This window comes from Dendrobium catenatum, unplaced genomic scaffold (genome assembly GCF_001605985.2).
Source record: "Dendrobium catenatum unplaced genomic scaffold, ASM160598v2 fragScaff_scaffold_123, whole genome shotgun sequence".
Taxonomy (NCBI): domain Eukaryota; kingdom Viridiplantae; phylum Streptophyta; class Magnoliopsida; order Asparagales; family Orchidaceae; genus Dendrobium; species Dendrobium catenatum.
Genome location: NW_021318585.1, coordinates 1,302,096 through 1,359,412, shown reverse-complemented (window position 1 = coordinate 1,359,412; position 57,317 = coordinate 1,302,096). Strand labels below are relative to the sequence as shown.

General features: G+C 35.4%; 2 protein-coding genes and 2 long non-coding RNA genes across 12 annotated transcripts; 2 read left to right on the top strand and 2 right to left on the bottom strand.

Moving 5' to 3' along the window:
- Positions 1–1,432: 1,432 nt before the first annotated feature.
- LOC110098434 lies at positions 1,433–3,605 on the top strand (the record flags this gene model as incomplete). Its single annotated transcript, XM_020825270.2, has 5 exons — positions 1,433–1,718; positions 1,963–2,039; positions 2,512–2,588; positions 2,689–2,821; positions 2,905–3,605. Coding segments are annotated over 5 exons (729 nt in total), but the record flags the coding sequence as incomplete, so codon positions are not given.
- Positions 3,606–7,468: 3,863 nt separating this feature from the next.
- On the bottom strand, positions 7,469–24,770 carry LOC114580487. Its single transcript, XR_003701921.1, has 2 exons — positions 24,600–24,770; positions 7,469–7,855 (listed from the first exon to the last, which is right to left on the bottom strand). It is a non-coding gene; the product is annotated as an uncharacterized LOC114580487 (long non-coding RNA).
- LOC114580485 lies at positions 10,519–14,495 on the top strand. The gene is made up of 2 exons (XR_003701920.1): positions 10,519–13,367; positions 14,186–14,495. It is a non-coding gene; the product is annotated as an uncharacterized LOC114580485 (long non-coding RNA).
- Positions 24,771–38,731: 13,961 nt separating the features above from the next.
- On the bottom strand, positions 38,732–43,693 carry LOC110098423. 9 transcript variants are annotated; one of them, XM_028698199.1, is made up of 6 exons: positions 42,977–43,686; positions 41,826–41,874; positions 41,668–41,765; positions 41,351–41,495; positions 39,969–39,972; positions 38,732–38,861 (listed from the first exon to the last, which is right to left on the bottom strand). In XM_028698199.1, exons 1-6 carry the CDS (start codon positions 43,108–43,110, stop codon positions 38,827–38,829), a joined length of 465 nt encoding a protein of 154 aa, XP_028554032.1. In that variant the 5' UTR covers positions 43,111–43,686; the 3' UTR covers positions 38,732–38,826. The 9 variants fall into 9 exon arrangements, 6 of the variants coding, with proteins under 6 accessions (XP_028554032.1, XP_028554035.1, XP_028554022.1 ...); XM_028698202.1 differs by having other exon boundaries at positions 41,668–41,747; positions 42,977–43,684; XM_028698189.1 differs by having other exon boundaries at positions 41,668–41,874; positions 42,977–43,685.
- Between the last annotated feature and the right edge of the window lie 13,624 nt (positions 43,694–57,317).

The following is a 57,317-nucleotide window of genomic DNA, read 5'->3' as shown; positions in this document are numbered from 1 at the left end:
GACACGACCCGAAAACCCGACTCGAACCCGACCCGAAAATTTCAGGTTAGGGTCAACCCGAACCCGAAACGGGTCGGGTTTGGGTTCAACATTTTGACCCGTTTCAAAAATCGGGTCGGGTTCGGGTTAACCCTTTGACCCGAAATTGACCCGAAATCCCGATTTTGACCCAGTAACCCGAGATTGACTCGATTTTGACCCATTTTTGACCCGAAAAAGAGGAGATAGACCCGTTTTTACCCAAAAACTAGCAATTTTTTGTTGGAAACGGGTCACTCGGGTCGTGTCGGGTTGACCCGGACCCGAAGCGCGTCGGGTTTGGGTCAGGAAAACTGACCCGTTTTCAAAAACGATTCGGGTTCGGGTTGACCCGAATAGTGACGGGTCAGTTTCGGGTTCGACCCGTTACCCGAAATTGACACCCCTAATCATATGCCTTCTTAAGGATAATAACAACCATATTGGGAACCTTTATTAGCTCTCCATATATTTTTTTATTAATTGTTTTAACATAAAAATCACTTTCATGGAAGTTCTTCTTGGTGTGAAATCAATTTGATTATTTCACGCTGACTTAATATTTCATAGTCTATATTCATTAGTTTCCTACCTAGCTTTATTGTTTGATATAAGTTTGTCTTCTTTATTATCATGAAATGTTTATCCATCAATCATTTGACGACCTCCTAATCTTTTCCCTCATAATTCTCCAAATCTTAATAGATACTGCTACGTTAAATCAAGTCTGCACTTAGAATTTGGAATCAATTTTATTTCGCTCCCTACTTGTTTTATGAATGGGTACTTCATCCTTAGCTGGTATTAGCATTGAGACTGAACAACCTATTATTGGAATACCTTAGCTCCCTCCAATTTGAGAATTTAGTAATAATCATATTCTTTGCAACCTTATAATTCGTATGCGTGCATTCATAGTGTCGAAGTTTTAGTTGATAAAAGTTCCAAATTCTATTTACTAGATGGGTCAGAAATCGGAAAAAAAATCTATCACTACTCTCTTCTATTGATAAGGCTTCAAGCAACACATTCTAAATGAGTTTTTTTTAGCTTATAGGATCCATTGGATGTTGCATAGTTGGTTATCATGATATTTTTGTTTTTTTCCTTCATTTTTGGCAGTTCTTCATAATTATTTTTATTATATGTATGTTATTTTTTGTTATAATATTATTATTATTTTTAATTCTCATGTAGGTCTAAAGCTTTGCTTTTACATGTCTTCTCAAAGCTAACTTTGCTTTTATTTTTTTTTTGTCCATAATGCTCTTCATTATTTGGTTTATTATGTTCTTCTAAAATAATTTTTTTTAAACATCCTCATTAAATAATTTCTTGAGTTGCTAAACTGTCCTCTTTATACACTCTTTTACCTTTTTGAATATAACCATTGTTCTCCTTTTGCGAGCAATAATTTAAATCGCCAAGTGATCTATTTGCCATTTGTTCAGCTTCGAAGCTTGCACCTAAGAAGTGGGGCCTTTCTGGAACCTCTAGGATTATGTTGCTTGGAATTTTAGGTGGTGCTAATCTTCTGATCTCTCAAGGAGTAGACATAAGGCCTAATATTGCAGCGGTATTAGGTTTGGCCGCTATTGACGCTGTTTTTCTTGGGGGAACCTGTCTTGCACAAATATTATGCTTTTGGCCTCCTTACAGGAGCAGAGTTCTTGTTCATGAAGCAGGGCATGTTCTAACAGGTGATTTCTTAAGCTATATATACAATCCCAACCATTTTATAACATATGCATATTTGACCTCTTGGTGACATAAATATGTGCTACAGTCCATGAATTTTAAATCAATATTCTTTTCATAAAGCAGCTTTTAAGTACAAAATTTTAAAATTTTGAACTAAAAAACTGTCTTAAGAAGCTGTAAGAAAGTCGCCCCAAACAAAGCCTAAATGACTAATTTAATTAACTTTATCTTCAATTATTCCAGCATATCTGATGGGATGCCCTATAAGAGGGGTCATTTTGGACCCCATTGTGGCAATGAAGATGGGCATTCAAGGCCAGGTATTATATTATACGTAGATTTACTAATAGCATTTTTCTTTTTCTATGGAATTAGGACTAGCTTCTCTATGTTGGAAAGTCGGATCTTTTTTCCATGGTTCTCTTTTATTAATTCTCAAAACGGATTATCTAAGAAATATGAGCACATGCATTTTACAATGAACAATTCCTAGTTTCTTACTTAACTCTGATGAAAAATAGAAAGAAATTTTATTGGGTCATCGCCACGACTGAACCCCTTATCAAAAGAAACAAAAATTTGAATTTCTCATCAATGAAGCATGGGGAAAAAAAAACCTAAACCTTAATCCACCAAACAAATGAAGCAAAACAAATTCAAACTCAATTGCTTTATCATTTTCATTACTATTTTCTTTCTTATAATTGCTTCAGCACAAACAAACGGAACCTGTTTGTGAAAGATTGGTTGTAACACTACCCTACAGTGGATTAAATCTTCACATTCGCACAGGCGGGTACTCAATTTTGGGATGAGAAGTTAGAAAAAGAGATGGCAGAAGGTCGACTTAGTAGCACAGCTTATGACAGGTAAAATATGTGAAGGTTGGAAAAATAATGGAAGAGTTATATTCCTCTTTCCCATCTTTGCCACACAATACATCAACATACATCCTAAAAACATTTTCAGGTACTGTATGGTTCTCTTTTCTGGGATTGCCGCTGAATCTCTCATTTATGGAGAAGCAGAAGGTGGAGAAAATGATGAAAATTTGTTTAGGGGTATCTGTCTTCTCCTCCAACCTCCATTAACTGTACCACAGGTAAATTCACTTCTGCATTTTTCCTTCAAACATTGGAAGTAACTGTTCTAATATTTCTTTGCTTTCTTTATTCAATTAATCAGATGGCAAATCAAGCACGCTGGTCAGTCATGCAGTCCTACAATCTTCTTAAGTGGCATAAGCATGCACTTCTAGCGGCTGTTAAAGCTCTGCGATCTGGCCATAGCCTTAGTGTGGTCATCAGGAGGATAGAAGAAGCCATGTCTTCTGGTAGTTGACAAAGAAGCTCAGTGGGTTCTGTCACGGAATCATAATACATTGGTCATCGCAGTGTCTTCTTACCCTGAGCTTCCTATCAGGCGCTGAACAACTTAATGAGCCTTTAAATTGGTCAAAGAAATGCTGGCAACTTTATATGCAAATATCATGAAATAACTCATAAGACCAACATGGAAGGAAGAGGGAGAATTGAGCAAGAGGATTGATTCCCATATATGTTTATGATTTATATCCGTATATGCCATCAAAAGAAGGGGGCTCGCTGCATGAAAAGGTTAGGGGAAAATTTTGGTACAGTATGCTTAGCCGTGCTCTGAATGTTATTTTTAGAATTTTCATATCATTCAACAGAAGCTTCAGCCTACTTTCTTCCAAGGAAGGATTGCTCTTCCAATATGTTGAGTAACATGGGAGGAGAAAATGACTGAAAGAGAATTCTTGTTACCGTTAATGCTATTTGAAAATTAATGTAAAGGAGTTGTAGTAGAAAATTTTTATAGTTAAAAGTTGCCGATGAAAAGCTTATTATTCGTGTTTGTTGATCCATTGTTGAGCTGGTATTTGCTAAATTCCACTCTATTATTGTTGTTCGAACCGAGCTGTTAGGGAACACGTTTGAGCGCCACTCGTTATCAGAGGCAACGAGACATACTATGTCTGGATGCTCAGCAGGAGTGGAAGGAAGGCATTAGTGAGCAAGGTTTGGGTCTCATGAACAAAGCCTTATATGGGGGGGGTCCTGGAATGGGTACTCATGTTTTGTGCGGGTGGGCTTCCATGGTAATTTTTGGGGTTTTGTACCCACTCATGCCCACTCATTTTTCACGCTTTTTGAACGAAGTATGCCATAGACCGATGGCCTTGAGACTTGTTTCTCTTTGTTCTAATTGTAAATTTTCAACCTGCATATCATAATTTATCGTGGTTGCAGCGTGGTTTAGTGTTGTGCATGATAATTATCAATGTAAATTGATTTATCCTCCGATTTTGAGTACCCACCCATATTCGCCCACAAGATCATGGGTGTACCCATACCCTCGTGGGTCGGTGTGCATATAAGTACCCAATGTAGGGCTTTGCCCCTGAATGATGGGGAGAGACAAGAACATTTTCCAACGGAAACATAAATCCTCTATGAGGCTTCATTTGAGATGGCTTTTTTATTGTTTCTTAAAATAAATTTTTAATAAAAAATAAAAAATTTATATTAAAAAATTACTTTAAGAAGCAGTAAGAAAAACGTCTCAAACAAAATCTAAATATATATATTTATTTATAAAAAATTTAAATTTTTTTTATTTATTTAACTTGATTTTGTACATCAGTTGAACTTATATATAACAAGAATAAACATACAATACAAGCTATACAAATAGGAAATCTTATTTTTAAGGCAGTAAAATCTATGTGATATCAACATATTTTTTATCAATATCATTAGTTTTTTTTTTAAGTCATGTGCAGTCGTCAAACGCCCATATCTACTTCAAAGCTGGCGGTCTATTCTTCCCTGACATTTATTATAGTTTTCCCAAAAAACTAGCTTTTATGTTGCTAGTAACATGGAAAGTGGCAAGAGGTAAATTTCATTAAAAACTTCACAATTTTTACTTTTTTACATAACACTTTACAATTAAACTAAAACTACATAACAACTTACAAGCTCAAATTACAACTTACAAGCTTAAATTACAAACTAAACAATCTAAAATTACAAACTCAAATAGTCAAATTACAACTTACAAACTCAAATTACAACTTAGAAGCTCAAACTCCCCTTCAAGTTGAATTAGCTGCAAAAGGAAGATTGTTAAACACTTAAAAAGTCTTAAACATATATAATTCTAAATTATGATTTATAAGATAGTACAACTACAAAGTTTTAATGAATAGCTCAGGTAAATCCTCCACTCATTCAATAATTAATGAAAAGTAAGTAAGGAATATTTGATATTTCTAATTCTCTATTACCATCCAAGGCGGCAATTTGCATTAAGCTTAATTTAGTATCTCTTAGATAATACACTATCTGCTCTTGATATAAGCTAACATGTATTTCATATTTTCAGGTTTAGCATTTATCCCCGCCACTAACCACAAATACAACGGCACAAAGAGGTAACAAAGTGACAAACCCTAAAAAATCCATGATGAGTGATGCCAGCTAAACCCTCTCGAATTTATACGATTCTTTAACAGCATAACTGGAAAAACCTTAAAATATACAAAGCCTAAAAAAATTAAATGGAAACGATGGAAAAAAATAAAATGATGTCCTAATCAGCATATCAAAGGCTCAAAGCCCTCAAATCTCAATGCAAAAAGTCAAAGACTGAAAAAATAAAACCCTAACCGCTTTAAATTGAAAGGAATAAATCTCTAAACTGAAGGTGTGAATAACCCTAAACTCTAACTGGCAGAACCTAGAAAAGTATAAATGATAATACCACATCGGGATAGAGTCACACAATGCACTACAGGATTAAGATAAAGGATCCAATAAGAAGCTGAGACCCGATAGCTCGGGGCAGAACTCAGGAGTCCGAAGGTGGAGGAGAGGAAGGCAAAAAGCCAGAACCAAAGAGGTGAGAGCTCAGAGCATCGACTAAAATTTCAGTGTTGCATATATATCATCATATTATAACAGTTAAAGAGTAATTGAGCATATATCAAAATTTCAGTGTTGCATAACAGTATACAACAAAAAATCTTATTAGACAAAAGTGTATATTTTCAAAAAATTATCAAATTATCATGAATTGTGTAAAATGATGTTTTAAGACTTTTATTATACACCACTATTTTTTTAACATACATATAATTTTTTATTCAATAAAAATATCACAAATTTCAAAACCCTCGTAAAATTTTTAGAAAATATTTAAAATGTGCATAATTGTAATATCCATAACATTTAAAAAATTACGCTAGATGTGAGAGTTTACATGTGCAAACTTATCTGGATTTTTCGCTAACAAATTATGGTGAGCCAACTCAAAGAAAGCCTAATTTTGTTTTTTACTTTTTCTTTTATTGATCTTACCATTTAATGATTTTTTTGTATCGATGAACTATTCTGATAAACTTGAATTTACACCTCAAATGTATTTTTAATTAGCTTAGGTGCAAAATCACAGAGCTCATCCCATTATATATGCAGTGCCATTGATAAGTTTAATCGATGGGTAAAGGGCGGCAACTATTGCTATCTCTGACGGATTAAATAAGTCACTATATGCAACTCTTTCCAGAATTGAATGATAGTGATTTTTATACTTGACTCCCAAGTAATTGTGGTTTGCTCAATTATGGCAAGTTAGATAACCATAGGCATGCTGGGTTGGTGGGTTGGATGAGGCAGATAATGCTTACTTAAGAAACTCATCATAATTATTAAGCCATTGAAGCAATTTAGTCCTTGTTTTTTTACTGTATTAAGTATTGTATTTGGCATGCTTCCAATTTTGTCAAGTACATTTGGGAGAAAGCAAAGTCTGATCGGGTTATATGACTAAACTGGCTATATCTAATCCAGATTTTGATTATAGAAAGGCTTCTTTAGTTGCAATTCCTTTTTAAAATTCGTTAGTTTGTTTAATTAAGAGTAATTTTGTAGTTTCAGTCTGAAAGGCATCTAGAAAAGTTATTGCCATTTTGGAAACACAGAAAATGAAATATTTTATGATTTTGGTTGTGTGGTACAATGCGAGTCATTTAGGCTGAAATTGATTACCTCAACTCCTTCATTTACAGTGGTCTTAGTATTTTAAACTCTTCTGAAGGTATATGTACCTTTTGAGATTTTCAGCCTCCTAAAGGTTTTTATGTGCCTATGCCTTTTGAGGCTTTTGAGCCTTCTAAGGTCTTTGAATGAATGGTGACTTTGTCAACCACTTGATCTCATAGAGTCCTTATAGTGATGATGATGTCCACCACTAGCTTCTCTTCGAGACTACCTCATAGGCAGATCTTCTTGGGGTTATTTTTAGAAGCATAGCTTTGTATTAAAAAGGTTAAAAAAATTCATAAGGAATGTTTGGCCCATCCAAGGTTTTTTGTCGGAGCATCAGACTTTAATACAAGTTATGCTTCTATTATTTATATATATATATATATATATAGAGAGAGAGAGAGAGAGAGAGAGAGAGAGAGCACGAGTTTAATAAAATTTTTATAAATTGGGTCAGGACTGGCGGAATTTTAATAGAATTTTTAGTAGAAGATTTAATAAAATACTTCTAATTAGTTAGATTAGGAAAAATAAAAGTTGAAAATATGTCTAATGAAAATGGTTAATATTAAATTAGTAAAAATAAATTATTAAATTAGTAGATTTAATGATATTCATTTTTTAAATTTTAATAGAACTTCTTAGTCGAGCTCTTATCGAACTTCTAAGTGAGGTTGTTCGTGAACATAAATTACTGAATGACACGTTGTTCAAGCTCGTTCATTTACCTATCGAGTATTTATCAAGAGTATTCAAACTCGTTTATTTATCTTATTAAACAAACATAAATGAGCCCTTATCGAGCAGAGCCCAGAGCAGCTTGTCGAACGCTAGGTTCGTTTGCAACCCTAGTCATGATCATCATTATCCTCTTTCTTGTCACACTGTTTCCTGCATGCTAAAAAAGAAGAAAATTAAACAATGATAACATGTTTCCTGCATTGCACCATAATTCTCTTCATACTTAACAACTTTCTTCTACTTAACTTTACTTGAATCGTATTCCAGCTTCATCTTCTTGTTCAGATCAACATTAATGGTAGAATTCCCTTCAGTGGAATGGCCTAAAAAAGATGTTAATCCCATAAGCCAAAAAAGCCATATTCAGACAATTATGAACATTTGGACGAGTATGGTGTCATTCTGAGTGTTAGCATTAAGTTTTGGTATTTCATTTTTTTTTTTTAAGTTTATTTTGTTGTAAAACATGCTTATGATGATGCTTCAATTGAAGCAGGATATTTTCTCCAATGGTTTGATTGCATTAATGGGATTGGTTATTGTTATCAGCACTTGTCGGATTCCATATTTCAGCACTGCTGGTTCCTTGTCCCTACTTAGCCACTCTTTTTGGTAGCCATTAATGTTGGCTGCTTTCGCAGCTTTTTTATACATTATACCTGTTTTAGTGATGGCTAGACTGGTAGTTATTATTGCGTACTGTTTTTTTTTTTGGGGGAATTTTGCGTAATGTTTCTAGCTAGCTATGATTCTGGCTACTGTAGCAGAATCATGATATTTCAATGTTTGTTGTTTTCGCTTTTGATTATTATGGCATAAATTGCAGTTTGGATTTTCCTTTCCTGGAGGATATCATATCCTGCACCTGGCTTTAGTAGGACCTGAAATCTAGAATTGCTTGGAACTAAAAACAGTATTTGGAAATTGGAAGTTTTTTTTTTTATTGGAATCCAAGTGTGTTGAATTGAAGCTTGTAGTATTTAATAAAAATCTAGGAAGAATTTAAGAATCTATGATTTTTGAAATGTTTGAGATTATAAATATGCAAGGGATCAAGGTAATTTTCAACATGTTTCTTATAAAATTGATGGGCATGGGCTACTGGATGTTGATTCTTTGAATATTTTGCTAGTCTTACCAAAAACTTCCAGGTCACGATTCCCTTTGCACTGATATGAGACCTCAATGTTCAAATTGTTGTTTTATATATTTGTTCTTTCATCTAAACTAAAATGTGTTAGTGTGTGTTATTATGATCTTCTCAAGTTCTATGCATATTGATTTTCATCTTTGTGATGAAAATATCAATTATTGTGAAATTATATATCATATTTCTTATAAAAATTCAAGTTTTAGCAACTTTAGTTTTATTATTTAGAACAAATGAGGTGCCTTATTTGATCTTTGCTTGAATTTAAAGTTGAAAAAATGTAAATCTTGATCTTTTGACTTTTTTGCATATTTCAACTTAGGTTCGTAGACCTAAATGTCTAAGGCATCCCGCATCAGCTTGGTTGGACAGATGCTACGTAGATTAAAACTCAAATTATAGGCCATACAACATATGCCCCAAATTATCAAAGTTACATCATGAGGCCTAAGCCACGTTATCAAATAGCTAACCATCAATGCTCGAAAAGATCAAAGTTACATCATGAGGCCTAAGGCATGTTATCAAATAGCTAACCATCAAATAAAAGATAGTTAACAACATAGAAAAACCAAAAATTAATATGCAAAGTGTCAAGATGTATGTACAAGTACAGATTCACAAACTATTTAAATTTTACTTGCTGAAAATGATCTGGAAGGACTTCACTATATATTCTATAAAAATAATTGTAAACACCGACATAAAGAGAATAGACATAAAAAAAAATAAAAAATTGCCTTTGGAAAAGGTGGTTCTACTGAAAATATGATAACTGATAAGTTGAAAATCTTTCAGCATATTTAGATTATTGAAACCATATATTTGAGCAAAATTTGATGTTGTAGAGCATAAAATAGATGATTAATTACATTACAAAGATAGCTAGAGAAGTTCTAGGAGCATATATATGAATCATACATAAAGAGAGTAGAGGGTAAAGTGAGTGTACAAAGGCTATAAAAGAAAAAAAGGAAGTGGATTTGCTCCTGAGCCATGATCTTGTGCTGACAACATATAAAACTTGGAATGTCAAGCATTATTGTCCTTAATCCTTCTTTGGCTCGTATAAAAGTGTATATCACATCTAGTGATGACAAGTTTTATCTGTTTAAGATTTGGAAATGAACTTGATAGAAGTCACTATTGAGTCTTGCAAGGAACTTAAACACCATTTATGTTTCTACTAATTTCTTGAAAATTGCCACATCATCGTAATATGTCATCTTGAAATTTTGGTAATAATCTTGTTAAAGTTAGTAAACCTTCATTGCATTAAAATATCTAATAACATAAAGATTACCTTGCTTGATTGTCGAGATCTTACAAGTGAGGTTAACACATTTTACTTTTGAGCATGTATGTTTGACAATGTCCCTTTTTTTGTGGTAGACATGAAAATATAAAATCTATTATTTTTAGGCATCATGATATTCCATCATCATGTCATTATCATGGAATCAACTTCGTCCCAAAGTACAAATTTTGGGTCTTTCAACTGTTTGTTTTTATTTATTTGTGTTTGTATTTGCTTTAATTGTTTTTTTCCTTTTTACCCTTTACTTAAGGGTGGTCATGTGGAAGCCCAAAGGACAAATTTGTCTTTTATTTTTCGTCCATTGTATGAGGCTATTACTCTTGCCCGATCTACTCTTGCCCTCTCTGATTCCTGCCTCCATCCGACCTCTTAGGTATATGTTAAATTTTTGTCTTACTTATTATTATAAAAATTAGCTATAATAATAAGAGGTTATTACTAATAATAATAATAATAATAGTTTATTATTATCTTATGTAATAATGATAAATTATTATTTTTAATTTTTTTTTATGTCTATTCTCTTTATGTCGGTGTTTACAATTATTTTTATAGAATATATAGTGAAGTCCTTCCAGATCATTTTCAGCAAGTAAAATTTAAATAGTTTGTGAATCTGTACTTGTACATACATCTTGACACTTGGCATATTAATTTTTGGTTTTTCTAAGCTGTTAACTATCTTTTATTTGATGGTTAGCTATTTGATAACATGCCTTAGGCCTCATGATGTAACTTTGATCTTTTCGGGCATTGATGGTTAGCTATTTGATAACGTGGCTTAGGCCTCATAAATGGTAAGCCTTCCTGTGGTCGGCTTTTAAAGCGAGCGGGATCATTGTGCAAAGGCAGCTCGCAGGATTTAGGCAGGATTTTCGCAGGTCATTCGACCGGCGCCGTGCTACAGTGATTTTGCGAGATTTCTGGATTGGAGCGGGATTCACTCGACGAGATTCAAGGTATGCTTCTTTTTGTTCGTATCCCTTAGGTATTACACAGAGGTCAACATAGATTTAATTAATTTCAGTTGATTTCCTGAGATGTTTTAGATCGATTAATAAAAATTGTATAAACATAAAACTTGTTTGATTCCAATTACTTTATTTTACCTACTGCTATACCTGAACTTCGGTTCTCCAAAAATGCTTTAGATCGAATATTTTTTCAGATACTTTTATTTGTATGATTCCTTTGTGAATTAGCTTGTGTTACCTTGCCTTGAAAGCTTCCCTTATTACTTCTTGAAGCTAGTGTTCCTAATAAAGATCAACAAAACCACAGATTAAGTAGGAGCAATTGTTTCCGCAAAAAAAATATCTGTGTTACCTCTTCTCAGCCTCCGCAATTCAAAAAGAGCAACAAAATGTTAACAAAAAATGGAGAAGGAAAATACCTAATGATAATGATCACCTGTGTTGCCACTAGCAAGAGAAGATGTCGTGCGGTCGGATTCGCAAAAGGAGAAGACGAGGTTCGCGAACTGTGCGATTCAAACTGAGAGAGGAAGGTGATCTGCTCGAGTCAGGGCTTCCCGTGCACTTTCACGGTTTCTTTTGACGGGAGTGGAAAGTAGTTTTGATGAGGGTTAAGATTTTTAAGTGGTGTATGGGTAAATATGAAATTTTAGGTGTTAGATATGTAAATAGACTTATTTTAATTGTTAGGTATGTAAAAATCATTTTTTTTTGTTAGCCCTTATCCCGTCTGCGCCCACCTGCCTTCTTTTTTTTGTTTTTTGTTTTTGGAAATTTGGGGTATCAGCCCATATCATTGATATAAAAAAGAGTTACAATAAAGAAGATCATCTGCTAAACACAAAAAATTATGAAGCAAATGACAAAACCCTATAAGCAAAAGCTACTAAACAAGAAAAAGCTATAAAAAAAGGAAGGAAAGAAACCAAAAATTTTAAGGACTCAGCATGCAAACAACGTGAAATACTCCCATGCAGTCAAAATCATCCTAACGGACGAGGGGATCCCCTGGTTGTCGCAGAGACCGTCCAAGGGGATGAATGGTAGGTTGCATTCATCATCGTCCTTCAAAATCCCATCCCCTGGTTGGTAAAAGATACCATCCAGGGACACCAATGTATCGGAGAGGAGATCGGGCAGTGTCCAGTAAACCTTCCACGGCAGAAAAACAAAGATCAAGTGGCCGTAAACTGTTGAGTGTGAAAGCATTTTCTCATGAAATTCTTGAGATAAAAAGCCCTTCTAATCTTTGAGATAGTGGTATTATGGCAGTCAATATTGTTTCCAAATAATCTGTCATTTCTAGTTCTCCAGGTGTACTATACAATAGCAGAAAGTAAAAAAAAAAAAAAATAGAAATTCTTCCTATTGTTATTGTGTTCCCTTTCATCAATGTCGTTAACACTTGCCATAAGTTTGGACGAAGAAGCTTGTAATTCATCCTAGGAAGGAAACTCTTAGGGATATTGAAAGAGTAATCACACTCAAAGAGCAGATGATTTTGAGTTTCCCTACAGATCCTGCAGAAAGCACAGTGAGGGGAAACAGGAATTCCCCTAGCAGTTAAAGCATCAGATGTCTTAAGGCCATTTTTGAAGGCAATCCATGAATAAATAGAAAAATGTAGTGCGTAATGTTTATGCCAAACAAACTTATACCAGGGAACAACCTCACAATCTTCATAATATTGTTTAAGAAAGTTGTTGAAGGGGGGTTTTGAAGGTTTTGTCCAGCAACATTCATCCATCAAGTCATGAATAGGAACAGAAGTAATCATAGTAGCCAAATGGGTCGGTATGGACGGAGGTAAGTTCCAGGAGCCATTGGAAATAAGGCTACTAACAGTCAAATTAGGAGGGTTGATGAGAGAATCCAAATTCTCATACTTAAGCCGCTCAGCAACAGACTGGCCAAAGCACCAGGGATCCCAAAAGAAAGATAAACTACTACAAGTAATAATTTTTAAATTGAGAGAGTGCAGTAAGCATTTAGCAACATCACAAAGAGATTTCCAGTAAATAGAGCTCTTAGAGATGTTGTAATTTCAGAAAGAGCCATATTTTTCTTTCCACCACCTAAAGAGATAGCTCTGGGAATTATAAAACCTCCAAGTAGTAGTGCACCCAAAAGCATGATAAAGTGAGTCAATTGGAGGGATGTCGAGCCCCCCATGAATTTTAGGTTTGCAGGTGTCCTTCCAAGAAATCATGTGCAACGCATGCACAGAGCACCGTGCACTCGAGTAGGGAGCAGAGGCAAAGCGGCCAGAGGCTTCGTGACATACAGAGCCATTTTTCCTTCTCCTTCGTCGTTTGATGGTCCAGTCATCGGTCGCCCACACTTCACCTTCAAGGCTTCACAGCGTCAGACGACAGGCTGACAGCACTAGGCAGGTATTTCTGATTTTTTTTTAATCTAGTGGTCTTAAGCATCAATATCGGCGGACCCAACTATGAGGAATTTCTTCAAATTCATGTAGATTTAATAGATATAATTACCCATGTAGCTACTTATATATGTACTAATCGTGAACTCACTGTTTTGTTTGGGATAACTTTCTTACTGCTTCTTAAAATAATTTTTAGTACAGAAATTAAAATGTTTGTAATAAAAACATGCTTTAAGAAGCAGTAAGAAAGCCATCCCAAATGAAGCCTAAATAAACCTAGCTTTTGGTAACTTTGAGGACAATATATCAATTTGGTTGAAGTTCAGTGACCATCTCAATTCATTCATTAATGAGTACTCTATGGGCCACAAATACCTCACTGCCAATTGTTTAATCTACTCAATCACTAATAGTTATCCCAATCACAGACCAACTAATGATTTGATTAATCCAACAAAAAAATGGATGAATTTGATAAACATCTATAATCCATTATGATGCAAAATTTAATTTTCTATCTAATCATGGTGTAATTACTATTTCAGCAAATAACATCCACTAAGATTTGACATTTACATAGCAGATACAACCAAGAGCTTGTTTTCTTTTTCACAAGTTCTGATGCTAAAATGCAATACTGCAGCAATTTTAAGCAGGTTAAAAATCAAGTTTTTAGCACTAAGTGGTGGTTAACTCCTTTAAGGATCAATTAGAATTAAATGCAATAGAGAAAGTAAATCTCATCAAGTAAAATTAAATGTAGTTCTTATTTCTCCTTTCAATTTCATTGTCATATATCTTCTTCAATCTCCTATTTTTTAGGGTTTTTTTTTTCTCTCGGTAGCCTTCTACTGGTGGAGCTGCAGAGCAAAGTCTTCTGAAACTTACAGTAAAGAATGATTTCAACACATGATGAAATGAACTTCAAAATGAGGAGAAATTATTCTGTGCAGAGTTAGAATAGAAAGAACCGTCCGGATATGTGAGTGCACACACTGTGTATAAATTTGTACACATTGTGTATCAAATTTTTATATAACTATTTGTACAAACAACTCATTTTCGAATGAACTAGAAAATTGAAATGTGGCCATCGATCTTATCCAATCTAAAAGTTTACAATTCTTCACAACTAACAATTCATTTTGGTTAATTTTTAGAAACTTAAACATTAAAATGCCATCAATATAATCAAATGGCCTTTTTTCTTGTAAATGAACTTTATGAAAATGATTCTTGTGTTTGATCACCATCTTCTTGGCTTTTCTTGATATTTAATTAAAGTGTTGCAACATTATCACAGGTCTTTTTATATATTTTTATTTTATTTTATAGTTTAAATGCATACAATGAGAACAACGTGGTTGGATGGAACATGCAATAATTGAAGAGGTTGAAAAAAATGATAACATTGTCAATTTGCATTTGATTATGAGAGTTATTTGGGAAGGAAGAACACATTCCAAGGTTGGTATTTGCTAGACCATATAGTGTTCAATAATATGTTGAAAATGTTTTGGTAGTTTATCCAATAAAATCTTACAATTGTTTTAGGCTATCACCATAAGCAGTAGCACTACTTTGGGATATGTTGGTTTGAATATTTTTAGGTTGTTTAATGATATAATAAATATAGCCAAATAACTGAAGATTTTTCAAAAGAGTTTGCTCATTCTCATAGTTATTGATAATTGTAAGTTCTATCATAATTCTCTAGAAATAGTAAACCTATATTCTGATTCAATGAATGAATTTTATAGTGTATTATTATGTTCATCTCAGGCAATTAGTAGAGGCATTACTCAACTTAGGGTTTGTTAGGTACGACTAGAGTTTTATAAATTTGGTTGTAAAGTTGTTCTTGTTGTTAGTTTTCTGTGGAATTTGATTATGTTGATCAATTGGGTTGTTCGATTGCCTCGAACCTCAATTCCATTAGTTAAGATTGTCAAGGGGTTGTAGGGGGTCCTCCTTGAGATTTTCTTTTTACATAAGACTTTACAGCGGTGCGGTGTGTGTTCTCGAGCGCTCCATCTCTCCAAATCCTATAGCACCACAAATGCTACAACTCATGCAAAAGATAGAGAGTGAAGCGTTGTGTCGCTTCAGATCCCGACGCTGCATCACTATAAGATAGACTGAAGACAGATATTGGAGCACCACGATGCTCCAAACCTGACATCATCGCCTGGGTAGTTCTCTTTCTCATTCTTCATGAAGGGTTGAGTCCCTTGGGTGATTTAATGTGCATATCACTTTGTTTATTTGTTTTTAATCACTTTGTTAGTTCTAATGAGAGATTGGTGCAATAGTGAAGAGAGATAAGGAGAGAGTGGGAGATAAAATAGATATGTATAATTTCACCCAATTTTCATTGTGAATTTCTTGGTATGGTGAGGCTCCATGATTTTTTTTGGGTATCTGATTTTTTCACTTTAAATCTTGGTGCTCTTTCGTTATGTTGTAGATTTCTATTTTTTATTTGTTTTACTACGTAGTTTTACTTCCCTATAGTTATGAGGAAAGCAACTTAACTATTCTGATTGCAAAAAATAGCTTTTCATTATATAAAATTTTAAAAAGCAGTGAGAAAAAATAAAAAAATAGTATTAAGATGAAATTATAGTTATTATGTGAGAAAGAAAGTAGTGAAAATGTTGTCCCAAATAAACCTTTAATCAACAACTTTAGTTGAGTATCTATATTTTATTGTTATGGGGACTCATTTTACATACCAAAATTTTTATATATTTTTTATAATTAATTAAATTTTTAATTTAAAAAAATAATATTTAATTAGAAATTAACTGAATATAAATTTATTATACCAAATATTTTTCAGTTTTTATATTTTCCAAACTTTTTAATATTAAATAATAATCATTAAGTATCATTATTAATATTGAATAATACATCATTAATCATTAAGTATCATTATTAATATTGAATAATACAAGGCTTCACAGCGTCAGAGCACAGGCTGACAGCACTAGGCAGGTATTTCCGATAGGAAAATTGAGACAAACTCATTCCGCAAATCGTCAGAATATCAGTCAATTCGGGAGGCGGTGGAAACCTCAACCCCGCTTGTAAACTAAACTCATACACCATCACGTATCCTGGAGGAGGAAAGCAGGCACGATCAGATCTTGCCGGCATCTTCATCACCAGATCATTAGGAAAATGAAACTTTTTCCTACAAGAGATGAAAGAATCTTCAGTGATGGTGGAGATAACATCATCAGCCCTTGTTGTCTTGGAAATCTTCTTCGAACCCTCAGAACGGGCGGTAGGATGATCTTCTATGGTGGAAGCATCTTTGGTAGAGGCGTGATCACCCATTTTTATTTCCGTATTAAAGAGGGGTGCAAGTCTAAGTAGGGAAGATTTCCTATGAAAGACAGCAGAAAGCCCCTAGAGCAGGAAGAAAAACGGGTGGAAAGAAGATCAAGAAGAAATCCCTTAACTTCTGCACGATAAGAGGGGCTCTGAGTCGAACAGGGGAAATTTCCCACTCAAAAATAGCGAAAAGCCTCAACTGTCAGAGAGCCAGAGGGAGAAAAGGAGAAGTTGCAATTTTTCTAAAGGCCTAGGGGGCCTAGTTATGGGTTTTTGAGAGAATAAAGGGGAGTTGCTGTCATTTTTGAAATTCTAAAATTTTCTATTTTTCAAAAATTTTAGGACCAAAAAATAACAAAAAATGACTATTTTTGGCTGGTGGGGCCCACTTAAGGCGGTGCAGTCAACCGGACTCCCGAAAAGACGCGACCAGCGCACAGCGGCCAGCCCGCCGATTCGGCCGGTTCGGCTTCCCAGTCCGTTCCGGGTCCGTTTTTCGCCCCGAGAAGATCAAATCGGACGTTTTTGGGGTCCCCGGGACCATTTTTCGACGTTCCGGACTCAATTTCGGCACTTTCAGAGCCGCTCGGAGCTCCTACACACAAGATTAATTCTAAAATTTGTGACACATATTTTCAAGCTCCTAAAGCTATGACATCCGAAAATAAGAGGGCAACTGATATATTCACCAAAAGTTATCTTTATCAAGCACGAATCTTGAGGCAAAATCAAACCGGAAACTTCGAAAATTAAATCTAAGAGCTCCCGAATTCTGATTTCAGTGAGCTTATACACAAAGTGAGCGTCTCGAAAATACAAACCCAATGACACCAAATTCAACTCAATCTGAGCCCAAATGAGCCCAAATCAAGTACCCGAAGTGCTGTTGGAAAGCTTGTACCACAATTTGAGTTACCAAACGGTCTCCGATTTTAACGAGCTTATAGTCAAATCGAGCAGCTTGACGAGACGAATCCAACGAGTCCAAGATCACCGAATTCCGACATCACTAAGGCCCTCAAATGTCCAACGAACGATGCACGATCAAAGGGTTCAATATCGGCCATCCATTCGACCACTCCCTATTCGCCCCTGATCTCACGCCTATTTACGAGCTATGCCACTCCAGAAAAACTATAAATAGAGCCCTCATTCTTCACAAAGGAGACTCAAGTGTAGAGAGAGAAGAAGAAGAGAAGAGGAAGAGAAGGGGAAAGGAAAATCATCTCCTCCTCGACCACCGTCGGAGTTTCTTTCCGCTGCCTAAATACACCGGAACTCTGCCGGATTTTTGGGAGACGTCGGAATTTCGCAGAACTTTGCAACTTTGTTTCAATTTAGAAGAAATTGATTGTAAGCTGATCGTCTTAACTTGTGGGACGAATTAGCCTCTGTACTTCAAACAAACACTAGTGGAATTATTTCAACTGGGCATGGCCACGTGGTTTTTTCCCTCTTTCAAGTTTTCCACGTAAAATTCCTAGTGTTCATTTTCTTTTCTATTCGTGTACTGAATATTCGTACAACGCTCATACGTGAATTTGCAAACTCTACCGCCGCGTATATTCTAGCCCGCAACACTAATATATAAGAACTATATTATATGCATATAATGTAGTTCTCATATATTTACATATTTAATAACTACATTTTAATATTTAAATATATAGTAATTTTGTATCTTATTCACATTAAAATATTTGTATAAAAAGACATTTTATTTTAAAAATAAATATTCATATTTATATATTATACATATAAAATTTTTTTATAATATATATGTTAATCCATCTTAAATATTTCAGTGATGAAAGTGTTAAATAATATTGTTACGTCCTCAAAAAAAAATATCTTGATCGGGCACAAATATCGATGCAAAATTAAGTTGGAAACTTATGAAATTAAAATTGGAACCATCTGAACTCTGATTTCAGCAAACTTACAGTCAAACTGAACGTCTCAGGAATACGAACCCAAAACCACCAAAATTCGACTCAATCCGAGCCCAAATGAGTCCAAATCAAGGACCCGAAGTACTGTTGGAAGGTTCAAACCACAATTTGGGCTACCAAACATTTTCCAAATATGTCGTTCTTATAGTCGAATTGGTGGCTCGACGAGAGGAATCCAACGAGCCTAAGATCATCGAATTCTGACATCATTAAGACCTTCAAATGTCTGAAGAATGCTCCACGATCAAGGGATTCAATATCAGCCGTCCATCTAACCACTCCCCATGTACCCTTGATCTCTCACCTATTTACGGGCCATGCCACTTCTGAAATATATAAATAGACCCATCATTTCTCTTGAGAGGGGGACCGAAGCAAGAAGAGAAAAAGGAAGAAGAGAAGGTAGAAGTTGCTCCTCGACCATCGCCGGACTTCCGCCGGACCACCACTTGAGGCCCTCACCTTCGCCGGACCACCGCCTGATGTCATTGCTCCACCGGACCACCACTTGAGACCCTCACCTCCGCCAGACCACCGCCTGACCCCGTTGCTCCGCCGGACCATCACTTGAGGCCCTCACCTCCGCTAGACCACCGCTTGACGTCGTTGCTTTGTCGGACCACCACTTGAGACCCTCACCACCGCACGGACCGTCGCGTGACGCCGTTGCTCCATCGGACCACCACTTGAGGCCTGGACTTCCGTCGGACCACTGCTTAAGGCCCTATGCTCCACCAGTCCACCACTTGATGCCAAGAGTTCTCCCAGAGTACTGCCTTTTTACTACGGCCTTCTGACCCTTGTCTCTTGCCGACTACGGTCCTTCCGACCTCCATCACCTACTATGGTCCTTCCGACCTCCATCACCAGATAACGGTCTTTCTAACCCCAGTCTCCTATCAACTACGATCCTTCTGACCTCCGTCACGTATAATGGTACTTCCGACCTCCATCACGAGACAACAGTCTTTCTGACCCCGGTCTCCTGCCGATTACGGTCCTTCCGACCTCCATCACCTATAATGATCCTTCCAACCTCCATCACCAGAAAACGGTCTTTATGACCTCAGTCTCCTGCCAACTACGATCCTTCTAGCCTCTGTCGCCTACTATGGTCCTTCCGACCTACATCGTCAAACAACAGTCTTTTTGACCCCGGTCTCCTGCCAACTACGGTCTTTCAGACCCATCTCCTGCCGACTACTATTCTTCTTATCTGCATCACCTACTATGGTCCTTCCGACCTCCATCACCAGACATTGATCTTTCCGGCCTCCAACCTATCGACTATGGTCATGCCAACCAAACAAACATGTCTATATTGTAACTCCTACCATGTAATGTGCTCTATATGATGTATATTTATATCATCAAGCCAAGGCCTTCTCCCAAGGAAGGGCCTCATTTGTAATCGACTACAAATACTAGTGGATTCATTCAAACTGGGCCAGGCCTCATGATTTTCCCCCCTTTTCAGGGGTTTCCACGTAAAAACTCTGGTGTTTCTTATAAACACTTCACTCTCTCTTATCTGATTGTGTGTTGGATCTTCATACAATGCTAATACGTTAAATTATATATTTCTCTACCGCCGTGAATACTCCAGGATGCAACAAATAAAAATTTATTATTATATTTATCTGATATAAAAATATATTTAAATTCAAGATTAAATACATGTTCCAAATGCCCCTCAAAAGAGGCTTGACTATCATCATTATGACCGACTAACCAGAAATTTTTACTATGCACGTTCCACCTACCAAATCGTGGCTACAACGTCACACCTGTGGGCCCCATTTTTTTCTTCTTCATATTTTGCATCTCACACAAGTCTATGAGGGGTCATTTTAGCAAAATTATTATGTGCGGATGCTGAATGTAATTTATAGATCAATTAAAATGAGTTATGTCACTCTCCACTTGATATCGTTGACGTGACATGTTCTAATTTGTCTCATAATTTATCGTCATTTGAAACGTTTTTTGCGATCTCCTCATCCCATGCATCTGGGAGAATGAAGCCACCCATACAGATTAAAAACAAAAGAAAGGAATAAAGATTTTGCTTCCAGATCTAAAATAAATGCTTTGTGTTGAATATTTTTTTTCTTACCTCCTCGCCTGCTCTTCTCTTCTAATCCTGCCTATCCTGTCCTTTCCCGCTTTCTTCGCCGCCGAGTAAAACTCGAAATGACTGCCGGTGAAAGAATACTTGATTTGGGAAAAAATTTAAAATAGATATTAGTAAAACTTTAATAATGTAATTAAGTATTGAAAAGAATAAATTTAAGAGTAGCCAAAGTCGCCCATCAAACGGGCGACTTATGCTGACTTAGATTTGTTGAGTTATGTGTTAGTCGCCAAACTAACATGCGACTTATCTAAAAAAACATTGCTATTATAAGTTATCCATTAAACGTGAGATTTGCTACAGTAAATTTTGTATATGTATGTATGTATGTATATATATATATATATTCTAACCTCTAAACTTGTGTATTTATAGGCCTACTAGGGGTGCAAACGAGTCGAATCGAGCTCGAGCCAGGTAGTGTTCGAGTCGAGCTCGACTTTCAATTACCGAGCTCTTACCGAGCTCGAGCTCAAGTCGAGCTCAAAATCCGAGCTCAAGCTCGACTCGTCTCATATTTCGAGCGACTCGTCGAGCTCCGCTGTGAACTCCGTCCCGAGTAGGCTTTTCGAGCTCAGGCGAGCTCCATTGCGAACTCCTTTGTCGTCACGAGCTCGCCATTGGCTCCGCTTGTCCGTCGACGAGTTTGCAGTCGCATTCGAAGTCAAGATCCACTGGATCTGATCCTTCCGAGACGTCAAGCTCGCGTTCGTCGTCGAGATCCAGAGCTCGTCGTCGCAGTCGATTCCTGACCTCGTCATTGCGTCCGTCGTCGAGATCCAGAGCTCGTCTTCGCGATCGAGTCCCAACTCCCATTGGATCTGATCCTTCCGCTGTCGAGATCCAGAGCTCATCGTCGCGATCGATTCCCGACCTCGTCATTGCATCCACCATAGAGATCCAGAGCTCGTCTTCGCGGTCGAGTCCCAACTCCCACTGGATCTATTCCTTCCGTCGTCGAGTCCATTGCGGCCGCCGTCGAGTCCCAACTCCCAAGCTCGTCGTCGCGTCTGCTGTCGAGATCCAAAATCGAGACTTGACGCCATTCGTCCGTCGTTGAGATCCAAACTCGACTCCGCTGTCGAGATCCATTCATCCGTCTAGTCTCGAGCTCATCGCCGTTGTCCGCCCAACCTTGATTCATCATCCCGCTCGCAGCTACCCAAAATTTTTTTCTCGCCCAGTCGCACACGCGAGCTACTCGTCGAGCCAACGAGCCGAGTCGGAGGCCTAGTCGAGCTCGAGCTCGATAAGCCATCGAGCTCGAAATGGTGTTTGAGCTCGACTCGTGAGCTCGATAAGCTCGACTCGTCGAGCCAGTTATCGAGTTGAGTTCGAGCCGGCTCGCGAGTCGGATTGACTCGTTTGCACCCCTAAGGCCTACCACCTAAAACATGTTTTGACTTTCTAAAATATCACTTAGTCGATCTTCTACTCCCACCAAAACCCTCTCATACTGCACGAATCGTCGGCTTGCTGTCAGCTGTAGGTGTCTGTTCGCAAGAAACTTCAAGGGCCAACCCATTTCCTTCTCCCTAACGCCGGTCGCCTGCTCTAGCTGAGATCGCCAACCTATCCTAGACGCCGGATCTCCTTCTTTGCAAGGTGAACTCTCCCCATTCATCTCTTTTCCTCCTCCCTATTCTTCTCCTTATGGTCTATTTTGAAATATACTTATTACTCTCAAGTAATCGTTCTTTTTTTTTTTTTTTAATGATTTTATCTATGTATAAGAGTATCTATTTGCTTTGTATTACTCTTCCTAATTAGTCCAAATTTTTTACGTTTGTTGTATCTTTGCATGCTTTGCTTTGTATTACTCCCTATTGTTTTGCCAACGGGCTAATTCCAGGAATTGAAGGATTCGGCCTGTATATTTTAGAAGTGTTGTTTATTAGATGTTTGATAAAATGCCAATAGGAGAATAAAATGGAAAAACAAATTTGTAAGAACAAATTCAGTAATTGGTTTACGTTATTGTATAAAGTCTGAAAGTTCGCTCACATAAAGCTTTTTCTCTTTGAGTTTAATGAGGGGAAAGCCCATTTTTTGTTATGTTGGATATGCATAATAGTGCGGTAGTGGTCGATATGCTCGTAGGGGTCTGAAGTCCCGTCATAAGAATCAGTATTTGGGAGTTTGAATCTTGCCGGAACGGGGTATCGGAGGACAGCTTCGGTGAAAGGTGACGATTCGTGAACGTCTCGTTGGCGAAGGGAGTGTCTTTTACCTCCTGTGGGGAACTCTTCTCGGACTAGCCTCCGCAACTCATCCCGGAAAGTAACCAATTTGATTTGCTTGGGTGGCTTGATTCTCCCTCCTGATTTGATATCTACGATTTCAGCAAATAGTTTTCTATTAAAAATGATATGAAGATCCCATTATCTTGCTTTGGAAGATAACCGGATTGGAAGCCGAGTTGGATTTGTATGCAATGCAGGATGGAATTAGTAGTTCTACATTTATTGGGTGATCCGGGCATTCTTTTGGCTTATATTCATCCCTCAATCGAGTATGAGTGAAGTTCTAGGGCACCAATTTATGGGTTGCCGCGGAGTAGGGAAAATAAGTTGGGGGTTTTCTTTTGTCATGTTACAAGCGTGAGGTCTTGCTTTAGGCGTACGCCAAAACAAAATCATGTTCCGATCAAGTCAGTAATGATACTACAATTGTCTTCATAACCGATTCACTTAAGGTGTTGGACTATGGCGAACTCATTGGTATACTCGCTCAGGAATGAACGTGAATGAAGAACAATCATAAGAAACTCAATCACTGGTTCAAGATGGCAAGCTGGCACTTCAGGAAAAGCGGCCGTTATCGATGGGCAAAATCCGCCGGCAAACATGAATTTTCGATGGTACAATTCAGTTTCTGGAATATTTCTGTCGAAAAGTTATTCGATGGTAATGCGTAGCAAATTTTGTTCGTGCGTCGTAAATTTTGTTCTGTCGAAAAAAAATCGCCGGAAATATTACCGGCAGAAAAACGCAACCAAGACGTCGTTTACTTGGACAGAATTCCGATGTTTTATTTGTCGGAATCTCCAACGAAAAAATTCTGCCATAATTGTGAGTGGATCATCCACCGCCCATCAATTGCCGACGGAATTTTTGAGTCGCAAAATTTTCAAATCTCAATTACATTAGTGTTTGAGTAGCAAACTAGCAATTTGTTATAATCTCAAATATTATCTTCTTTCAGCTTTCCAGCCTAGTATTATTTCTTGCTCTTTAACTGCGCCAAAAATGGCATGGAAGACGGTGCAAGGAACTGCAAGCATGAAACCAACCCAAACCGACTTGACGTTGATGTATAATCTACCCTCTTTTTTTTTTATTTTTTTTGGGAAATGTATAAGACCTAGCTATTTTTTTTTTAAATATATTTATGAATGTTTCAAAATAGTCACAGGTCTTCGAATTAGGTAATATATATATATAAAATACGCATCACATGCATTGGTGCTTATCAAACGAGCTCGTGCTTTTTAAACGAGCTCGATCTTGATATTTTCTAAACGAGTTGATCTCGAGCTCATTAATCGATCTCGATCTCGAGCTCAATAAGGATTAAACAAGCCATGCTTGATAAGGAAAAAACTCGACTCAGACTCGTTTACACCCCTACCTACAGGCTCCCAAACACTCCCCTCCTGGCTCCTTCTTCTTCGTCCAACAGCTGGCCTTGAAGATTGAAGCCAATAAGATGAAAAATCAACGTGCGAGTATAGTCTTCTTCGGCTTTATCATCAGATAAATGGTTTAAGTCTTTCAAATCCTATGTTTCCATTCATTTTCGTTTAGATTACCTGCTTACAGATCACAGTAATATCCTCCTCTCCATAGCACCAAGGGCAGGAGCTATCCTCTGCCAAGTGTCTATCCTGCAGCCAGCAGTTGGTTGGCATTGCACCTAAATATAATCCTCTGATTGTAGAATGAGCAGACAAATTAAAAAATAATTCATAGGAAAAATTAAAATAAGCTCAAGTGAAGTGAATAAAAATTAACATAAACTATATAAAAAAATTCATGTAAAATCTCAAAGCTATTTAAACTCTAATAAAATTATTACTTAGTTTTTAAAATAGAAATTAATTTAATTTACAATGGTTAAAATAAAACCCTAAAAACAGAACCAATACATTAAAAAAAAATGATTAAAAAATGCAAACTCAAACTAATTTTCAATTAAAACAATTATTAGTTAAATGATTTCTAGCTTTTTGCACTTACGGAGAGAGAACATGCTATTGTTTTTCTTTTTTTATACACACATTGCTTTTGGCATAAACAAGGATTAACAGCTAGGGAGGGAGAGAGAGAGAGAGAGACTTAGAGGGACCTTATTTAATAATTTTAAATGAATACAGATAGAGTCAGAAATTTTTGGTATAGGGGACTTTTTTTTTTCCCCAAAAATTTCCCTTTATAGATGTTGGTAGGTAAGACTTGAGAGGAGGATGATTTCTTAAAATGTCTCGATAGACTTTGCTAAAAAACAAGCAACTTGAAGAATGACCCTTATTTATTGCAATATTAGAAGTTCTAAAAGCTATACTTTTGTTTGATTGATTTTGCGCTAATACAAATACGCCTATATAAAGGCAAGAGAATAAAATAATAATGGAAATACAATAAAATAGAATATCCTCAATAATGAAGAAATATTACATGAATAAATATGATGTATTTTTTACTATAAATATTAAGTAAATATTTATTGCGCTCGTGTGCTAAATTTTCATCTTGATCAAATATAAATGAGAATATTTTAACCTAATAGAATTTACTTGAAAAATATTTTCTCAAGATCAGAAGTAACAATGCTGGCAAAAGCTTTACAAAGACAAATAAATATTGAATCATTAATTACAGGTACAAAAGATACAAAAATAATTTACTTAACTTTATTAAGCAGATGATCAACAAGTCTAAGCTCAAGATCCAACTCTCCAATATATATAGGACTTACACCTTTTACCTCATCATACTCAAATTCTTGTAGTTCTAATTCCCCACTCAAATTAAACGACTTAACAAAATAGCAGCTTTGTTTCATGAAACAATTTTGTTTCACAACCCAACATTTTACTAAAGAATGAACCAAAGAATGAACTTCCCAAATGTTATGTATGAAAGAAATAAATTCAACTAAACAACCTTTCTTACCTTTTAGCTTAATTGTGTTGTAATTCGTAAGTCTGAACTTATGTTTTGATGATAATAAATATTATTGGACTTGTATAGTTTCTCATACTTGTTATTATTACATATGTTTTTTCTGTGTATTAATATTTCAAATATAACATACACCAAGAAACGTTAAATGATCAAGGTTCAAGGTTGATTAGTATAGGATTGATTTTTGTAAGAGTTTGTATTTTTATTTTTCTTGAATCAATATATTGTAAAAGGTGTATGTTAGCTTAACAAACGGGCACAGACACGCGGGGCAAGTGAAACACAAGGTTTTAATTTTTCTTGAAGCTCGTATTGGACTATCTTTATCGTACTATATAATATGTTCTTTAAAAAATTAATTAAAATATTTAAATTGAGAAAATGAAAATTGAAATTAAGATGAACTAATCGTACTATATGATTTGTATCGTATAGGTCAATCAGTTTGTAATTAGAAATTCCGCCGCCATTTAATATTAGGCAATATTTTGAAAGAGAAGTCAAGGCATCAGAACATGACTTATAAGTTATAACCGTAAGAACATGCCTTATAAGCATCAAAATATTCCCTGACACATAGAATTTCAAAAGATTTTAGTCCCTTATCTCTCCAAGCAGATATAATTTTATCACACATGCTCATTTTTCCTCATATAATATCAGTTAAATTGTAATTGAGCATGTGTCAAAATTACATAAATTTTTATAACAATACGCAACAAAAATTTCTACTAAGAAAAAATATTCATTTTTAAGAAATAAATAAATTAACATAGATCATGTAGAACATTATTTTAAGACTTTAATGGAACTCTAATATAATTTTTTAGCATCCATATATTTTTTTATTGAATAAAAACCTTACAAATTTCAAAATCTCTATTGTAAAAATTAAAAAAAAAAATATTTAAAATGCTCATAATCTTAATCTCTATAATATATAAAAAATTATGGGGTGAAAGTTTTACCAGTGCAAAGTTATACCTATTTTTCAGTAATGAAAATAAAATTTTAATAAAAAATTTTGATAAAAATTGCGAATTTTAAAAAATTGAGATAAACATAGTGTTACATATCTTGAGACAAACAAATTTCTCAAATTTTGAAGTTGTCAAATATAAAGACTGCCTACCTTTCCTGAACTCTTCAGATATAAATCTACACTTCTTTTCAAAAAAGAAACTACTAGAAGTCTCGCCATTGAACCTCTTCCTACTAATAGTCCACCGCTGCTATGTAGCCGTCAGATCATTCTCTATCAAGCGAGCTATCTCCACAAGCTAAGAGAAATATAAAAAATGAAATGACACCAGAGGCTGTCTCAAACTATCTCGAAGTTTGACCTACCAGTTTTTTACCCGACCCGATTTTGAATTAAAGTCACTTTTTTCCGAACTTGACCTGGTTCGAGTTAGTTAAGCCGATTCAACTCGAAATATAATACATTAATTAAATTTGAAAAAAAAGTACATATATGATTCATTAATATTGCAGCAACATATATTGACATTCGGCAAGTGACAATAAGTAAATTTCATTATAAACTTTACAATTTTTACATTTTTACATAATACATTATAATTAAACTCAAATTACATAATAACTTACGAGCTCAAATTATAACTTACAAGCTTATATTACAAACTAAATAATCTAAAACTACAAACTCAAATATACAAATTATAACTTATAACTTACAAACTCAAATTACAACTTACAAGCTCAAACTCTTACTCTTCAAGTTGAATTAACAGCAAAAGGAAGATTGTTAAATACTTAAAAAGTATTAAACATATATAATTTTAAATTATGATTTATGGGATAGTACAACTAGAAAGCTTTAATGAATAACGCCTCCAACTCGTTCAACAATTAGTGAAAAGTGAGTAAGCAATGCATATTTGATATTTCTAATTCTCTATTAACATCCGGGGTGGCAATTTACATTAATCTTAATTTAGTATATGTTAGATAATACAGTATATGCTCTTAATCTAAGCTAACATCTATTTTTACATTTTCATGTTTAGTATTTATCCCCTCCATTGACCACAAATACAAAGACACAAAGAGGTAACAAAGCGGTAAGCCCTAAAAATCAGTGATGATTGATGCCAACTAAATCCACTCGAATTTGTACAATTGTTTAATAGCAGAACTGAAAAACCCTAAAATATGCAAAGCCCTAAAAAATCAAATTGAAATAATGAAAAAAAAAAGACGCCCTAACTGGCATATCAAAGGCTCTAAGCTATCAAATCTCAATGCAAAAAGCTAAAGACTGAAAAAACCAAAACCCTAACTTATTTAAATTGGAAGGAATAAATCTCTAAACCGAAGGTGTGAATAACCCTAAAACCTAAATGGAAGAAAAAAAAAATAAATGATAATACCACAAAAGGATAGAGTCACACAACACACTATAGGATTAAGATAGAGGATCAAATGAGATGTTGAGACTTGAGTGCTCTGGGCAGGTCTCAGAAGTCAAGAGGTGGATGTGAGGAAGGTAGAAAACCAGAACCAGAGAGGCAAGAGCTGAGAGCGTCGAAGACTTGAAAACTCAAAATGAAATAATGAATAGGCTAAATCGCTAAACCTAAATCAACGACCCAAGAATCAAACATTTGAGTGTTCGAGTGGTCATGACTCACGAGTCATTAGTAACATACGCGTGCCAAAGCTGATCAAAATTAGGTCTAAATTAGGTTTCTGGATTGATCTGAACTTAACCCAAAAATTGAAATAGGTTGGAAATCCAGACTCAAACCCCACCCATTCTTAAATCGGGTTGACCCTTACCTGAAAAAATTCATACCGAGTTTGAGTTGAGTTTTGAGTTGGACTATACGTTATATTTATTTGATTTCAAATTAAATAAAAAATATTCAGTTGCATTTATTTTACAATCATCCAAACAATGTCGAAAATATTTCTTTTGCACTCTTCTTTTTACGCTGCATTCCTTTTACATTATATTTATTTTTTAGTAAATCAAATAGCCCCTAAGTAATATTATTATCAAAGTAGCCTAAAATCAAATAACTCGATTATTATATTCTACACCACAGTGCTATGTGATGCCACAACACTATGTGTTTGAGCACCCCAACATCATTAGACTAAGGCTTGGGCTCCGCAATGCTTAAAACTAGCTCCACAATGCTTTGATCCGTACCAGACAAATTTCTTTCTCATTTTTCTCAAGGGTTGCGTCCCTTGGAGTTATTAACTTGACGTTCTCTTGTATTGTGAGTGGTTAGAATAGTAGAGAGTGAGAACGGTGCATGTAAGAAGAGAAACAAGGAAATAAAGAGAGAGAAGAGATATATGTACTTATTTCTCTAAACTTTTATAGTAAATTTCTTCGTGTGGTGTGACCCTGTGGTTTTTTCCTAGTTTGAATTTTTTCATATTAAATTCTGGTGTCCTTTACTTTCTGCTGCTTTTACTTTATCGTTTGTTTCATCGAGGTGTTTTGCTTTCATCCCCAACATATATAAATATTAATGAAATTAAAATAATGCAAAAAAGCCTTGAATAGATGAAATTAACATATTTCTTAAATCAATTGAACCCACAAGGCCAAGTTATTACAATGTTGAATTAAATGTTGGCCTGGAGGTGTCACAAGAGCAACATAGATTATCAACTTTATAATAACAAGAAGAAAAATGCTATAACCAACATTCATTAACAAGAGCTCTATCTAGTTTAATATGAAAGGGATTGCTACTTTGTTGATCAAACAAAATATAAAAATGACCAGTAGAGATAAGATCATGAACGCTAATATGAAAGATGAGATTACTAAAATCACAAAGCTTGTTATTATGAATAATATGTATCCTAACATTCTTATTACTAAATTTGCAGCAATTGAAATCTCCAAAAAGGACTGAGGGTAAGTTAACATTAGCAAACAACAAAAAATGTCATTCCAAAAGAAATAACCTGTTAGAATGAGAATTAGATGCTTAACCATAGAAACTTAGCAAATATGGGTTAGCCCAATAAAAAATCATGGAAAAGTTGACTAGAATTGAAAGAAATCTAAAATGAGATCATAAAAGAGTTTTATTTAAGTTATATTCTACAAGGACTTGAAACATCATAGTTGTTAAAGGAAACTTCATTATCAAAGACCTTATGGTAAGTTATAAAATCCAAGTCTGCAGTTGAGTTAGGATAAATTTTAGCTTCTAGAATGCACAACATATTTAAGTTATGACAATTAATAATATTTTTTGCAATTCATACTATTTTCAAGACTATTAAACTCTCTCACATTCCAAGATGCAATATTGGAGAATTGCATTAAGATTTACAGTTTGAAGGGATAGCCTTTTTGATATTTTTGAATTTGGTAGGCTTAAAAGTTTGTGAAGTAGTGGAATCTTCAATAACTTTAACATCTTTATTCATAAGATCTATTTTTGACTGCAAAGTTAAGAACTTGTTGTTAGTAGCCTCCCCACTGATTGCTAAAAAGAAATTGGTAAGTGTATGAGATAGAAGGATACCATCAGATGGATAATTAAGATTAGTAAGATGCAGTTTATATGATCCAATCAGAGCCTTAGAGGTGTTTTGATTAAAATATTGTTATATTTTGTAAATGTATTAATTTTCTTTGGGAATATTTTTAATTTTGAATTTTAAAATTGAACGCGTCATTATGAACAGTATATCACCTCAGGAGATGATCATATCGTTCCCTAATGGGTTCAAATTTCAGAATCTCAAATTTATCTAGATTATCGTAGTCAAACTCAAAGGGAGAATCACATTTGACCCCGGAGGATCAAAATGGAATTTAATCAATTATTTGACTACGCTAATTTGGATAAAAAGATAATTAATTTCATAATCAAAATCACGATAATAATTGATATATCAATCCGAGGAAAGAAATTATCAATCACTATTGATCGTTTGAAAATGATGAAAATGATTGTTGAATTTAAATTTCCCAAAGAGAATTAATTAGAGTTTTTGAAAAATTGGTTTTGAAAATCAATTCTGGGTTTCTAAATCTTCTACGAGCGCAAGCCCTCGTAGTTAATTATATCATAGGAAATAGAAGTTTCCTACGAAAACTCTCGATTAAAATAGCGGTGTAAATTTTATTTAGATTTTCAAAGATCGATATCAAAGGAAGAAAAATGTTGGAATTTTCAATCGGGATTGGATCAAGGTTGAACACTTATTTATGGAGTCAAAGGAAGAAAGATAGGAGGTGTTTTGAGATTCTGAATTACTTCAGAAACACCTCAGCCTATCATAAGTGTTGGGCTTGAATTTGATTGAAAATGATTTAAGTTAGAATGGTTGATTTTATTAGAAAGTTGGGATTAGATTCCCGGAGGTTGAGGTCTTATAGCCCGAGCTAGCCTCAGAACCTAAGTCTAAATTGGGTACTAAAAAGTGACCCGAACCTAGCTAATGTAGTGCAAATCTGGACTTACCCCGGCCTGGATTGGGGAGCCAGCTAACCACCTAATCGATTTAAAATAAATGAATTCAGTCTTTTATAAAAGAGTGGTAGGGACGTTTTATTTAAAGTTTTGGAGAGTTGGGGCCGACATCTAGAGATTTTCCTAATTGGCCCCTTTGACTTATGCTGGGTGCAAAATGCTAAGGACTAATGCAATTAAAATTTTGACTCTTTTAAATCTGTTTCTAATGCAATGCATGCTAGTTAACAACTCCAAATCAAATATGCTTGAAAGTTAAAAAACAGGCTTAGAAAATAATTTTTTAGAAGACTGGACTTCCCTAGGCCCGGCACCTCGTCCTCATAGGTCAGACTATCCGGACTCTACCCGCAGGCGGGGAAGGGTCTAAAACAAGGATAGAAGGAGTGCAGAAATATGCATGCAACCCCAGGGTCGATCCCCGACTAATTTCCTAAATTCGTTATCTTTCTATGTTGTTCAGACTCGCTAAAATCTTAAACTTTAAAGTTAGGAGTATAAAAGATTTTCACATCCTCACGAGTCTCACAAGTCCAGGTAAAAAACAAAAGCGGCACACAAACGCCAAAAAAAACTACGAAAAGCAGGTAATTCTATACGCAATCACATCAAACATCAATCAAATTAATTAAATTAATATTCAAATTGAAAGTCCATAGGCAAAGTTGCCTTGCTTATTACAAACCAGGGTCTACAGAAAATAAAGTGGCCGGGCACCACTGCCAACAACCCGGGTTCTAAACATAGGACTCAAGTGACTTTGAGATTTGGGATTCTTCTCGTCGTCCATTTCTTCGTCTTCTCACGAACATCTTGATTCGTCGGTTCTGGATATCCAAATGAAAAGAAACTCCCCCTTGAATGGGGTGTTATCTTTCCTCTTTGGATATTTGAAGAGCATCCAAATTTGATCTTCCAAATGGACGAAAACTCTCCCCTTTAGGGATGTCTTCTCCTCTTTGGAATTCAAGTTGGATTTAAACATCTCAACTCAAAATCACTTTAAATACAACTCAAATAATATCAAATTACATTAAGCAAAATTGAAAAGTCTAGACTCGATCCTGCAGGGTTATCCTAATAATCAGCAGTTATATAAATAATCCCAAGCAGTTAATATTCAATCTCAAGCAGTTGATATTCAATCTCAAGCAGTTGATATATTTGAAATTTAAATGCTCAACAGAGTGCAGTAAATAAATAAACAGACATTCAATCAATTCTAAGCTAACAACCAACATGCAGTGAAAGCTCGAAAACCCGGCACACAACAGAAAATTAAACACCGGCCTATCCTAAAACTAGAGTTGGTTGTCCTATCAAACCATCTAAAGTGTGTGATATAGGCCGTGTGGTTTTGATATGTCCTAAGGAGGGTAAATTGTTAAAGTTGTTCGAAGTTCTAGTTGGTTGAAAGGCTCAGGGAAAGATTTAAATTTGAGTTCAAATATTAATGATTTAAGATTGATTTTACGGTTGTTTGATTGCTAATTTTAAGGTTGAATAAACATTTTTGGAGTTTTAGAGTGATTTTTGAATTTTGGGAATTTTCTGGATTATTCTAATCACTTAATCAAGGGGTCAAAAATTAATTTTTCAATTATGAGTGTTTTCTAGAAAGTTAATATTTTATTAAAATACTAGACCTTAATACAATCAGTTAGACTGTAAGTACGCTGAAATTGGAATTTTCTACAATTAGTTATGAAGGTTCGAAGATTTGAGTTGATTTGACCTAGGTTTGACCAATTTGTTGACTTTTTGACTTTGACTGATTTTTGAAGGTTTGAAATTTTTGATAAATACTAGACTTGATTTTGAGTTGAATGCAAGTGAGTTTGGTCAATTTGTAGTTTTCTAGAGTTAGTTATGATTTTTCAAAGTTTGATGTATTTATTGAATTTATAAAATTGTTTAATTAGAAGGGTTTTCTTGATTTTGCTCCAAATAAATTCCAAACTCCTTGAAATAAACTCCAAAGGTCAGAGATAACCTAAGAAGTGATTCTCAAGTGTTTGGAAATTTTTTGGAATTTTTAATTATTTATTTTAATTAAATATTGGTTTTCAATTAAAATTAAATTAAGATTTGATTTGATGTCTGATCAAGAAGATTTTAATTTTCATTGATTAAGAACATGATTCTAGTCAGTTAGAGGTCTTGTTTGTATTTTTTAGATTTAAATTTGATTTATTGGAATTTCTGGAAATTTTAAAGCTCAATTAAAGGGTTAAGTTTGACTTATTTAATTATCTGACCTAATGAACTCCAAATTGGATGAAATTTAAACCTAAGGTGTCACATGTCACTAGGTTTACTATGTTCAAGTTTCACCCCTATTGGGTGTGTGTAGAATTTCCTAGGATTTTTCTAAGTTAAATAGACATTTTCTTAAATATTTTCCCTAGGTTTTTCTACTGTTCAAATGGGCTTGAAATTTGGTATGTCTAACCCTTATGCAAATGTATTCACACCACAGCAATTTCACAGCAAGAAAATAAGAACCTAAAGAGTTATGAATTTTCAAACTTTAGGGTCCAAAATGGACCCTTTACCTTGCAAATTCACATCACAGAAATCCATTAGGTATATAACCCTAAACAAATTATTAAACACGACTAGGATACCCAATAATCATCCACCAAAATTTGGGCTCCAATTGATCACTGGATTGTGAGAAATTTGCAAAAAACATAATTCAAACAAATGAAAATATCTCACAATTCAGAAACCAAATCAACTTGATTTTAATTTATTAAATACTAGATGTAATTACCTTTCCAAATCAATTCAGAACGTCCAATTTGGTGAAAAATTCTATTTTCTATGAATTTTGGAAGATCTGGGCATTTTTTTGAATTATTTTTGACCCTTTTTGTCAAATTGACCGCCGATTGGCGCCGGATCGGCGGCGCCCAATGGCAGCGCGCCACGTGGCAGGGCAGGGTCCGCACTTAACCACTCAGACGGCTAGATCAGCCGTCCCGATCGACCGCGGGTTAGATAGACGCCCAGATTGCGCCACGTCATCACCCCGCTTGAAACGGCGCGGGTTCGAATCCAAGGGAGATGGCGCGTTCAGGAAGGGCGACGTGGCCGCTTCTGGGCCGTCCGATCGCGCCCAGAGCTAAAAAACCTTCAAATGCCCATAACTTTCAAAATACTCAACGAAATTGGATGAAATTTGAACTGTAGCTAGATGGAAACATAATCTAACAATGCCTAGAGTTTGGAGGCTCCATGCCTTTTAGATTTTCTACAGTTTCAATTTTAAAATTAAACTTAAAATGGGCATAACTTACAATCCAACCGTCGGATTTTTGACTTCTTGGGCTTGTTGGAAAGCTGCTAAGATCCTCTTCAACTTGTAGAAGACCTCAGGAGCTGGATCTATCTGGATTGGAAGTTTATTGTGAATAACCTGATTCTCTCTCTAGATTCCTCTCTATTCACCAAATAAGCTTTGAAGGCTAGATTTTCGTGGGGAAGGCTTGGGAAAAGTAGGGAAAGGCTTGGAAAATGTTCTTTGAAGGTTTTGATGGCTGGGATACTCTTGGATGAGGGAGGGATTTGATGAAGAGAGGCTTCAAGGGCCTTTGCATGTCTTAAGATATTTCCCTATGCAAGCCATCTTAGTGCATTTGGATGGTTAGGATTGACTGTATGAGCTCTTTGATGGTTGCCAAGTGTCCATGGAGTTGATGGGATCAAGGGATCAAAGACAAGAGGTTGGCATGAGGTTTTTAAATCTCCTTTTTGCCCCTTTGAACACATGGCTTGATCAAGACCAGTGATTAGATCTAAGGGTTACAAAATGCTCTAAGGAGCTTCTAGAAGAGGTCTTAACAGCGGATTAATTAGGCTCAAGTGAATTAGCTTAAGGGATTAATTGGGCAAGTTAAGGTTCATTTGACCATGCATTGACCATTTGACCAATCAATGGGTCAATGGTGCTGATGTGCCATGAAGAAATGTTTGATTTGCTGGTGATTGAGCCAAGTTCAATGGATTGAGGTAGTTTGATTTGCTTAAATATTTAAGTTCCCTAAAGCCCTTAAGAGGTTGTGTGACTATGTTGACCAATCAACCAGTCAATGAGGTGAATGATGTGGACTAGAGAATGTCATGGGTGGTGGTGAGGGTCATTCCAAAGTTTGTGCAGGTCATTTGGGTTAAGAGGCTTAATGGGCCCTAATGGGCCATAAAGCCAAAATGTTTGACTTGGTCAACCACTAGGTTCGGGGTCTAGAAATGGGTTCAACAAATTTAAAATAACATTTTGAGTTTATTGGATGTGGTTCTATGGTTTGAAAAGGTCAATTTGGTCAAAATGCCGATTTTGACCTTAAAAAAGCCTATTTGGTCAACCTAGGTTGACTGGTCAACTAGGTTGACCCAGGTCTAGAAATGGGCCCAATCAATTTAAAATGACATTTAGCGACCAATAGAAGTGGTTTCAGGCTCAAAGAGGTCATTTGGGTTAAAAACACCTTTTGGACCCCTAAAGGGCCTCTTAGGTCAACTCAGTTGACTTGGTCAACCAGGTTGACCCAGGGCCTGAGAATGGGTTCGACAGGTTGGGTTTGATATTTGAAACTTGTTGGAGGCGGTTGTATTCAATTTGCGAGCTCGTTTGAATTCAAAACGACTATTCATACCCCAAAGGGGTATTTTGGTCATTTTGACCTCATGACCACTAGGGGCTGAAATGAGTCCAGAAAAATGCAATTTATTACTTGGAGGCGGGAGGAACTCTAGCGTCACTTGGAGGGCACCTGAACTCCGGCGTCACTTGGAAGTCGGGCGGAACTCCGGCGTCACTTGAAAGTCGGGAGGAACTTTAGCGTCACTTGGTGGTCGAACGAAACTCCCGCTCACTTGAAAGTCGGGTGGAACTCCGGGTGCACTTGAAAGTCGGGCAGAACCCGGAACTCCAGTGCCACTTGAAAGTCAAGAGGAACTCTGGTGGTGGTCGAGAAGGAGCTTCTTCCTTCTCTTCCATCCTTCTCTACTTCTCTTTCTTCTTATCCTCTCTTCATCTCTTCTCCTCTTCTCCTCTTCTCCTCTTTCTTGCTTGGGTCCCTCTTGAAGAAATGAGGGGCTATTTATAGTTTTATGAGGATGTCATGACTAGTAAATAGGAGGAAGATCGGGGGAAATTGGGAGTGGTTTGAATGGAAACCAATGTTGAATCCCTTGATCGTGGATCATTTATCAGGCACTTGAAGACTCCAAAGATATCAAAATTTGATGACTTAGGCTCGTTGGATTCGTCTTGTCTAGTCGCGCAATTCGATTATAAGCATGCCATATTTGGAAAATGTTTGGTAATCCAAATATGAATTGAACATTATAAATGTGTTTCGGGTCTTTGATTTGAACTATTTTAGGTTCGGATTGACTTGAATTTGGTGTAGTTGGGTTCATGTTTCCGAGACGCTCAGTTAAATTGGAAGTTTGCTGAAATCAAAGTTTAGATGGTCCCATATTTAATTTTTGAAGCTTCTAACCTGATTTTGCCTTGAGATTCGTGCCTAATCAAGATAATTTTTTATGATGTATCAAGCATAATTATTAAATTATTAATTGCTAATTATAATATTATTTATTAAATTACTTATGTGTTAATCTAATAAGTATTTGATATATACTTATATTAATAAGTATATAAATAATTAGTTAATTTTTAATAACTAATTATTTAAGAATACCTAATAATTTAATTAATTTAAAGTATTATTTAATTATTTTTAAATTTATTATATTATTAATTATCTCATTTATCAATTAAATATTTTAAGAAAAATTATTTAATTATTATTTATAATAATTATATTAATAATTATTCTATTTGAAATTATATTTAATCATACTAGTTATTTTGAAAGCACTAGTTACTTAATAATAATTTATTAAATATTTAAGTATTATTTAGTTAGTTTTAATTATAAATTATATTATTATATTATCTCATTAGTCACTTAAAAATTCTAATACTAATTAATTATTATTTGCACTATCAATTATATATTTAATAATATATATTTTAAGAATATATGAACTAAACTAATTATATTAATATTTATTTATTAAGATTCAATTAAGTTAAATATGCTAAATTAATTTATACACTAATTATACTAAAAATTATTTAATTCATTTACTTAATTATTAATATTTTAAATTATATTAATTAAGTTAATCAATAATTAATACATTATCTCTAGAGACTTTCTTTTTAAAAGACTTGAAGCCAAAGGTTTCCCTGAAATGTTTATTGATTGGATCAAAGTCTACACTATAGATGTTCATTATTCCATTTGTATCAATGGGGCATTGGAAGGTATCAATTCTACTCTAGTATTCGGCAAGGATGCCCGCTCTCCCCCTATCTCTTAGTATTGTCATGGATGGTTTGTCTTCCAGCTTAGATTGACTACTTCCAATTCCCTTTTTGAAGGAATTATGGCTAGGGAATGTCACATCTCTTCATCTTATGTTGATGACGACCTATTAGTTTTTGTATGCTTCAACTCAAAGTGCTAACACTCAATTCCATCCTTTGGAACTTTCCTGTAGAACTGGTCTTCATGTCAATCCCCTAAAAAGCTCCATCTTGCTTTTCTAAAAACACACTTAATGCTGCTATATCTGTGACATTCTCAACATACAAAACATCTCACACCCCTATGAAATATTTGGGGCTGCCAATATTCTACAAAAATTAAAAGTTTCTGACTTCCAACCTTTACTGCAAAAAGTTTCTACCCCCCTTAAATTGATGGAAGCCAAAACTTTATCTTTGGATGGTCGTATTCAATTCATTAAATTCACTATTAGCAACACTCTTGCTTACTGGATACGTGGATCAATCATTCCTAAAAAGTTGTTGCAACCTGATTAATCGCATGTGTTCTAGATTCAATTTTTTTGGAAACATTAACGATAGAAACTTATCATTGGTTTCTTGGAAAGACACATGTTGCACTAAGCACAATGGGGGTTTGGGCATTGCATCTATTGACTCTCCATACCATAGTTTTTCCTGTTCGATCATTTGGAGTTTTTAAACACTAAAAATTTACTTTTTAGCTGGTGGAAATCCAAAGTATCACTCTCTGTGGCGCTGTGTGATTGGTAACAGCTCACAGTACTAGAAATTCATGTGATATAATGGGATGAGCTTTGTGATTTTGCACCTGGGCTAATTAAAAAATATTTGAGTTGTAAATTCAAGTTTATCGGAATAGTTCATCCAATAAAAAATCATAAAATGTAAGATCTAAAAGAAAAAATAAAAAAAAAAAAGCAAAATTAGGCTTTCTTTGAGTTGGCTCACCATATTTGGGTCTGTGGAGTTTCGCGGAGCCGTGCATTAATAAAGTCTACAGCTGCTGCCTTTTTGTCCAGATCTTGCAAGAGTAAAATTGTATATTTATAGCTCCTACTTTAACAAAATGTAAAACCTACATATAAAATAGGATTAAGATATTTAATACAGGTAACAATATATTAGATTGTCCATAGTTCAAGATCCTCAAAAATATTTAGAGCCTCTCCAACATACCACACCCAACAGATAGCTCACCATATTCCCTGAAAAGTTGGTATAAAATGAAGTAGAGAAATTGCAAACTGTGTAATTGTAAGGAAAGACTATCTTGAGAAAATTTGTCCTACGATTACTTCCTCAATGCTAATATAATCATATAACTGGTGTATACACACAAAAAGCTAATTGAATCCTTTGAGCAACCACAGGAACTGATTCATAAACAGCTTCAACCTAAGAATGTGCAGGCACATCAAATACAACACACACACATATTTATATATATAATATATAATATATATTAATATATATATATATATATATTATATATATATAATATATATATATATATATATAATATATATAATATATATATTTATTACTCTCCCCGCCACATTGCCAACCCCACCCTCTCTCTATATATTTCACATTTTTTTAACTCCCGCCTACCTTTCTCTCTCCTCTGTGGTGTAAAAAAAAAATTGTAGGCCCTTTAGTCCAACACTGCCTAGAGTTAAATAATTTGAGCTCGTTTTTCACAAATGAGCCTTACTGGCCAAAGCTTAGCTCGACTCGGTTCGTTTGCAAGCCTAATCATGACGATAGCATAGCTCGGGTCGGTGTAGGTCATTTATTTAATGCCTTGATTTGATACTCCAATAAAATAACTCTGATAAAGGAGGCATTTTAACAAGCTGACAAAGGCTTCGTTTGAGACGACTTTTTTATTGCTTCTTAAAATAGAGTTTTAGTACAAAAATTAAAATTTATCACAGTTTATCAATCATAAACGTCATAAACATTAGCGTTACAATAAACTTTATTTTTTAATACTTGACCAAATAGGGAATAATTAAAATTATTCATTGCCATAATATTTATAGTAAAAAATTTATCATATTTATTCATGTAATATATCCTTATTATTGAGGATATTCTATTTTATTGCATTTCCATTATTATTTTATTCTCTTTCCTTTATATAGACATATTTGTATTAGCATAAAAATCATTGGAACAAAAATATAGCATTTTAAAATTATTATATATTGATGGTGCCAAAGCTCTTAGACCTATTGTTAGGTGGAGGGTTGTTAATGGAGTTCAAATAAATACATTAAATGATGTTTGGATTCAGAACCTTCCTTTGGCTAGATGGCCAACTCCGATTGATAACTACAGGCTTGAAATGGCTGATTTTCTTGATGAGGAACAGCAGTGGAAGGTTTCAAATATGCAAAAGGTTTTTGGTGCTAAGTTGATGCAGAGAATTCTGGGGATCAAGGTGGATCTGGAATAGATTGTGATAAATCAGAATTAATTCAGTGGCAAATGGGAAAGATTATCATTGTTATGGCCTTTGAAACTCATTTTAGTGGTCTGAGTTCTCAGTTTTCTTGAATTAGGAAGTTAAAGCTCAATCCTAGAGATTGTTTTTTTTAGTGGAGGTTAGTCAAAGGTAGGGGTGTAAGGGAGCCAAGCTGGCTTGAACTCGACTCGTTAACGAGCTCGTGAGCCAAGTTTATAAGCTTCGAGCTCCACCCGACTCGACTCGAAAGCAAGCTACTCAATTATACATAATTGAGTAAATAGCAAGAAGTTACTATATGAAAGGAATGAGAAATTATGATTTCAGATTATCACAAAATCCTTAATATTCAAAACTTTAATAAAAAAAAAAAACTTGGTGAGCAAATAAGAACACACAATTGATACTGAGTAGTTCAGTAAATGTGTAAAATATTATTAGCATAGGATTTGGAGTTTTAATCAAGATTGTCTTTTTAAAGCATTATATATATATATATATTGAACGAATTAAATCTCAAACGTACACACACTGTATATGCAAGATCGAACCTAAGATCTCTTGGTTGAAATCCAAAGTCCCTAACCAACAAGCTAAGATGGAAATTTTATTTATAAATCTAACAACTAAATCTTCACATTTACTTATATAACATCAAAATCTTTAAATTATATGTTTGAATCGGCCTATCACTCTCGCAGTCGTTATGTCGTGTTCGTCCCCTTTTTGGCGCATCTAGTAGGAAGGTAGAGGTCGCCTCTCGGTGGAAGTTAGTGCTCGTGCCTCCGAAGGAAGGTGAGTGCTATTTCGTGATATTGTTTGGGTTTTCTCTATTACCTGCTCTTATTTTATTTGGGATGTCTTCTGGCTTTTCATTGTTTTTTTTTTTTTTAAACGAAAAATTTTATTCCATAATCAAAGGAGACATATAGCCAAAGCCTAGAGCCAAAGAAATCCAAAAATTACAAAGTTAAGACACCACAATAAAAAACAAAAAGCAAAGTGGAAAGGAAATAAAAAATAGCTCAGGATCGCCACCTGGTTGCCACGCTTGGCCCGTCCTAAGGAGGAAAGTAAAAGAGAGCGAGCCAATAACATAGCCACCATGGTTGCCAATAAGCCATGGCCATCCAGTGAGGCGTGTTGAAAACCAACCCCATCAAAGCCACAGAAATCCCACAACCTTGCATCACAACAATCCAAAACCAAAAAATCAACATCAGCCCCACAAAGCAGAACTACAGAGGAAAGAGAGCCAAAACAAAAAAAATAGAAATCATTTCTTTTTGTGTTTACGAGCTCTGTGTTTACTATTAAAATTCTCAACGCCTGCAATTTGAGTAAAACTAAAATACCAGTTATCCTGAGACGTCAAAGCATCCTCAATGAATCCCTCACCACCATATGAGAAATTATCATCATTTAACCAGTCACCCTGCAAAACCATATTATCCTTCGATTTACAAGCAAGGTTAGTTAATATACCATCCTTAGAAATAACGGAGATAAGCACCTCAACAAGAGGCATGTCAAAGCCTAAGGGATCATCACCCTCAGAAAGCCTACAAAAGAGAGTAGGATTATTCAAATCATTAGTGACCACACAGCTACGGTCACCAGGGTCTAAATGAGCATGCAAATAAAAAAAACTGAGCATCACCAGTATTATGAACAACAGTTGCAACAGGAGAAACGAAAGGAATAGCTTCCAGATTAATCTGGCAAAGGTTATGATCAATAGTCTAAGCCACAATAACCTCCTTTCCATCTAAATTTGCCTTAACCATATCTAAATTATCTGAACCATGGACATTAACATCCATCATGTTCACAAGATCACAATCATTACCCACAAAAGCATTAGTAGGACCAAGATCCTGATCCAAGTCCAAATCAACACCAGGGACATCCTCCCCCAAAACCAGAGATGAATCGATAACAACAACATCCATGGAAATATGGCCAATTAACATCATCCGCAAGAACAGGGTCCAACGACACAGGTATGGACGAATCAACCAAAGCCTCAGGGCCAATGCCACCAGGATTGTCAGACGAAACATTACCAAGCTCACCCCCAAAACAACATTAACCACCTTAGCATTAGGAATAGAATGAGGATGTAGTATGTCACACTTCAATTTTGAGTGACCTAGTGATTTACAATGAGGACAATAAGGAGGAAATTCATCAAAGATAACCGATTGAATGTAACCCAAGCCCTCAGGGCATCCCCAAACTTTATCAGGATAATGTTTGGTAATGTCTAACTCGATAAGGAATCGCATAACAGAGGGGCGGGTAATAGTAGACATAGCATTATCAATCTTAAGAGGCTTGCCGAAGATAGAAGCGAGACCATGCAGGATACGAGTAGAAAACAAATGAGGTCTAAGGTTGGGAAATGACACCCAAATAAGAATAATGGGAGATTCAACTTCAATATCAAACAAAGGGGATCATTTGAAAATTTTCATGAAACAACTGTTCACAAAGTAGGATCTATGAGCAAAAACCCTACAGTAATCAAGGTCATTTTCAAGCTTAATCAAAACATGTTTAAGATTAAGAACAGTCACAAAAAATTGGCCAATAAGTTTGAGATTAAAAAAGAATTTCCTGGTAACATCAAACCGAAAGGCGACGAGATGAAAATTTACCTACCAAAGCGAACTCAAGGGGGGCAACAAGTGCCAGAACTTCCTCCTCTGAAATCCACAAGGCCGGTAAACCACGGAGAGAAGTAATTTTAAGATCAGAAAAATTAGAAGACGAAGAAGATAATCCATGTAAAGCATCTTTAAAAGATCGAGTAAACATTTTCCCGTTAAAAAAATTAGGATCTAACAATCGCGGAGCAGCCATGGAGCAAAAAAAAAAAAAAACTACAATGAAAAAGAGAACACGTCAACAAAAGGAAGTAAGAAAACTTCCCTGATGCCAAAATGAGAATTAGATCCAGCAGGAACCACGACATGGAGACGGAAGGCTAGGGAAGGAAAAGCCTAGCAGAGCGCATACTTGCCACAACTAAAAATTTTGATTTGCAGTGAGGCGTGGCTGCCACTGTGGTGGGTAAAGCAGATTGGATTCCTGGAAGGGCACGGGAGAAGGAACACTAGCCAGCTGGCTTCCCTAGGCCCGGCCGAACAGGGAAATCGACGGGCTTCGAGTCACATGAGAGAAGAGTAGGCGGAGGAGCTACGGCTCTTTCCTGGAGCTTGGGAACCAGACACTTCACATGCTTTTCATTGTTTAGGATATACGTGAGGTTAAACTAGGGTATGCACATCTCAGGAGAAAGATGATTTTTGTAATTATGACCAAATATTGTGGAGTTGTATTAGGGTATCGTGATTTTTACATCATTGAAACCTGATCTGAACAATTGGATTGTAATTCAAGTAAAGACGAGTTTTGTTGTCATTTACCTAGCTGGAAGACAGCTCGCGGGATGTAGACGTCAGTGTAGGAAGAAAGGAGTTCAGAAGACGTGGTCCGAGACACAACTCGCAAGACGTAGGGATTTTGGCCGGAAGCATTGGACGTGAGAGCTGCGGGAGCCGGAGCATGAGCCAGAGCGTAGAAATGAGAAAAAATATGATTGAACAAATTTTAAGAACGACGAATTTTAAAAAGAAGCATATTTAATATGTAATTAAGCATAAATAGCTTAGTTATTAAATAATTTAAAATTAAAAAATTGTCAAATAAATTGTCATTTTCATAATTAATTAAGAGTATGCTAAATTATTTGACGTTTTCCGAAAACAAACTGGCGTATTCTTTAAAAATGCCAAAATTTTCAACGCATTTCTAACACTAAGAGAAAGCCGAATTGGAAAGAGACTCAGGAAGAGGGAGAGAGATGCGGGGGTGAGAGGAATTTTTATTGCCTTAGGTTACCTGACGTAGCGCTACATTTGGTATTGCTTAATTACGCGCCACGTAGCAGTCCTATGACCCGTAATGACCCGACAGCAACCCATACACTTTAGTACATTTTTTTCAATTTTTTGGGTCGACCCGTCGCATTGTATATGAATTGGGCATGAAAACTAAAAAAATACACGACTTTTACCACAGGTATAATAACATTTTCAGTATTAAACCTAAGATGTTATACAGTATTTAGGGTTCATATACCGCAGCTAAAGAAATCGTGAAATGTTTGAGAAGATGGAAGGTACGAATGTAGCTACTCATTTCGAATACTTCGAAGATTTTGAGGAAACTCTGACGTTAAATTTTGATCAAGAGTTTTCTGATTTAATACAAGTAATTCCTTATCTATAATATTTGATTTTTTTTTATTGTTTCATTACGAATAGAACTGGACATCAACGTAGATGAAGAATATGTAAAATCTTGTACCTAGCAGAATCATAAAAATCCATTAGATTTACTTGGTACAGGGTTTGAGATACCTCGATACTGATCGGTACTAGACAATGTTGCTCGGTATGAACTATTTGCACACAAGTTTCGAGCAAATCAAACGTTGGTTGAAGTTGTACCAATTAGTACAGTTGATAGGTTTCGCTCGGTATAACCTAGTACTGATCATTACATGGAACCGATAATTCAATTAGCTCGATATAAGCTCGGTACTAATTTTTATAGCTCGTTTTAAACTCAGAGCACATTTGTACCGAGCTAATAAAACTTATTACTTCCTAGTACCGATCATTCAACCTGCTCGGTATAAGATCGGTATTGATATGTAGATATAATGCTAAACTGGATGTGTGAATCTTTTTTCACATGGTGTTTACAACTCTGAAAAGGAAGCATATGAAAAATATTGTGATTACGCGCATTCAACTGAATTTAGTTTTCGGAAAGATCATCACCATTTCTGGCCAAATACAAGAAAAATCAAATCAAAGAATTTTGTGTGTTCTAAAGCAGGATTCAAGGAGTCTGAGATAGGTACAATGGTTAAATATCAAAAATCATGTACAAAAATAGGATGTCCAGCCATGGTTAGATTTTCGGTGAGTCAAGATGGGATTTGAGGGGTGAATAAAGCCATAGAGAGTCACAATCACGAACTGGCTAAGTCGGATGATCAACATTTGCTCAGGTCATCTAGGAGCATTAGTTATGAGAATGCATCTGTTCTAAAATCAATGTCACAAGCAAAGATAAGAACTGTTAATGCATTTATATACCTATCTGATGAAGTTGGAGGTGTTGATAATCTGTGGTTCACCAAGCGGGATGCATACAACTACATCCAAAAAGAAAGAAGAGCCAAGATTGAGACTGGAGATATTAATTCATTGATCAAGTTATTTAAAGAACGAACAATTGATGACAACATGTTTGCCTGGGATGTGCAAACTGATGAAGACGATTGTTTGTTGAATTTCTTCTGGGTTGATGGTCTTGATATGATTGATTATGACTGTTTTGGGGACGTGATTATTTTCGATACAAGTTATCGTTTAAATAAATATAACTTAGCTTGTGCCCTAATTGTTAGAGTGAATAATCACTAGTAAAATGTTCTATTAGGAGTTGCATTTCTATCTAAGGAGACTATTGATTCTTTTACCTGGCTATTTAGAACATTTCTAAGAATTATGGATAACAAACATCCCATTATTATTTTTACTGATCAGGACCAAGCCATGGAAAGGGCAATAGAGATTGCATTATCTAATACACGGCATCGATTGTGCCAATGACATTTGTACAATAAGGCTCATTCAAAAGTATGGTGCTTTAACATCAACAACAAAGTCAAATACTTATTTTTTTATTGTTAATGAGAGGAGAGAGGAGAGAGTATTCAAAAAAATTGTATTCATTTTTTGAAGAGTTCTTACATGGACTTGGTGGACTAAACATTGAAAATTACTCATCGGATTTTAAAGATGAAGATCAAAAAATACTTTTCTTAGAAGATGATATTCAACAAAGATGGATGAGATATTTTGCTAACCTTTTTAATGAAGATTGTGAAAATAAGATTGACTGTAGTGACCTTAGCACCCTAAATGTTGGATTTTTCAAAATTTTCCATAAAGAATATAGGTAACTCCACTGATTCACACAATTGGATTGTCACTTTTAATTCCTTAGAAGATACCATTCAATGCAGCTGTGCAAAATTTGAAATGATGGGTATATTATGTTCGCATTGCATGAGAGTTATGAGATGGTTAGATATTGTTAATATTCCCGCTAAATATTTACTTCTAAGATGGTCAGCCAGTGCTCGAAAAGATTTATATTATGGAGGGAAGATCTCATCTCTCGATATCAATGCTTGCCAACCTATTGAGGGGTCCAGCAACTTGATATTCAAAAATTATATCTGTCGATTTGCATATAAAATTAGCACAGAAGCTCAAAGTAATGAAGCGGCTGAAATGTGTGTGATAGATGGCATAAGTGCATTTACTGCAAAAGTGCATTCAATCAAAATTGACAGAAAGAACATATCAATTTCTGGAGCAGGTAATGAAACTATTAAAGATCCTAAGAAATGCCGGACAAAGGGCGTATCAAATGCAAGATTGAAGGATCACTAGGAGAGAAGGAAGACCAAAAAAGTTAAACCGACAGAGAGGAATCCTCCAACAAGCATACACTTTACAACTGGAGATTCAGGCAGTTAATCGTCTTTCATGTAATTTGGGAATTTTGAGATATTTCTATTATGAATATGGCTTTTTGATTGTATATGTGAATTTCATAATTTTGAAATCTTTGTAGTACTGGTTATAAATTTGTATTGCTCGGTATTAGTGTATAATTAGTTGGTATTGCTTGGTACTTGGCCACAGAAGTCGGTATTGCTCGGTAGATGGTGTGTACTGAAATGCACTAGTATATTACCGAGCATATTTCAACTAATACCGAGCAGTACCAATCTGTTTTTATATTGCTCGGTATTTGTCTATGATTAGTGGGTATTGCTCGGTATTAGTCCTTTTTAGTACTCGGTACTTGTCCACAGAAGTCAGTATTGCTCGGTATTCGGTGTGTACTGAACTGCACTAATACCGAGTAGCACCGATCAATAAACCTCGGTATTACTCGGTATAATGCATTAAAAAACCAATCAACGTACTATACATCACATGATTGATATAATACCGAGTAAAATGAAGATTAATGCTCGATATTGATTGGTTTTCCTCGGTATAAATAAGATTATTGCTCGATATTGATTGGTTTTGGTTAGTATAAGTACAATACTCACTTATCCTTGAATTATTTCAGACAATTATCGATGAATATACGCTTATCTTCACTTATTAATGGTCACCCAGAGTAATCTAATGCTTGAGGTGCAGGACGCAATTCTATTTGTTTTGAGACATCAACTTCATAAACAATCATAGCTTTATTATGACCCGTGGTTGATTCATTCATAGATGTAGGAGCATGTTCACGAGCAGGTTCAGGAGAAGGTACTGGAGCAGGTTCAGGCTCAGGATCAGGTGGAGGAGCAACTGCAGGTGTAGGATCTGGTTCAGAAGCTGGAACAAGTTCAGTTGCAGGAGGTGGTGCAGGTAAAGGATGAATTATTTTACTAGATCATTCAATGGAGTTGAATTATCCATCATCTCAATGTCATGACGAATGTCATTAGATGTTTTGCCACTGGATCTAGCATTGCCAACGTCAAATATAATACCTCTATTCGGCATGCCTATGATTAAGGCAACCTCATCAGATGTGAACTCTAGCTTATGTCCTTTAATAATAAAACTTTCAGTCTTCAAATCCCACTTCGATAGCAGCATATACATAAGTGGAACATTCTGAGGCATTAGAGGAACCATCAGGAATTGGCTTATTTGCAGCTGCCGCAGTCTTTCAATAAAAGGATTTCCAAATCTCCGAACAAGTTGATTACAAACTTCTCTAAAAGTCGAAGTTCGGCATCTGAAATGAATCTTTGGAGTATATCCCTGCATAACGAATACCGAATATTAAAAACAAACGATTTGGAGTATTAAATTATACATACAAAGGACAATCGGTACCGAACATAATAGAGTTAATACCGATGATTACCGAGTATATAACATGATTTGGACTATTAAAGCAAGCTTATACCGAGTTATTGTTCATAATACCGAGCAGTACCGAGCAGCACCGATTAACATACCGAAGCTTATACGAACTAATGGTTATAAATACCGAGCAGTTCATAGCGATATAACTGAGCTAATAACGACCATTAATCGACAATACCATGCAGTACCGAGTATTTATAACTGCCAAAATCGCTCGGTACCGAGCAATACCGAGTGTATTTAACTCGGTAATAAATAATTAATATCTTTTATTATTTTATCTAAGCTTATACCGACCATTAATCGACAATATCAAGCAGTACCGAGTATTTATAGCTGCCAAAATCGCTCGGTACCGAGCAATACCGAGTGTATTTAACTCGGTACTAAATCAATAATATCTTTTATATTTTTATCTAAGCTTATACTGACCATTAATTGCCAATACCGAGCAGTATTGAGTGTTTATAATTGCCAATATCATTCAGTACCGAGTGTTTATAATTGCCAATATCATTCGGTACCGAGCAGTACCGAGCAATACTAATATGTACCGAGTAATACCGACCTCGGTTTTAAGATTGTTTATTCACGAAAGATTAAAATTTCACCAGCTATAGGACTTTATCCGTAAACCCTAACCCTAAACATTTAAAAAGAAGAAGTTGACGCATTGTTTATCAAAAAAGGAACTAACATGAGGCATTGTTTCTCTGAAGTACATGAAACGCAAATGCGGGGAGCTTGTAACTTGGAAGAAGATGAACAATTGTCAGAAACAAAGCTTCGTATAAGCAAGATGATGACTGAAGTGAAAAATGGTGATCTTTATTTGAAAATTATACATAATTTTCGGGTCCGCTGGAAATTTTTTGGGTCCGTTGGTAGGGCCGTCAAATTCAAAATTCGCACGTGCCATAAATCCAATATTGGTCGGGTCGGGTCCGCGTAAATGAGGCTGCTAAGTGGCTCTTGATTAGGCTATGCCGAACGTAGAGCTGCGTCAGGTTACCGGAGGCAATAAAAATTCCTATTCCAGGTTTTGAGAGTTTATAATTTTCAAATCATGTTTTCAAATTAAAAAAGGCCTTATATGTATTAAAGTAGGCACCCATAGCTTGGTATGAGAGGCTTAGCATATTTTTACTAGAGAGTGAGTTTATTAAGGGGAGCGTAGACACCACCCTTTTCCTGAGGAAAGTAAGAGATGAGTTACTAATTATTCAGATCTATATTGATTATATGTTTTTTGTAATTTCTAATAAAAAGCTATGTAATGATTTTTCTAAAATAATGAGTGAGGAGTTTGAGATGAGTATGATGGGAGAGTTGTCCTATTTTATGGGATTTAGCATAAGACAACTGGATGATGGAACCTTTCTAAATCATTTAAAGTACAATAAGAACATCTCAAAGAAATTTGAAATGGATAAAGCTAAGACAATAAATACTCCCATTACTTTAAATGTTCAGTTGGATCAGGACTCAAAAGAAAAATTGGTTTATCAAAAGAAGTTTAGAGGAATGATTGGATCACTGCTTTACTTGACTACTAGCTGACTTGATGTAGTGTTCAGTATTTTTTTGTGTTAGATTTCAAGCTGATCCTAAAGAATGCCACCTAATTATAGTTAAGAGAATTCTTATATATCTTTTAGGGTCCCAAAACTTAGGAATCTGGTATCCTTGGCACAGTACTTCATTTGAGATTATTGGATATACTAATTTTGATTTTGTAGGATATAGGCTGGAAAGAAAGAGCACTTCTGGTACTTGCCAATTCATAGGACAGTCCTTAGTCTCCTAGTATAGTATAAAATGAAACTCTGTTGCACTTTGCACTGCTAAAGCATAGTAAATTAGCTTAGGAAGTTGCGGTGACCCAAGTTCTTTGGTTGAAGCAACAAATTCTAGATTTAGGATTACCTGTAGGAATAATTACAATCCTTTAGTACTACACTAGTGCCATTATATCTCTAAGAATACTATACAACATTCAAGGATCAAACACATTGACATGAGGCATCACTTTATTAGAGATTATGTGACCAAAGGAGATATTGAGTTATACCATGTGACAACTGAGAATCAACTGGCTGACATCTGACTTTTGACACTTTCAGCATCTTAAGAATCAGATTGGGTGTGATTGATATAAATGCATGAACTTTATGTTTACAAGATTCTGAATTTAATGCTTTGTTGCTTGTTGTTGTTTTTTTTTCTTACTCTTTTATTTGTATTAGATTTATTTGTTTTACTTCTTACTTGCTATTATTTTTTGTGTTTTTCATTACTATTATTTTAGTTTTTCTTCTTCTTCTTTGTGGTCACTGCTGAAATGATATTGTTTACCCTATTTTTGGTTTTTAAAATTTGTAGTCAATATTTAACATCTCTAAATCAATTATAGGAAGAAAATACTGTTGATTATTTCCCTTCCTATAAACACTTTTAGCAGTGTAATTTTTTTTTCTAAGAAAAAGTATATCTCAAATTAATAATTGGATTTTATGATTGAGATCTTTTGCTTTTAAACAAATTTATACATCTGCAACAATTCATATACTCAATCAAATAACAATTTTTTAGAAAACTTATGCATTAACAACAACCCAATCAAACAAGACTAAAGAGACAAAGAGTCAAATAGTCAAATAGTATATATATATATATATATATATAGCTCACAATGCTAATGGAAGAAGATGAAGTTTCTCAGTTCTTCACAGTTTGTTGTAGTTTCATTTTATGTTAATCCTATTTTATGCAAAACCCAATGTGTGAATTAAAAAAGAAAAACAAGAGCATGTTCTCTCTCCGTAATTGCAAAAAGCTAGAAATCATTGAACTAATAATTGTTTTATTTGAAAATTAGTTTGTGTTTGTATTTTATAATCATTTTTTTAATGTTTTGGTTCTGTTTTAGGGTTTTATTTTAACTTTTGTAAATTAAATTAATTTCTTTTTAAAAAACTAAGTAATAAAATTGTATTTGAGTTTAAATAGCTTTAAGATTTTAAATGAAATGTTTTTATATAGTTTATGTTTATTTTTGTTCACTTGAGCATAATTTAATATTTCCTATGAATTATTTTTTTAATTTGTCTGCTCATTCTACAATAAGAGGATTATATTTAGGTAATCACTAATCTCTTTTTTGACAAAAATTTTAGAGAGGAGAATTTAATAAATAAAAAATTGATACATGATCAAGAGGATGATCACAATTCTTTAAACAAATTAAAATGTTTGTACATGAATTATAATACATTCATTAAAAAAAAATTACCATTTTGTTCAAATATGATTGAGGGTATTTTTGCTATTCATGAAAAAGGTTGAGAGTTTTTTAGTATTCATAATTTATATTAATAAGAAGGGTTGTAGTTATCTTGTTGAAGTTTTTTTCAGGGTTGTCCACTCTATTCCTATTTGTTCATTTTATGTTCAGAACTTCTTTCTAAAACTTTTGTGCAGATGGGGAAGCAAATTGGCATTAGGATCATATTCAATTCAGATAGAATCTCACAACTGCTCTATGTAGATGACATTATGGAGTTTGCTAAAGTTTCTAAGAGGGTGGCTATAGAAATTAATACGACTGCAAACGAACCGAGCCGAGCCGAGTATGTGAGTGTTTATGTTTGTGTTCATTTAATATCAGCTTGTTCAAGTTTGGTTCATGTTTGTTCGAGCTTTATTGTTTGTGATCATGTTTGGTTCATTTAAATTTATGAGTGTTCATGTTCGGTTCATGTTCAGTTCATGTTCGTTCGTTTAGTGCTTACCGAGCTTGTTCGCGAACATATTTAACGAATTTTTTTTAACTATCAAAACAAACACGTTCATGAACATATTTATGAACAAACATATTTATAATAAAAGCAATTGTCTATGTAACAAAGACAATGATTATTTATATTTATTAATTTTATAGTCAAATATTAATTATTTTTATTGAGCTTATTCACGAGTTCAAAATCAAACACGAATCGAGCTTCTTATCGAGCTTAATGTCGAGCTTGTTCACGAACTTCAAATGATATTGTTCATGAACATAAATGAGCTGAACGCATTAGTGTTCAAGTTTGTTTATTTAAGAATCGAGTATTTAAAATATTGTTCAAGTTTGTTTGTTTAGTTAATTAAACGATCACAAACGAACTTTAATCGAACTGAACAACGAGTAGCTCGTCGAACGTTTGATTCGCTTGCAGCCCTAGAAATTAAGCAGATTTTCACAGCCTACTATACTTAATGAATAGAAATATGTTATCTTATTCAGCAAAGCCTGTGGGTTGGAAGCAAAGAAGTGTAGCTAAGATTCTTGGACTTCGATGGGGGTTACTGAATTTGAATACCTGGGAGTTCAGCTTGCCATGAAGAAGCTGTTCGCTACTGATTTTGAGAAGTTAAGCGAAATGTCAGAGAAAGTTCGGTGTTTGGTGTAGAAGGCATTTGTCTCTTGCTAGAAGGGAAACTTTAATCAGGTCTGCTTTCTTAAATCTCTAACTCCTAAAGGGGTGCTTGCTGAAATTGAGTGTATGAGCAGACATTTTTTATGGAAGAAAGATGACATGCATAGGGACATCCACTACGTTGCTTGGAAAGAAGTGTGTAAACCATTAAAATTGGATGGTCTGGGTTTCCACTCTCCTGTTGAATGGATGGGGCCTCTTAGAGCAAGACTTGCTTGGGATTTTGTTTCTAAGCCTGATACATCTTAAATAGGGTGTTGAGAGCTAAATATGGTGAGGATATATGGAATGGAACTATTGTTAGGGGAACTTCTCCTTCCTGGCAGATTTTGATTGATGGTGCCAAAGCTCTTAGACCTATTGTTAGGTGGGGGGTTGTTAATGGAGTTCAAATAAATACATTAAATGATGTTTGGATTCAAAACCTTCCTTTAGCTAGATGGCCAACTCCGATTGATAACTACAGGCTTGAAATGGCTGATTTTCTTGATGAGGAACAGCAGTGGAAGGTTTCAAATCTGTAAAAGATTTTTGGTGCTAAGTTGATGCAAAGAATTATGGGGATCAAGGTGGATCTGGAATAGATTGTGATAAGTCACAATTAATTCAGTGGCAAATGGGAAAGATTATCATTGTTATGGCCTTTGAAACTCATTTTAGTTGTCTGAGTTCTCAATTTGCTTGAATTAGGAAGTTAAAGCTCAATCCTATAGATTGATTTTTTTAGTGGAGGTTAGTCACAGGTAGGGGTGTAAGTAGACCTGTCAATTTCGGGTTACGGATCGGGTTGACCCGAACCCGAAACTGACCCGATATTATTCGGGTTCGGGTTGACGTGACCCGATTTTGCAAACGGGTCAATTTTCTGGACCCGAACCCGACCCGCTTCCGGTTCGGGTTAACCCGACCCGACCCGCGTTGCCGCGGACGCGACATTGCCTTTGGACGCCGACGCGGATCTGCGGACGCCGGGGACGCCGAACTGGCATGGGCCGCCCGCCGCCTGGAGTAGGACCAAGATCCTGATCCAAGTCCAAATCAACACCAGGGACATCCTCCCCCAAAATCAGAGCTGAATCGATAACAGTAGCATCCGTGGAAACATGGCCAACAACATCCACAAGAACATGGGCCAAAGACACAGGTATGGACGAATCAACCAAAGCCTCAAGGCCAATGCCACCACCAGCATTATATTACCAAGCTCACCCCCAAAAACAGCATTAACCACCTTAGCATTGGGAATAAAATGACGATGTAGTATGCCACACTTCAATTTTTAGTGACCTAGTGATTTACAGTGAGGACAATAAGGAGGAAATTCATTAAAGATAACCGATTGAATGTAACCCAAGCCCTCAGGGCCAACCCAAACTTTATAAGGATAATTTTTTGTAACGTCTAACTAGACAAGGACCCGCACAACAGATGGACGGATACCAGTAGACGTAGCATTATCAGTCTTAAGAGGCTTGCCGAAGATAGAAGCGAGACCATGCAGGATACGAGTAGAAAACAAATGAGGTCTAAGGTTGAGAAATGACACCCAAATAAGAATAATGGGAGATTCAACTCAATATCAAATAAAGGGGACCATTTGAAAATTTTCATTTAACAACTGTTCACAAAGTAGGATCTATGAGCAAAAATCCTATAATAATCAAGGTCATTTTCAAACTTAATCAAAACATGTTTAAGATTAAGAACAGTCACAGAAAACTGGCCAATAAGTTTGAGATTAAAAAAGAATTTCCTGATAGGATCAAGCGAAGGGCGACGAGCCAGAAATTTACCTACCAAAGCGAACTTAAGGGGGGGCAGCAAGCGCCATAACTTCCTCCTCTGAAATCCACAAGACCGGTAAACTACAGAGATAAGTAATTTTAAGATCAGAAAAATTAGAAGACGAAGAAGATACTCCATGTAAAACATCTTTAAAAGATGGAGTAAACATTTTCCAGTTCAAAAAATCAGGATCTGACAATCGCGGAGCTGCCATGGAGCAACAAAACAAAAATTACCAATATGACAAAGAGAACACGTCAACAAGAGGAAGTAAGAAAACTTCCCTGATGCCAAAATGAGAATCGGATCCAGCAGGGACCACGACATGGAGACGGGGGGCTAGGGCAGGAAAAGCCTAGCAGAGCGCATACTTGCCACAACTAAAAAATTTGATTTGCAGTGAGGCGTGGCTGCCATTGTGGTGGGTAAAGCAGGTTGGATGCCTGGAAGGGCACGAGAGAAGTAACACTGGCTAACTGGCTTCCCTAGGCCCGGCCGAACAGGGAAATCGACGGGCTTCGAGTCAGATGAGAGAAGAGCAGGCGGAGGAGCTATGGCTCTTTCCTGGAGCTTGGGAACCAGATGCTTCACATGCTTTTCATTGTTAAGGGTATACATGAGGTTAAACTAGGGTATGCACATCTTAGGAGGAAGGTTAATGTTGTTACGTAAATTGTTGTGTGCTCCATGTATCGTGCCCTCATTTAGTTTGGGAGGTCTTTTTGTTGTTCTTTGTTAAGAGTATACATGAGATTAACTTAGGGCATGATGAGTGGTAATCCAAGCAAAGACGATTTTTGCAATTATGACCTAATATTGTGGAATTGTATCAGGGTATCGTGATTTTTAAAGCATTGAAACTTGATCTGAACAATTGGATTGTAATTCAAGCAAAGACGAGTTCTGTTGTCATTTAACTAGCTGGAAGACAGCTCGCGGGATGCAAACGTCAGTGTAGGAAAGTGTAGGAAGAAAGGAGTTCAGGAGACGTGGCCGGAAGGGAGTTCTACATAGCTTGGAGCATTCGTCCGAGACAACTCGCAAGAGGGATTTCGGCCGGAAGCATCGGACGTGAGAGCTGCGGGAGACGGAGCGTAGAAATGAGAAAAAATATGATTGAACAAAATTTAAGGATGAATTTTAAAAAGAAGCATAGTTAATATGTAATTAAGTAAAAAGAGCTTAGTTATTAAATAATTTAAAAAGGAGCAAAATGTCAAATAAGTTAAACGTTTTCATAATTAATTAATAGTACGCCAAATTATTTGACGTTTTACTCAAAAACTACATATATTTTGGCGAAAAACGCCAAAATTTTCAGCTCATTTCTTACACTGAGAGAAAGCCGAATTGGAGAGAGAGACAAAAGAAGAGAGAGAGAGATGCGGGGTGAGAGAAACGAACAATTATTACGTCCTTTGACCGAATGGTTTTATAGGTTCGGCCACCAATAAATTCAGTCCACGTAGCAGCCCGACGACCCGACCCAAACCCGCGCTTTTTTGTAGTTTTGCCTTTTTTTTTTCGCTTAAATGGGCGGGAAAACTTTAAAGAAGCGGGTATATAAACTCCTGGCCGATTATCTTAACTGTACACAGAACGTTATACAGTGTTTAGGGTTATCGAAACTTTCGAATAGCTTTGTACGAGATGGATTCGAAGGAACCAACTCTGGGAACTCCTACTTTGGAAGAGTTAGACGATTTTGACGAAACATTTAGCACTTATACTTTGGATGACGATTTTTCCTATTTTTTACAAGTAAGTTGTCCTCCTTGATCGCTGCATAGTCTATTTTCCGATTGTACATAATCATCTCCTTAATGATAAAACTCTATATAATAATGGTATACTCAATTGTCTTTCTAGTTAAATTGTATACTTCATTTTTTTATAATTGTGTATTAACTAAGATGATTTTGCTTATATAGAATCTAATCCATTCATATTTTTTTAGATTATGCTATGAAAAAAATCACGATTTTAAATTGCTACGTAACATATCTCTCGCGATTCTTCCCAAAAGGTAATAGTTAAAATCATGCTATTAATTAACATCTCTCAATTTTACGTAAGTAAAGGACTTCTATACCTCGACGTTTATAGCTTGATAGGATCTCCACTACAATTGTTATACACGAGTTTTTTCATGTTGTATTATTGTTTTTTTCCGGTTTTTGTTAGATGCAATAATGTTATTTCATTAAATAGGGCGAGTATACAAACCTACTGAGAAAAGGAAGATTTAGGTAAATATTTACGAATAAAAGCACATAAGCATGGCTTCAGTTTCGCAAAGAACATGTGACTTTCTACTCGCCTGTTCCAGCGACGTTTTGAAAACAAAGTTTGCTTATGAAATCTAACATTCTGTATTCAAGAAGCGAAACAGAAAATGTACAGAAGGTCTTATATTGAAGACCAATCAAAACAATGCACGACGAATTGTACAATCGTCTCTTTAGCTAGTGTGAAACTTGATAAGTAATCAAGTGGAAAGAATGTTATTAATATGGACGTGCGTGAAAATAATTCAGTAGGAACATCACGTGACCTACGTGGAACTTGTGCTTGTTACCGGCTTACCATAGTGCTTATTCCCTAAAAATGCAAAAAATGCATCAACATTTGCTGAATGCAGTCTCAGGCAACTATCACCCTGAAGAGAATGCCGGATGTCCTGTACTCAAAATAATCTGG

Bases quoted from the DNA above. Each gene is read 5' to 3' on its own strand.
- LOC110098423 (XM_028698185.1), bottom strand. From the start codon at position 42,080: ATGGAAAGGAGGTTATTGTGGCTTAGACTATTGATCATAACCTTTGCC. The intron at 41,496-41,667 runs GTATTTTAGTTT...TTGTGATGCAAG, and splicing joins TTGACGTCTCAGGATAACTG to GTTGTGGGATTTCTGTGGCT.